This window comes from Suncus etruscus, chromosome 6 (genome assembly GCF_024139225.1).
Source record: "Suncus etruscus isolate mSunEtr1 chromosome 6, mSunEtr1.pri.cur, whole genome shotgun sequence".
NCBI lineage: Eukaryota > Metazoa > Chordata > Mammalia > Eulipotyphla > Soricidae > Suncus > Suncus etruscus.
In genome coordinates this window covers 65489657-65561745 of record NC_064853.1, presented here as the reverse complement: position 1 = coordinate 65561745, position 72089 = coordinate 65489657, and the positions used below count along the sequence as shown (strand labels likewise).

The window sequence follows — 72089 nt, the reverse complement described above, 5'->3', positions numbered from 1 at the left end:
GCTATCTCTCTGACCTTGTATGTTTCAAATGGGTGCAGAATTTTACACAAATCGCAACTTGGTCAAACCAAGTTTCAAAAGATTTTTGAAGTATTTTGTGTTTAATTGAAATTGGATATTTTATACTGCACTTATCAATGTGTTGTTAGAAAACTTTGCCTTTAATAAAAAGGAATCTGCACATTCTACAACTGCCCACCTCTTTCCTAAAAATATCATAATTTCATATACATAAGGGAGAGGGTTGAATGCACCTTAGCAATCACAAGGGCTCATCATGGGAGAGATCCATCGAGCCAGTATACATGGAAACCACAAAAACAGAGAAACAAAGACTTGAACCCATGATCACAGTGCCCCAGGGTTTCCCCCTTAAACTTGGTCAAACTGTCGAACTCCATTTGGTTTGAATCATAAAAGCCTACAGGCATATTCAAGGAGGAAACTGCACTCTCCAAGCAAGTGAAAGCAGAGATTAACAGATGGAAATATATAAAGCTGAGAATCTTCTGCACCTCAAAGGAAATAGTGCCCAGGATACAAGAGCCACCCACTGAGTGGGAGAAACTATTCACACAATACCCATCAGATAAGGGGCTAATCTCCAAAATATACAAGGCACTGACAGAAATTTACAAGAAAAAAACATCTAATCCTATCATGGGGAGAAGAAATGGACAGACACTTTGACAAAGAAGAAATATAAATGGCCAAAAAACACATGGAAAAATGCTCCACATCACTAATCATCAGGGAGATGCAAATCAAAACAACTATGAGGTACCACCTCACACCCCAGAGAATGGCACACATCACAAAGAATGAGAATAAACAGTGTTGACGGGGATGTGGAGAGAAAGGAACTCTTATCCACTGCTGGTGGGAATGCCGTCTAGTTCAACCTTTATGGAAAGCGATATGGAGATTCCTCCAAAAACTGGAAATCGAGCTCCCATAAGACCCAGCTATACCACTCCTAGGAATATACCCTAGGAGCACAAAAATACAATACAAAAACCCCTTCCTTACACCTATATTCATTGCAGCACTATTTACCATAGCAAGACTCTGGAAACAACTAAGATGCCCTTCAACAGATGAATGGCTAAAGAAACTATGGTATATATACACAATGGAATATTATGCAGCTGTCAGGAGAGATGAAGTCATGAAATTTTCCTATACATGGATGTACACGGAATCTATTATGCTGAGTGAAATAAGTCAGAGAGAGAGAGAGAGAGAGAGAGAGAGAGAGAGAGAGAGAGAGAGAGAGAGAGAAACGCAGAATGGTCTCACTCATCTATGGGTTTTAAGAAAAATGAAAGACATTCTTGCAATAATAATTTTCAGACACAAAAGAGAAAAGAGCTGGAAGTTACAGCTCACCTCAGGAAGCTCACCACAAAGAGTGATGAGTTTAGTTAGAGAAATAACTACATTTTGAACTGTCCTAATATAGAGAATGTATGAGGGAAATGGAAAGCTTGTCTAGAGTACAGGCGGGGGTCGGGTGAGAAGGAGGGAGATTTGGGACATTAGTGATGGGAACGTTGAACTGGTGATGGATGGTGTTCTTCACATGACTGAAACCCAAACACAATCATGTATGTAATCAAGATGTTTAAATAAAATTTTTAAAAAGTACAAAAAGAATTAAAAAAAAAGAAACATAAAAGCATTATAGATTATCAAAAAAAAAATGGTGTCTGGGGCTGGAGAGATAGCATGGAGGTAAGGCATTTGCCTTGTGTCCAGAAGGACCATGGTTCAAATCCTGGCATTCTATATGGTCCCCCGTGCCTGCCGGGGCAATTTCTGAGTGTAGAGCCAGGAGTGAACCCTGAGGGCTGCTGAGTGTGACCCAAAAAAAAAAAAAAAAAAAAAGAAATGGTGTCTGGGGATTAAGTGAAGTACTCAGTACAAGGGTATTGCTAGGTTATCAACCTAGCAAACTTCTGGTAGTAACCTTGTAGAGTCAGCTCAGAGCCTCTGCAAATGAAAATTCTAAAGAGCAAGTTTGTTTTGCTCAAGGGTCTAAAAAGGAAAAGGATGCCATATTCAGCTAGAAATTTTTGGTACTTTAACTAGCACCTGATACTCACAAACACAACCTTTCAAATGAATCAGTTCAAACTCCTATTTTTGGACCCCTTGCATTTTTTTTTTTTTATCATTGTGTTCAGGTAAACTAAGGCATATGATACTACAGACTATTTTTTTTTTTTTGGTTTTGTTTTTTTTGGGCCACACGCGGCGGTGCTCAGGGGTTACTCCTGGCTGTCTGCTCAGAAATAGCTCCTGGCAGGCACGGGGGACCATATGGGACACTGGGATTTGAACCAACCACCTTTGGTCCTGGATCGGCTGCTTGCAAGGCAAACGCCGCTGTGCTATCTCTCCGGCCCCACTACAGACTATTTTTAATAAGCTCCTGAGCCCAGATGTAAAATCCTTTTAAGAAGAGGTGATGATTCCTAATAATACACCCTAAAAGCCCAAAAACACCATACAGAAAAGCCCTTTCTGCACCTCTATGTTCATCACAGCACCATTCACAATAGCCAGAATCTGGAAACAACCCAAGTGCCTGAGAACAGACGAGTGGATTAAAAAAAAATGTGGTACATCTATCTATCAATGGAATACTATGCAGCTCTTAGTAAAAATGAAGTCATGAAATTTGCCTAGACGTGGATGGATATAGAGAGTAGTATGCTAAGTGAAATAAATCAGAGGGAGAAGAATTGACATAGAATGATCATACTCATTTGTGGGATTATTTTTTAAATAAATATATATGATAATGATATCCAGAAACCATAGAGATGAGGACCAGGAGGACCAGCCTATGATAAGAAGCTTACACAAATATTGGGGGTGGTGCTGTTAGGACAAAGAGAAGACAATGATAGTTGGAAAGAATCACTCTGAACAAAAACTGGGTGCTGAAAGGAGATAAAGTGATATGTATGACCTTATTGCAAATCACAGCTGTTGCCCCACCTGTGGGGTCCCATTTACTCCTTTGTTGGTTATTTGTGTATCCTCAAAGAGCTCCCAGAATGAGAAATTGATTCCCATCCCCTTGTCCCCTTTTGGGGGGAAAATCTTGGTAATATTTATCCACAGCGAATAATCCACACAGACAGGAGGGCTAAGGGGTAAAAGGTTGGGCGAAGAGAGTCCTTTGTCAGCCTGCTGCAAGCTCCAAAGAACACCTGGAGCCCACCAGCAAGCTCTCCAAAAGACCCTTAACACCTCACTCCCCAGCTATTTATTCAGCTCTCAACCGCACCCCCACCTGGAAGGTCAAGGTGGGACAACAGGCAAAGAGTAATCTTATGGAAATGTTTTCATATACAACACACACAGCATTCAAAAGAGGGTGGGGAGAGGAAGAGAGAGAAAAAAATGTTTGCCATAAACACAGGCATGGGGTAGGGCAAGCAGAAAACTGGGGAACATTGGTGGAGGAAAATGGGCACTGGTGAAGAATGTTGTTCATACAACTTTGTCTCTGATTGTCACCTTTATACCTTAAGTCAGTGATCCAAGACTTAGTTTGCTCAAAACTCCCATGCTTTCTGCCCCCAACCTGACCACCCTCACCCCAGGCCCCTAAGTTTGGGCAGCTATGCACAGAGAGGGGACCACTACCATAAACCCCAGTGCCAGTGCTTTCTTCATTAGATGCCACACACATCCCATTCCATCCAGTGGACATGAGCGTGGTCACTCATGGACAGACCGAGGGCACTGCTGGGATGGTCCCAGAGACCATTTCAGTCCCCGCTGTACCAGGAATGAGTGAGCATCAGCAATGGTGGGGCACCATGAGGTCAGTAAGTGTTTTCTCCTCTGTGATCTCAGGCAGAGCATATGTGTTGCCTCTGGGCTCATTGGTTGCTTATGGGGAGAAAAAAGTATTCTTTGCATTTTACTGTCTTTCTCATTTGTCCGCTCCGCAATATATGAGTCTGAGAATTATCATATGCCTTCTAAACTCACTTTTGTCTCAGTATCTTCTGTAATCATTCATAAGTCTGCATTCCATTTCATCAACATTCAGATTCCAACCTATTTTTAAGTAGGAATTAGAACATAAAACAATAAGAACTAAGGGTTTTCATAGTTCATAATTATCCTTTCATTTTCAGTAGTTGTTTGAAACAGATGTTTGTGATAGATTATTAATGTACCAGTTTTCTTTCTCTAGTTTATTATAAAAGATTTAACTTTAACAGAATGATGTATTACATTTTTATCAGATCCTAATGATGCCTTTGTAACTGCACCTAAACTACAGTATGAATTTGTGGGACCTTATTTTTCTATTAACATCTGTGTTTTGTAATGCATGTGTTATGTGTATATAGATTTATACATATGTTGGTTGCAGATACATCTGACCACATTTAAGTGTTCACAGAGATTTATATAGGCGCATTAAAAAATGGGCATACTTAGTCATGGGTGTTCATTATATAAAGGTTATTGGCGATGCAAAGATACAAAAGATAGAAGAACCTAGTAATTGCCTTTAGGATCCAAGCACAAAGCATTAGTTTGGATTTTACAAGGCCAGCCAGCAACAAAAGAGCAGTAATTTATGAGCTCAGCGTAAAAGAATAGCATAATTGCATTAAAAATTAATGCTAATGAACACTAAAATGGGGAAGGCGGTTATGAGGAAAGTTTGTATTCATCTTCTCTGGTTTGAGCGATGGCTAGTGGCTTGATTAATGGCTTAATTTCTATCAATTAGCGGGGAAAAATCTCCTGCGAGACAAGGGTAAATTGAGCATTGAATTACATATCTTGCTTTTGTGTGCTAAGAAAAAAGCAGCGCGTCTCTGATATTAGCCACGGTGACAAATGCGTTGGGGCCGCGCGACGTCTGTGCGGGTGCTGCTGACAGCCGAGCCGGGCGGTTATGGGGTGTGCTGGGCTGGCTGGCAGGCAGCAGTCACCCATACTTACAAGCACACGGGCTTCCATGGACAGAATTTTAATTAGCGTCAAGGAGAGTTCTAGAATTAAAGCAGACAGCAGACAGCAGCTAGCCCGAGTAATCTGCAGTGCCTCAGATTCCGTCTCTCTCTCTCCTCCACCCTGGCAAAGTACGTCAAAGCCTCAGCACCCTCAGAATTGTTCTTCCTTCCCAGTCTGAGAGGGACTCAGGCTGCCCCCAAGTGTCACACTTGAAGTCAAGGCAAGATCATCTACATCATGGGACTCTGTGGTAGTTATTTGTTTCAGCCAAATTCTAAGAACAACCCAGTTTTTTCCTACCATCTTTTGCTGCACAAAAAATCAAAAATAGCCCAGAAGTGAACTCCTAGGACTAATACTGTTTTCTGATCCCCTTCAGGGGACACTCCTGGAAGTGCCCAAGGGACCATATGGGGTTCTGGGGATTGAACCAGGATCAGCTCTGTCAAGGAAATGCCTTCCCCCATGTTACTATGCCTCTGGCCCCTAGATGGTTATAGGAATCAAGAACCTTGTTTGTTGGTTTGTTATTTGAGAGGCACACCTGGAAATGCTCAGGGATTACTCCTGGTGGGGCTTAGAGGGATTAAACTGGGGTCCCTAACCTCTGTCCTTTCTCTCTGGCCCCTTTGAACCTTATTTTTAAATTCACTAATAGATCCCAGAGTGTGGATTTTCTTTCTTGGGATGTCTTTTGAAGTGTGGAAATCTCTGAAAGTATGTCCAGGGCCCTCTTTCAATTCTCTCTCTCTCTCTCTCTCTCTCTCTCTCTCTCTCTCTCTCTCTCTCTCTCTCTCTCTCTCTCTCTCTCTCTCTCTCTCTTCTCTCTCTTCTCTCACTCTCCTCTTTCTCTCTCTCTCTCCTCTCTCTCTTCTCTCACTCTCCTCTTTCTCTCTCTCGTTTCTCTCTCTCCTCTTTCTCTCTCTCTCTCTCTCTTTCTTTCTCTACACACACACACACACACACACACACACACACACACACATCAGGCTTGTATCTGCCCCATTCTGCCGTCTCCCAGCTCCCCAAGACTGTTTATACCCAGGAGATAGAAAAGAAGGAGAAAAAAAAAAACATTGAGGCTTGAGGGCCCCTGTGGGCTTCCTGCTGTGCCTGGGGGCCCCCATGCCTGACCAGGATAGAGAAAGCAGCCAGCCTTGCCCAGGCTCATGGGCCAGGAGCACCCTAAGACAGTGAGGTCCTGGGGTTTCAGTGCTCCCATTCAGCCTATCTGCCACATAGTATCCACCCCTGCACCCGGACTTGGTGTGTATTCAGGGCTTGGTCAGCATTCAGCTTTGCTCTCCAGCCACATAGCAGAATCAGGGCAGCCCAGGAGGCTGAGCCCTAGATCTGCCACTGACCAATTTCTTATCACATGACTTGCTCATGGTGTGCCACCCTCCCACAGGCCTGTCTAGTTAGTGGGTCCAGTTTGCCCCTCCACACCCTGGTTCAAAGATGTTTCTAGAAACCCCTGTTAATGAGCAGGTCACCAGTTCCAGAGTTCACCCATAAAAACTCCCCCATAGCCTCTGTACCAGTGCCAGGTAGTGGGAAATGGGGCCCTCTTATCTCTTGGGGAGTCTGGGTAGTGAGGCCTTGGAGGCAAGGGAGGTTCCAGAAAGCAAACACATGATTGTTGAGGGTCCCATGGACCCCTAGTGGCCCTTATACTTCTGGAGACAGACCAACCCTGCCACTGCACTCTCCAGGCCCTCTTAGGGACTCATAGAGCTTGGCAGGTCCCTGTCACTCTATAGAGATCAGTTGGATGTGCAGGGGAGCTCCTGCTGCTGCCCTGGCCACGTGGACACTCAGAGACACTGTGACAAATCACCTCACTGGAGTCTATGACCTAGTTTTATGCAGAAGTTGCACAGTAGGCCTAAGAAGTTTCTTCTTTTCCTCTTTCCTCTCGTGGGTGTCAATTGTGGGCCTGCGTGGCTGGGGCTCCAGGCTGATGTTAGGTTGCACTTTATTTTACCCCAAACAAAGATCATTCCTGGTTTCTTTGTATTTGTTTGTTTACAGTGGTTTTACCCAAACAAAGATTGTCTTATATGTAAACCTGGGTGGGACAGGCTCAGGATAGCCTGAGCTATCTGCCCTTACTGTGTCCTTACTGCCCCCAGCTGGGGGTGGTCTCTGTACTTAATAAAAATGGCAGTTCTGGCAGGCAGCTTGCTAGAGATATGAGGTAGAAGACTGCCAGACTATATGTGTTTCACCCTCAGCCTGGTTTGAATTATTTCATGTGTGGCCCTGATTGAGACTCATTCATCTGGGGAGCTAGATACGGCGCACGGGTTGGTTTTACAGGCTGATACATGCTATAAGGTTGAGTTGGGGCAGCTTTCCAGTGCCTGCTTCAGATGCACCTAGAGAGAAACATTTTGTGTCATTTGGAGGGTAAAGTAGGACTAGTTTTGTTAAAAAATTTATGTTCATGAAATACTGTTTTATAAACTTCTGATTTCCAAGCAAGATTTTTGGACTTCTGGGTTTGTTTTGTTTTTGCAGATTTGATTGACTTTTTGGTTTGTCTGCCTATGGAAATGCCATTTTTTGTTGTTCATTTTCTTTCACCTGATGAAGAGCTCAAAAAAGCTTTGCATTACAAAGGCTTTATTTTGTTTTCAGTATCTTTACTGCACCAAAACAGAAATTTTAAGAATAATTTTTATTGAAGCCTAAGTAAATTTGAATTAAAAATAATTCATGCTTTTTGCATTACGTATGTATGATCCATTTGTAGTAACAGTTTTTATTAGTAAATAACACCCCCCTCCCAATAAATAACCTAAGTAATGCAATAACTATGAGGCCAGCTCACTCAAATTAGGTGTGGCACAAAACTTTGGGTAGATTCATGAAATATTAAAACTCAGAAGGAATTCGTTGAGGGTGAAATGTCCATGTCTGTTTCCTTGGTGAAATGCTTCTTCCAGTGATCCACGATTACATCTTGGGTGGTAGTGCCACCTGCTGTTGGCAGCTTAGCATTGCTGCCAATGGAGAGGAAACTGGTTTGTTTATTCCATGAGTGGTGTACAAATTAGAATTTTGTCTTTTCAAATTATGAAGTCTGTCTTGGACCCTCCCATCTTTACTTACCATTTAAAATTGTGTGCCATTTTCTAATGTCTTAAAAGAAGGTTATATACATTTTGGTTATGGCTTTGCCATTGGAGCCACAGCTGGTGATCAGGACTGTCTAACTCAGGGGTCTTTCCCAGTGGTACTGGGGTATCATACAGTTCAAGCAATCAAGTCTGGGGCTCCCACCCATTGACTGTTTTTCAGGCTCATAAACAATAACATTTTGGGGGTGAATAAATAGTACAGCAGGGATAGTATTTGCCTTACATTCTGCCAACCCACCTTCGATCCCCACCATCCCATCTGGTCCCCTGAGTACTACCAAGACTGATTCCTGAGTGCAGAGCCATGCTTAAGCCCAGAACACTGCTGGGTATGGCCCAAAAAGACAAGAAAAACACAGTAATATTTATTCACATTATCCTCAGTCTTTTTTCTTTTTTTTTGTTTTGTTTTGTTTCGTTTTGTTTGTGGGCTACACTGGTAATGCTTCGGGGTTACTTCTGGCTGTGTGCTCAGATCGCTCCTGGCTTGGGGGACTATATGGGATGCTGGGGGATTGAACTGCAATCTGTCAGAGCTAGCCCTGGCAAGGCAGACACCTTACCACTTGCACCACCGCTCTGACCCCTATTCTCAGTCTTAAGACTGGAATTAAATTTGAATAGATTTAAATAATGTATAGCAAAAAAATGAATTTATAGCCATTAATTTATACTAGTGCACCTCAGATCTATACAACAAATGGGTTTTCTAAAGAAATACCTTTCGACTCTAAGAAGTAATGAAATCAGGCTATTCGCCACACGGTGGACAGATCTGGAGAGATCTTGTTGGAGTCATACATGTATATAAGAAAAATTCCATATAACATAGGAATGACAACTGCTCACAGACAGGAGAGCTTAAGAGCTGGTGTATGGGATGGAATTTGCCAAGTGAAGAGTGAGGGAGAGGATGGTACCCTGGGACAATGGGGCAGAAGGGATTGGGGGAGCAGTGGTATGTTGGGCCACATGGATCCCACCATAACAGCATTCTACATCACAGGGCTCAAAATTTAAAAGATGAAATGTTTTAACATTCTGTTGACTTTTTTAATGTCTCTATGTGAAGAAATTTAAGTTGGATCCTGAAAAATATTCTGTTATACTTTTTCCTCCACTATATTATAAGCACTGCCATATTTGTACTAATAGAGATCTTAGCCACTGGTATGGAATGTTACTGTAATAAATCAGCAAGAAATTTGCTATTGCTGTATGTTCAATTAATGTGTTGTATGACAATGACCCAGAAGAAAGTTTATTTGAAGGCAAGTATGATGGTTTCTCTTCCATGCCATGCAGAGAGCTCCTTGAATGTAGAAATTCTCTTCTTCTAAAGAGCAGTTGTTGGCCCTAGAAGCTATTTGTTCCAGACATAAGACATTTCTCACAAGAGCAGACTGGTCAGAGCTGTCAGGAAATCATCCACAATTACACCATGTCTCCCTGACATAAACTTGCAGAAAATTTACTCATAATAATTCATTATTGGCCTATGGTTGAGACTTTTTTAATAAAATTGTTGTTGTTGTTTTGGTTTGGTTTGGTTTGGTTTTTGGGCCACACCCACAGTGCTCAGAGGTTATTCCTGGCTCTGCACTCAGAAATCGCTCCTGTCAGGCTCAAGGAACCATATAGGATGCCGGGAATCAAATCCAGACCTGTCCTGGGTTGGCCACTTGCAAAGCAAATGTCCTACCCACTATGCTATCTCTCGGCCCCTTGTTGTTTTAATTTAGCTTGTGAATCAAATTTTTCCATACTTTCTGTAGCATTTAACCATTTCAGCTTAAGACTGGGATGTTGGCATAATCTTTATGCAATTTATTCTATCTTCTTATTAAGCCAGTTTTTTCCTGAAAAGTAAACCCAGCTCTATCGCCCTTAAGTCTGAATTCATAGCATTCTCAGATATATAGCTGAACATACATTCATCTCATGCTCTCAACAGCAGCTCATGGTAAGAGTTTTCTCTAAATGGATCTAAACCATACTACTACATTTTCCAGCCAAATTAGCTTGTGGAGGAGAACCCAGAAATATGAAATGACATATTTACTACAGCTTTTTATTAATGCACTAATTGTAGATACAGAGGGTCACTCAAATGACTGACAGGAGGGCCAGGCAGGGAAAATGGCATAAAACCACAGTCTGACTTGCAGCTATAAACCAGAATGAAATAGAGTGTGAGGGAGCTGAACAGAGATCTGATGACTGTGGAGTGATAAGTCATTGATAAGGAAAAAGAAGAATAGGTATAAAATGTGTCCTATGCTGATTTGGCATAAAAAGTTGCATACACACCACCACCACCACCACCATTTAATGAAAGAAATAAAGTTGTTTTTTTCTTAAAAGTTGCATACAGGGGAGGGGGAAAATAAAAAAAGAAGTTGCATACATATATTTTTAGAAATGAATAAAAATGAAAACAAAGCCTAACTTCAAGAAAGATTCCCAGGAGCTAAGAAATAGTAAAGTGAGTAGAGCCTTGCATGTTGCCAACTCAGGTTCATTTCCTTTCATCTTATATGATCCAGGACCCTGCTAGCACTAATTTCTAAATTCAGAGCCAGGAGAATCCCTGGGGACTGCCAGGTATGGCCAAAAAATAAAAAATTAGAATTAAGGAAAAAAACCTTTGTGGATAGGGAAAAGTGCATGGAGAATGAGAGGAGCAGAAACACGGTCTTGGAATGGTATTCATTGGAAGTTTTGACTACAAAACCATGTGTTTTGGGCAATTAAAAAACAAATGTGAACCAGAAAGACAACAAAACAAAGTAAGTGCTAAAAGTCAAAAATGAGTTGAAGTAAATGAGCCCAAGTTCCATCTGGAAGCATAATCACATGCAGAGTGATTCCTGTGACTTCAGGGCGAACTCTCCACATTCATCAGTGAAACAAATCCTAAGATCAAAAAGAACTAGAAAGAATTTTCAGACTGTATTAATTCATCTTGTTGCTAATATAAATGCTTGTCTTATTTTTTTTAAACTAATACATACTCAACTCACAAGTTAGGAAACACAAATAAGTACTTTTGATCATGTTGTTAAGATTTTTATAGGAAGAGAAAAGCTATACCAATACGAAACCAATGACTGAAGGAGAAATCCTACCATCTTTAGATTTGCTAGCAATAGTGTTAAATCATTGATTTTCCTCTTCTAAGAAAATACGTATTTTCTGTTCCATCCACTATAAGGACTGAGAAACTACTACAAGCCAAAAGTAACATGACCCCCAGGCCCAAGTTATTGTCTCTAAATATCATTCACGGCTAAGTAAGACCAGAATCACTGGTCTGTGACAGAAGCTTAGAATGGCTTGCAACATCTTGCCACACTGTAGTTAGTGGGGTTCTCTTTAGAGAATGCAGGTACCAATCTGAAGAACCTCTCTTCACCCATGAGCAAGAGGAGAGTTTTTATTTAGCAACAAGTCATAAAATGCCAATTCTGAAATAGAGTACATTAACTGCAGGGAGAATTATGATAGCAAGTGGTCAACTTCAGTCTTAGCATGATGAAAAAGGTGTTGATCTAAGCAGCCTGCTTCCATACAGACTGTATCTAGTAGTTGAAAAGGGAAGGTCTTTGAGAACTAGAGAGAACCAAAGCTCATAAATGTAAGCCAGCTCGCTAAATTAGAAAATGTGTGGTCTCTGGTGAAATAATGAGCTGAAGCAAGAAACATGAATGTCTGTTGACCTGTTCCATGAAAGGCTGGCAGAGAACTTCCTCCTATCTGATCAAACTGGCACACTCTTGCCCATATATTGACTATACATCTCTGTGTGTGGACATTGTATTCCAGTGTGTCCTGGACCCTTGAAAAGCTGAAAAGGAGTCACACCATGTCTCCAGACTAACCACTGGTTTGCACAAGGAACATAATGACTTATGAGAATAAAGTCAGCCAAATATGGGCCAAATTTGAGATGGATGAATAATCCATTTTCTTCAGTGTAGTTGGATTAAAAAGTAATGGACAGGGCCCGGAGAGATAGCACAGCGGTGTTTGCCTTGCAAGCAGCCGATCCAGGACCAAAGGTGGTTGGTTCGAATCCCGGTGTCCCATATGGTCCCCCGTGCCTGCCAGGAACTATTTCTGAGCAGACAGCCAGGAGTAACCCCTGAGCACCACCGGGTGTGACCCAAAAAACAAACAAACAAAAAAAAGTAATGGACAAGGCATCTGTACCCCTATGTTCATCACAGTACTGTTCACAACTACCAGAATCTGGAATCAACCCAAGTGCCCAAGAACAGTTAAGTAAATACAAAAACTGTGGTACATCTACACAGTAGAATACTATGCAGCTGTGAGAGAAGATGAAATAATGGTGTCTGCCATTCTCTGCATGGAGCTAGAGGGGATTGTGATTCATGGAGGCAGCCAGAAAGAGGGGAGGATACAAAACCATCTATTGTGCAATGCATGAAGTACATTAAGAGACAACATAGAATCCAAGGCAGCACATCTGGGGAGTTGGCATACAGAACTGAGCCAATTCTTGGGAAGTAGAGATAGGAGGTCCTTAAGGAGCCTTCTGAAAGGGAGGGAATCTGACCGTGGCAGTGAATTTGCAGTTGAATAGTGTAGCAAGAAACTGTGGTCACCAGTATTGCCAGCCAAGAGCCTCAGTAATAGCTGCATTGACAGAGGTGTAGGATGGTGGCGTCACGTGGTTGAATATAGGAGACACACCAACCAAATTTCCTCGTGAGCACAAGGGTTAATAACCAAACAGGCAGAGCGATTTTGGGGTAGCCACAGATAGAGTGGCAGAGCACCTGGTTGCCACACTGGCAATCTGGTGACCCAACACAGCACCAAAAGCCACGGACCTACACAGCCTCCCCCCCTTCAAGCAGTCACAAGTAGTCACCAGGCACGTGTGGTTCTGCCTAACCCCCCATACACACATACCTGTGGGGGACCCTCTATAAAAAAAATGAACAAAATGTACAAATTTGAGGATAATGGGGACAGTAGCAGATGGTCATTAAGGATCTGGTGGCTGGGGACAAGGAGACAGAACAGGAGCTATGGCTCACGCTCTGCTCACAGCTGCACTTGTTGCTGGCCCTGCTGTCACACATGCCCTCAAAACTGCCAGATATAATCCCTGGAACCCTCAAACTAGCAATGGGCAGGTCCTCAGGGACTGAGCAGCTTAGAGTCCACTGCCCCTTTAAGTACTGGCTGATTTGCCAAGAATCAGCAGGAGGAGGCCGGAGCAGTGGCTCAAGTGTTAGGGCATTTGCCTTGCACGTGCTAATCTAGGATGGACCTTGGTTCAATCCCCCAGCATCCCATATGGTCCTCTAAGCCAGGAGCAGTTTCTGAGCACATTGCCAGGAGTAACACCTGAGTGTCACCGGGTGTGGGCCAAAAGAACAAAACAACAACAAAAAGAATCAGCAGGAAGAGATCCATGAGAGAAGCTGGTGTTGGGGTGTGACTAATCTCCTGGTTTTTATTTTAGCCACTTTCTGTTGCTGCTGAAGTAGTTGGGGTGGCCTGGTGTCCTACAGGGGCTTCCCTGTGAACCCTAGAGGCTCACCCTGGAAAGGGGCTCCTGCTGCCAATTCAGGAAGAACGGCCAAAGGCTGGTTGCAGACACTAGTGGTGGAAGGGCCTGCAGACTGGTCAGACAGATTCTCCTTCCACAAGTGTTTTTTTCCAAAATACTGTCTATGCATTTCCCAGGATGCACACCAGATCAGGCCGGATTACCCTAACTTCTCAGGCCATGATTTCTTGGCAATGTTGGAGGTTCACAAGAAGAGTCTTAATGTACCAGAATGTTGTATTTTGTCAACTTGGAGGAAGAAAAAGAAAATTCACACTTCTGTGTAAAACCAAAATTAAAAAGTTTTTTCATCCAGTTCAGTTCCTTAAGTGCTAAAATTGCTTCTGATGAAGAAAATTGCCCAGAGCGAGTATTGTTGGCATGCTATCACTGTCCCCTCTCACACCATCCCCTCTAACATCATCCCCTCTGACATTGCCCCCTTCTTCAGACTCAGGCACCCTCGTGGCACAAGTGAAACGCGTGAAAGAGATTGAAGCCATTGAAAGTGACTCCTTTGTGCAGCAAACATTTAGATCAAGTAAGGAAGTCAAAAAGGTAAGGCTGGCTTTCCAAGTTGCTTCTATATAATTGGGTTTTCCAGAAATATAAGGACAGTTCCTATCCTCGGAAGAAAGGTGAACTCACACAGAATGTAACATCCAAGTCTCTGGTGGCATTTCTAAACAGTGAGAAACCTGGGTCAATATAACAGTTTGATGGCAATGACATACATTTTATGGACAGTTTTCTGTTTCAATGCATGTTTATCAATACCATTGGAATTGTAGAGAAAACTTTGGACAAGGTTTTAAAAATAAATGACTATTAAAATAGGAACAAACATCTGCATGCTGCCCACAGGGTTAGTATTTACTCATCTTGAATATTTTGTTCTTTTTGTCACTATCAGAGGAGCTTTTAGGAACTATGATCCTCAGTAGGAAAAGACATTCTGCCATGAAATACATGTTGGGACTGAGAGATGGCACAGCAGGCCAGTTACTGGCATTACACATGGCTGACTTAGGTTCAGGCCCTGCCAAGATTTATTTCTGAGCAAAGTACAAGGGTGTGCCCCCTAAAAAAATTAATTATATGCATTCTTTGAAAAGGCACATAGAATAAAAAATAATCATCACCACCCACTCAAAAATAGTCTACATCACAAACAAACATTCTACATATCCTGGGGCTGGGGAGATAGCATGAAGGTAAGGCATTTGCCTTGCATGCAGAGGTCAGTGGTTCGAATCCCGGCATCCCATATGGTCTCCCAAGCCTGCCAGGAGTGATTTCTGAGTGTAGAGCCAGGAATAATCCCTAAGCGCTGCCAGGTATAACCCAAAAACCAAAAAAAAAAAAAATTCTACGTATCCTTTGGTAAAACATAGAATAAGGAATCATAATCACCAGTAGGGACACTGAAACATAATTCAGGTTTCACATTTATGTTTCATGTTACTTAGCAAAGGCAGGTGGGGTATTGAGAAGATCATCGGAGGACCGCTTCATCCATGTCTCTATGTGGAGACCAGAGTGGGCCAGCCCAAAGGCAGAGCAAAGGCTCCATCCCAGATTCTCCCCGCTGCATCTCCACAGCTTTCTGTCCCGGACATTTCCATGCGCACTAGTAGGAAGTAGGTCTCGGAAATAGGCCTTTCTGGGCCAGCCACTCCTGGCGTTGATTCATTCTTCTTCAGCTGGATTCATGCCTCAGTCCAAAAAGTGGCTCTTGCCCTGACACACTAGACACTGCATCCAGCAGCACAGGGTGCAGGGCCTCTCTCTGAGTGCATTTCTCCTGCCTGAGTGGAGAGAATCTCTGAGCTAATGCATAGCCCCAGAGGAGGCTCATGCTCTGCTGCTGCCCCCTACTAAGCTGACTCCTCGTTAGTCAACGCCAAGATCCAAGATCCCTTGGGGTCCAGGAAGGGGATCCTTGCCTATGCTGGACAATTTGTTCTCAGAGAACAAGCACTTCCAATCGGAGCCGGCAGGTGGCAGCATGTCACAGAGCCCGATGTTTCCAAGAATCCTAACAGCAGCATTTACCTCTTTGGAGGAGGCAAGGATTTGCTCTCACCTGATTCCACCGCTTTCCCCCTTTCTACACCCTGAAAGTGAAACACCTGCACAGTGACTGAGCAATGCAAGCCCAGAGTCTGGGGGACCCCAGTAGCAACAGTCACTGTCCAGGATCCCAGGCAGCCTTGTACAGGCTGACTGCCTCAGAGCAAACCCTACCACATGTGACCAGGGTACACATAGACAAACATCACTGCAGAGATGTGCACAGATGTGTCCCGTCTGCACAGCCCTTCCTGTTCCTCCCACTTGGATTTTACTGTTCCGTGTGTTACTTCAAGAAAGAGCCAGGGGCATCCCACAGAATTAGGCGCCTTCTGCTGCCGTGCTGGAGCCCATGAGAGCAGTGGCAGCTCAGCTTTTCTTTTTTTTTTTTTTTTTTTTTTTTTTATTTGGTTTTTGGGTCACACCTGGCAGTGCTCAGGGGTTATTCCTGGCTCCAGGCTCAGAAATTGCTCCTGGCAGGCACAGGGGACCATATGGGGCGCCGGGATTCGAACCGATGACCTCCTGCATGAAAGGCAAACGCCTTACCTCCATGCTATCTCTCCGGCCCCTCAGCTTTTCTTTAACCATCTCTAAATCATACGTGATAACTCATGAACAGGACCTATTGTCCTGGTTTGCTTTGAGCCGTCCCATGCTCTAACCCATCCATCTCCCTCAGATCTGATCCATCGTCTCCTGCTGCTGAGGACTCTTTAGGAGCATCTACAGACTTAAAACTCTGCTTCTGGGGCTGGAGAGATAGCACAGTGGTAGGACATTTTCCTTACACACAGCCAATCCAGGATGGACCTGGATTCAATCCCCAGCATCCCATATGGTCCCCTGAGCCTGCCAGGAGCAATTTCAGAGCCAGGAGTAACTCCTGAGTGCCTCTGGATGTGACCCAAAAAAAATGCTTTTGAGCAAGAACCGACAGACTCATCTGTGCTGTAACTTTGTGCCCTCAATGTTCTTCCTAGTGGCTGCTGTCTTGTACTTTTCTCAGAGATGTACTTAGCTGGAAGTAAAAGAGAAGATAAGAAAATGTGGTCACTGTCAGGGTATAGACAATGGGGGAAATGGTGTTTTATTTTATTTTAACTTTCCGTTTTAACTTCTCACCTAAGTCACCTTGTAACCTTATAAGTCCACATGGATCCAGGTCTTCCTTCCTCTTTCTTGGGGATAAGGAGGAGGAAGCAGCATGTTAGTGCCTGTCCCAGCCTGCAACCCAGCACCCCATACCTGATGTCCATTTAGTGGGTCACTGGAGACATTTGGATGGAGCAATAGCACCATAGAGGCCAGTACATGCTAGCATAGGTACTGCTTTTCATGTAAAGCCATATCAAATTATGAGCCACCACTGGTACACACCAGCATCCACACCAGCATCCACATTTCTGAGGCACTTGCCTTGCATGCAACCAGTCTCAGTTTGCTCCCCAGTATCCTACTGCTGGGGTGGCCCCAGGAGTGCTGCTCCTTCTGGCCCATGCATTGAGCTACCCACCAAGCTGAGCATTGCAAGGAAGAAGGGTAGGAAGGGGGAAGCCTTCTGATCAACAATTGGGAACCCCACCCCATCCAGAAGAAGGAGCAGATTACTGAGCCACCCTATGACCTGAAGGAGCTGTGCAAATGATCTGAGTGGAAGAGGCCATGTCATATCAGATTCCCACAAAGTTGGAATAGCAACCAGAAACAAGCTAGCAGTGACAGCCTAAGAGGGGGACAGTCCTAGAAGGCCACCTGGGGAACAGTGATGCCAAACTGTGCAGTGGGAGGGGGGAATATTCTAGAGCTGCTGGGGGAGGTGGTCACCCAGTTGTGGAGAGGCTGAAAACTGTCCTCATGTGCAGGTTTTAGTTCAAAAACAAAAACTAACCTTTGCATTGATTTTTCTACCTAATGAGTCCAGACTCAGTGCAGAAGAGTGTTGTATGCTTGTTGTGATGGATAATATTGAAATTCCTTCCATGGGCTGAAAGTGAAATGTCCCTATTTCGGATGATACAGTGCACTGTGATTTGGGTCTGGAAACACCATCACCATGAATTTATATGGAAAAACTTTATTTTTCTGTAAACCTGTCCATGAATTGTTTCCCCACTAGTACAATCTTAGCACCTGTTTCCTGAGACACGCATACTGGTCATAAGGCATATTTATCAGTATTTCTGTTTACCCTGATCACTTTCAGAATGGCTATTTCTTTCTAAGTAAACTAGGGCTGCCTGGGGAATAGTGACCTCTGCAGGGTGGCCCAATGAGTGAAACCCCATAGAATTCTAGTTGTAAGTCATACAATCTAGTCATTAACCTGTGTTGTATGGTTCAGTGGGCAGAAGCTGGCGAGGTGAGACCCGCAGTGGCTGCAGCACCGGGACCTGCACCTACAGCCACAGATGCACCCAGTGAAAAGGAAATCGATTCCAGCAGCATCCCGACCTCTATCAAGTACCAGGATGACAACTCACTGGCACATCCCAACGTGAGTCCCATCAGCCCACAGGCACTGACACTGCATCCACCCATGTCCTCTGCTGCTGTGCTAGGTCCTGCAGCTAGGATTGCAGGCTCTTGTCTGACCATCCCACCCAGTGTCTGAACATCAGCTCACTGTCTTCAGTGAAGTGGCCACATTCGGGGCCACTGGCTGTTGTTGTTCTGAGTGTCATAATGACAGGGTGGAATCATCCGCTAATGCTCACGAGATGACTCCTTCACTCCCATAACTTGAGCATTGTGACCTCCAAACTGACAGTCTTCCATTAATCAGCCTGTTTGACTACCCAGTCTGTGCTAAAAATTGTGTTGTATAAAAGCAATCTGTGAGGCCAAAAGAGCATATGTTTTGCGTGTGGCTGACCTAGGTTCAGTCCCCAACATCCCATTTGGTCCTCTGAGTCTCACCCAGAGCGGTGCGTGAGCATCGAGCCAAAAGTAGGCCTGAGCAATTGCCAGGTGTGGCTCCATAACCAGAAATAAGTAAAATCAACTTGCATCTTGTGACGTCTGATCAAATGTTGACGATAACATTTTTCTTCTTTTCCTTTTCTTTTTCAGCTATTTGTTGATAAAGCTGATGCTGAAGAGAAGTGGTTCAAGAGATTGATTGCCCTCCGACAGGAAAGGCTTATGGGTAGCCCTGTGGCCTGAGTCATGCAAGTGTGTCTGGATTAGCAGTGACAATGAAATTTATCATATGACCCCAGTGTTAACTTTTTACTCAAAGAATTCAACTGATTATCTGAGACGATAGTCTCATTGTTTTCTCATGTAGCTTGAAATATTGTTGATATTAAACATTGTGGATAAAAAAAGTGTGGACACATTAAGAAAGCACAAAATGTCATACTCATTAATAGAGCTTGTCTGAAAATGTCATTCTTATGTTTCTGAGGATAATTTGAAAAACTCTCAAAAATACAATAAAGACACAAATCTGACTAATCTTACATTTGCTTATAAGAATCAGATTATATGTTAGACATATATGAGATTTCGTTTTCTATATATCGCAATTCCTTATTTTTTTACCTTTCATTCCTTACAATTCCATTTTTTATTTTATCATATCTCAAACTTCAGGCACAGTGAAAAACACACTTATCCATCTAAGCCAAACAAGCATGATGGCTTTTTTTGACACAGTGATTTATGGGATTGTTTATGGTAGAGTTTCAGGCATACAGTTCCATCATGACTAGTGTGCAAATGTGGGTGTTTATCCACCAGTCTCCAAGTTCTTCCATCCTACCGGCCCCCTACTCTAGGTGAGCTCAGTTTATAGACCAACCCTCAGGTTCTGTGGCTTTGGGCTATTTGCTGTTCCTTGATTATGTATCTTTCTACCCCACATTGGACAGATTATTCTGTCTGTCCCTCTCTGCTGTCATCCACATAGCAGTGTGTTTGCAGGCTTTTATCTCTCCTGAGTGGTATTTTGTTGTGTATTAATACCATAATTTTTTTTATCCTGTCATTTCCAGAGCTTGGCTATTGTGAATAGCACTGCAGTGAACATGAGGTTGCAAATATATTTCAGAATTAACACTTTCTGCTCTTGGGGTAGATACAAAAGAGTGAAATGATGGAGTCACAGAGAAGTTCAGTTGTTCGTTTCCTGCAAAGCTTCCAGTCTTGTTTTTCCACAGAAATGGGCTAGCCCGATGCCCTCAGCAGCAGCCAGGGCTCCTTTTCCCCATATCTGCACCAGCACTTTGTGTTTTTACTCTTTTGATGGGTTCCAGGCTCACTAGTGTGAGGGGATCTCTCATTGAGTTGGCTTGCTTTTCCCTAGTGATAAGTGACACCAAGTATTTTTCATGGGCCAGTCAACCATCTGTCTTCACTGAAGAAGTGTCTCTTCCTTCCCCTCTCCATTTTTCGGTGGCTTCCTTGTTTTCACGCTGTTAAATTCTGCAAGTGTTTTTTGTTTTTTTTGTTTGTTTGTTTTTTTGTTTTTTTGTGTTTTTTTTTTTGGTTTTTGGGCCACACCCGGTGACGCTCAGGGGTTACTGCTGGCTATGCGCTCAGAAGTCGCTCCTGGCTTGGGGGACCATATGGGACTCCGGGGGATCGAACCGCGGTCCGTCTCCTAGGCTAGCGCAGGTAAGGCAGGCACCTTACCTCCAGCGCCACCGCCCGGCCCCTAATTCTGCAAGTGTTTTATATGTCTTGGATACTAGCTCTTTGCCAGGTGTATGATAACAGCTATTTTCTCTCAGTCTATCAGGTTTCTGTTTATTCTAGCCATTTCTTTTGTGGTCTTAATTCAATGCAGCCCCATGGGTTTGTTTTTGCTTCTATTTGCTTGGCCAATGGCATTGAGTACTGATGATGCTTTGAGTGAATATCATGAAGAATTCAGGCATGATCCTCTCAAAAGAAGAATACATTTGGGGGGCAAACCTGATGGCACTCAGGAGTTACTCCTGGCTCTGCGCTCAGAAATCACTCCTGGCAGTCTGTGTCAGGGATTGAACCTGAGTTTATCCCAGGTCGTCTATGTGCAATTCAAACACCCAACCATTGTGCAATCACTCTGGCCCCAAGAATGCATTTTTGAGACAAATTCTTGAGTGTTTGATAAAGTAACAATCTATTACGTAGTGATCACCTGTCAAAACTGTCCATCAAAACTGGGGCCAAAGTGATAGTATAGCTGTTAGGGCATTTGCCTTGCATGTGGCTGACTTGGGTTCAATCTGGGCACTGCATATGGTCCCTCAAGCCCCTCCAGGACTGATTCCTGAACATCAAGCCAGGCCCTGAGCACTACTGGGTAATACCAAAAAACAAAAACAAAAACAAACATTAGCACATCCCCCGGCCCAAACCTATAGAAATCATGTTTTCTTACAAGATATGGCCAGTTGGCCCTTTGCCCTGATGGGGAAATCAATTCAGAGGAAGCTGGTAAACACTGCCCTCAGTCCCAGCTCTCCCTGTCCCCTGGGTAAGACTGTCTGCCCTTGTGGAATCCTTTCTCTGGTAGCTTACTGGGGCTCACCTACTGTAGCTCAGACACTATAAACATTCTTGGAGTGGAACTAGCAACATATATGACATTTTCAGCCATCATTTGTTTCTGAAAGAGCTAATAATTCTTGTTAAAAATGAAACCAAAAGACCTTGGCTCACTTGTCAAAGGCACACAGATGATGGGTTGGCAGGAGTGGTCCCTGTGGCAGAAGCTAAACTCCATAGGAAACTTGAACTGTAGTGAATTCGGATCATAAAGCTGTATTGGGCCAACAGGGAGGCTGTGTCTCTGTGTTGGGGCCATAACAGCAGTGATTAAGGGTCATTCCTGGTCAGCCTCTGGGATGCTGGGGATCCAACCTGGGTCAGCCACATGCAGGGCAAGAGCCCTTTGCACTATCACTTAGATCCCACTTAATTTATTTATTATAGAATCGCTTTACTTTTGGGAGCAGGAGGAGTCCACACACAGTTGCTGGGGTGCAGACCTGTGATCTCTTCATGCAGAACACATGAATGTCTCACATGTGTGCATCATTTCTGTGAGCTCTCCATCTGCCTTAGGTCCTTGTTGTTTCTGTTTTGGTTTTTGTTTGTTTTTTTGATTGGTTGGTTGACTGAGTGGGGGTGGGGGGGCATACCCAGAAGGGCACAGAGCTTACTCCCGGCTCTGTGTTCAGGGATCACACCTGATGTGTGATCACATCAGGATCACAGGATCCTGTGATTACAGGATCACACCTAGTGAGTGGAGGGAATCCACCCTATTTGGTGACAGGGATCGAGTCTGGCTCTAAATGCAAGCAAGCTCCCTACCTGCTGTGCTAGTTATTCGCTGTGGCTCCAGGTTATTTTTTTCAACAAATTAAACTGGTTCCTTCAGGACCCCAAAACCACTTCCCTCTTCCCCAATTTCCAATATGATTTATGCCAAGGTCCCATTTATGCACTAGCCTGGACCCTGCAGGAATCTGGGCCCCGCCACAGAAGCCAGGCCCTTTGATGAATGCAGCTGCACAGCCCTGATTGAACGCATCCAGCTTCCTCAACAGCCCCTGGTGTGACATCTATAAAACAGGACCCCGTCCATGTAATTACCCACTTGGAACGCAGACCTCAGGCTCTTTTGATTTCTCTTATTCATGGCTTGATGCCTCTGGTTAGGCAGAATGTTTGCTGAGCGCTCAGCATTTGTAGGTGGTTGGTTTACTGTTGTTTTTTTGTTTTTGATTTTGGGCTGCACCCAGTGATGCTCAGATGTGACTCCTGGCTCTGCACTCAAGAATCACTCCTGGTAAGGCTCAAGGGACCTTATGGGATATCGGGGATCAAACCCAAGTCAGTCATGTGCAAGGCAAGCGCTCTCCTTGCTGTGCTATCACTCCCACCATCATTTGTGTTTTGGATGCAGTTTCTGCACCTCACCAACACCAAATGCCCTAGACCTTCTGCCACACACACCCCCAGTCATGACCAGTCCCCTTTGTCTCACTGTCACCCCTGGTCACAGCCATCCCCCTCATCTCCTTGTTCATCTCCTGGCATCACAAGGAGGGAGTGCCTCCTTGGTGATCTTAATGTTGTCACCACAGGCCACAGGCTGTTAAACATGGTCTTGCCCTCCCATCCTCAGCTTAATCTTGCAGGTTAGTCTCATTTCCAAACTGAGTGCTGAACCAGGAGACAACTAAGATGACTGTCTCAGATGGCAGAGCACACTGACTTTCCTGAAGGAGCCATGAGGTCTTACCCCATCCACACTTCCACAAGAGCCAGGGGATGTCCTGGGGGTAGATGTAGCCCAGCTATGAGTAGACCAGGAGGCAGGAGCCCGAGCATAAAGCCCTAAGACATGGTGTTGAGGTGAGACCTCCCCACCTTCCCAGGGCAGTTTTCTGGGCATGAGACACCCTAGAAAGGTCCATGCCTGGCCCAGCTGGTCTCACTACTCACAACCCTGCCCTAAAATGAATACAAGCAATGGTTCGGGCAGTGATATGAGGCCCCCCTAACCCCATGGGTCCCCCCCAGACATGTGCTGAATCAGGGGCCCTCCCTGGTTCTTTGCTGCAGCCATGAGGAACCAGCACATGGTGAGCAGTGTGAGGCTTGCTGGACATGGGCTAGACATTCTCATGTCCTTGGCTTCATCCATGACCAGTGACACACACACCAGAACCCTCACTTTCCACTGGCTATGCCAAGATCCTGCCTGGGGAACTATCATCCTGGAACACTAGTTAAGGACAAAATTTCATCAGAGCTTCATGGAGGAAATTATGTCCTCCCAGGGCCAGAGAATTGGTGCCCATACAGCTCAGGCCCATGCAGATGTCCACTCTCACCCTGGTTGTCTTAGCACGCTGAAGACCCCCCTACTCTGGCCCCACCCAGATGGTAATTCCCCTCTGCTTTCTCCAGCTGCTCCTCATGCCAGTGGACACCTGGCTGCATCATCCCAACCTCTGTCTGGCTTCTATCACAGCTGAGCTCTCCAGAAGTTACTATGTTACTATACCCATAGCTGGTATATGTTCAGCAGAGGGTAGATAGGTGACATGCAGCCCACATGCAAGGGGGTGTCATCCTCCCTGAGTAAGTAAACCCATAGGAAGTGACACCATGATAATCCAATCACAGAAAATGACCTGATAGTACTTACCAGAGATCTTGGTCAGAACCCTGCAGCCGTCTGAGGGGACCAGGATACGAGTGGGCTATGCATCCAGGCACGCAGAATCAGAGGACTTGGGAGGGGTAATTCTGAGGCTGCAGATAGAACACACATGTCTCAAGCCCAGAGACTGGACACTCAAAAGTGACCAAGTGAGGATTATTGGGTGCCTTTCAGCATCATGTATTTGAACCTGACATAGGGCTAGACACAGGACAGCAGTGAAGGTGCCTGCCTGACATGCAGCCAACCCTGATTTGATCCCTGGCACTATATGAACACTGTCAAGGGAGGACCCTGAGCACAAAGTCAGGAGGAGTAAGCTCTGAGTACTGCAGGTATGGCTCACATGCACACAAACACAACTCGAGGAAGTAAAGGGCCGTAGAAGTGAGTTAGCATGGCATTTCTAGCTTGCTCTCTGACTCCTGTGAGCTGGCCTTGACGGGCGAGCAAGCAAGAGTCTCACTCATTCCTGACTGGCTCCAACAGTCCCTCTGATCTCCTAGGATCCACCAGGTATTTCAGACACTGTGTCTATGCCACTCAGGGCCCAGCTCTAATTGCTCCCCTTGCAAACACAGAGCTCAGTTTTCAGAAACAAAGCCTGCCAGAGTAAGGTGATTCTTTCACTCAGCATGCCTGGGCTTATTTTTAGCCTTCCAGAAGGAACAGCAAACTGATCCACTCCCTCTTGCAGCGTGTGGACCCAGCTGACCCTCTAGGTAACGTAGAAACTGGTTCTCGGCCACCCTCCAACCTGTACTGTAGCCCCCTAAGAGGGCCCCCAGGAAAGCAAACTGCTGAATGCAGGATCCTAAGTCCATCTACGCTTGTACCCCATTTGCCTGTATGTGCCCCACAAAAATCATGTCAAAGCAATAAAGTGGCATCAGAAATCATACCCAGTGGTGAGGAATTTTCCAGACTCAGGTGAACTCAGAAGAATGTGTGTATGCACAGACCGGTCACTGGGTGATCCATCACATGTAGCTATTCACTTTCCTCTTCCTGCTGTGTTAAGTCATTTTAACTGGCCTGGAGAAGAGAATGTGCACATCTGGGTCAGAAGATGAAACCAGTCCCCCACACCACCCCCGACATGAGCCTCCTTCCCTGCCCTGACTCATTTATAAATCGTCTGAGGAAAAGTCATTGTTTTCCCAAAATGCTGTGTCTGTTGGAATCAGATGTTGTCTTCTCACATGAGATCAAAGATAGAAAAGCTTCTAAAAATAGTGTCAATAAACACAGACACAACACAGATACGAAACACAGATACGAAAAGGACAGAGACACAGACATAGGAACGAACATGGAAACATACGGACACACACAGAAACAGACATTTTTTTTGGGGGGGCACACCCGGCGGTGCTTAGGGTTACTCCTAACTGTCTGCTCAGAAATAGCTCCTGGCAGGCACGGGGGTCCATATGGGACACCGGGATTCGAACCAACCACCTTAGGTCCTGGATTGGCTGCTTGCAAGGCAAACACCTCTGTGCTATCTCTCCGGGCCCAGAAACAGACATTTAGTGAGTGCAGCACAGGCCTTTGCTGGTGAACAAATCACCAACTTTCTTTTTTTTCTTTTTTGGGTTTTGGGTTACACCTGGCAGCACTCAGGTTACTCCTGGCTCTTCGCTCAGAAGTCGCTCCTGGCAGGCCTGGGGACCATATGAGATGCCTGGAATCAAACCAGAGTCCGTACGTGGTTGGCTGCATACAAGGCAAACACCCTACCGCTATGCTATCGCTCCGACCCCCAAATCACCAACTTTTGGTGGGTTGTTTGTTTTTTGGGCCACACCCGCTGATGCTCTGAGGTTATTCCTGGATATGCACTCAGTAATCGCTCCTGGCTTGGAGGACTATATGGGATGCCAGGGATCGAACTGAGGTCTATCCTAGGTCAGCCATGTGCAAGGCAAATGCCCTACTGCTGTGCTATCGCTCCGGCCCCAAATCATCTTTTTTTTTATTAAATAATTTATTTAAACACCATGATTACATACATAATTGTAGTTGGGTTTCAGTCAAAACAAGAACACCCCCTTCACCGTTCAACCTTCTCACCACAAATGCCCCTGTCTCTTCCCTCCCCCACCCCCCTATATTTGAGACAGGCTTTCTATATCCCTCACTCACTGATATTATACAATTTGATTACAAACATGATTGTAGTTGGGTTTCAGTTAAATAAAGAACATCCCCCTTCACCAGTGCAACATTCCAATCACCAATGCCCCGAATCTCCACCTCCCTACCTACCCCACCTCCCGCCTGTATTTGAGACAGGCTTTCTACTTCCCTCATTCATTCACATTCTTATGTTAGTTGTCAGTGTAGTTATTTCTCTAACTTCACTCACCACTCTGTGGTGAGCTTTATATCCGTGAGCTGGACCTTCCAGCCTTCATCTCTATTGTCTCTGAGTATTGCAAAAATGTCTTTTTAAAAAAAAAAAACCATAGATGAGTGATATACTATTCTGTGTCTCTCTCCCTCCCTCTAACTTATTTCACTCAACATAATAGATTTCATGTACATTCATTTATAGGAAAATTTTATGACTTCATCTCTACTGATGGCTGCATAATATTCCATTGTGTGTGTATATGTACCACAGTTTCTTTAGCCATTCATCTGTTGAAGGGCATCTTGGTTGTTTCCAGAGTCTGATTATTGTAAATAGCGCTGCAATGAATATAGGTATGAGGAATGGATTTTTTAATTGAATTTTTGTGTTCCTAGAGTAGATCCCTAGGAGCTAAATCACCAACTTTTAAAAGGAAGGAGATCTCAGGGCCAGAAAGATATTACAGTGAGTAAGACACCAGCCTTGCATGCACCCCACTCGGGTTCCATCCCTAGCACCACATATGGTCCCCCAATCCTGCCAGGGGTGAGGCTTGAATACAATGTCAGGCCTGGGCCCTGAGCACAGCTGGGCATAGCCCTAAAGATAATGAGAAAGTGGGGGCTCTTTTGTAAAAATCCACATTATGGGTGGGTGTGTCTGTAAGACACTCTCCCATCCTAGAGCCTTGGTCATACTTAGGGGTCCTCTCCTGACATGGGTCCTGGGCTCTGACCTCACCCTCCTGTAGGGGGCCACATGCATGCACACCCCAGTGCAATGTTTGTGGCCCCAGAGGAAGCCCTGGGCCCCTCAGAATAGGACAGGTAGATGAAGCTCTTATCTACCTATCCTATCCTGAGCCATTGGGCAACCCTTACCCCTGTACCCATTAGCAGCTAAAGACTAGATGCATGCAGGACTGGGGTACATGTTCACCCCTGTGGGCCTAAAGTTCCCATTTACTTTCCCCCAGGTCTGTCCCTATACCCTGCAATCTGTCACAAACCCCCCAGTGTCGATGGCATCCCACACAGCAGTTCCTACTGCTGTCAGCCCTGACATTCCCACATTCCTGTCACAAACACCCCCTCCCCTGACCTTAAAGGCTCTTTGTGGTGAATGATCTGAGCTGGAGACTGTGCCTGGGAGTTCCAGGGCAGAGGGGACAGTTCAGAGACCCTCACGATCAATTCCATTGCCCCTGTATGTGGTTGCTCTAGATTAGAATATGAGAATTTGCCAGACCTGGGATTAAAATGGTGGAAGCTGGTGTTTCTTCCTATTTCTACCAATGAAGTCACCTAAGCATGTGGGAAAATGGATGCAGGCACTGTGAGTTCTTATCATTTCCAGGAGATTCTCTCAACCCTTAGAACATGCTAGTCAGCTGACTGCTTGCAATGGGACTGCTGCCCGCATGGTGAATTCTTGCCAGGCTTATCAAAGACTTTTTAAAATAACTTCTTGGACTAACACTCTAAACACTCACATTGAACATTCCCTGACTACAGATGACCCAGAAGTTTCTCAAAGAACACTTCCCACTTTTCAGTGCAGGAATGGGCTTCTCTTGCATGCAAAGGAAGCAAAGACCAACCTCAGAGACATCTGAGCGTTAGCTGAAGAGGGAAATTATCCCAATGGAATTACTGTCTATAGGAAAAAAGCTTGTTACCATTGACCCAAAAAAGACTTAAAGAATCTGAATGCTAAGTTAATTTCAAAACCAAATCTGCTGCTTTCTTCCTTCCCTTTCTTTCTCCATACCTTCCTTCCTCCCACCCTCCCTTCTTTCCTCCTTCCTTATTTCCTTCCATCTTTCCTTCCTCCCTCTCACCTTTCTTCCATACTTTCTTTCTTTCCTCTCTAACTCCTTTTTTCCTCTCTTTCCTACCATGCTTCCTTCCTTCCTTTCATTCTTCTTTCAATCATCCTCCCTTCCCTCCTTCTCTCCTTTCTTTTATCCCTCTTTTATATCCTCCTCTCTCTTTCCTTCCTCCCTCTTCCTTTCCCTTTCTTCCTTTCTATACTGTGCCTATACTGTTCCTATACTTCCTATATTGTATACTTCCTATATACAGTTTACTTCCTATACTGTTTCTATACTCCTTCCTTCTTTCCATCCTTTTTTCTTTCCTTCCCTTCCTCCCTCTTTCCTTCCTTCCTTCTTTCTTTCCTTCCTTTCTTCACTATGCTCAAACACCATAGTCATACAGTGACTTAGGCCTCTGTACTACCTCTCAGGCCCCAAAGTTGGGCTTCTTGCCCACACTTTTGGGGCTCTCTCTTCTCTCAGGAAAGAAGTCAGGCTGGGAATGTTGCCACCATGGATCATGATCACCCGGGCTCTGGGGAAGGTTTAGGAGTCATTAGCCTACTTTTTATCTTGGAGAAAGTGCACAGCAGTGCAGGTCAGGGGAACAGAGCCCTGGTCCCCCTCATGAGCAGGCATAAGGCATCTCCCCACTTTTAGCAGAGTCCCCACAAGCATGGGAGGGGCCTTGCATGCACTATAGCAGTGGAGAGGGACACACGCTCTTTAACTCAGGGGCGGTGGGGGGGGGGGGCTTTGAGGGAAAATGTGCTCGGGAACTACTTGAAATTTTAAAACAAGAAATGTACAGTGGAAAGACACCTGCCTTAAATGGGTCCCTGCCTCCACATAGAGTGAGCCTTGATTTCTGTCAGATTTGACCCAATGTTCCTAGCCAAGATGAAAAGCATAAACATAAACAAAAAGTGGGATTAGGCCCAGAGCCCCCAATCTCAAACCTCATAGTCTTGAGTCACTCCACAGGGCTAAAGAAAGATGAAAGAGCTGGAAGTAGTAGGAAGCAAGGTCCTAGTGTCTACATTTTCGGAATAGAATCTCAATTCAGTGGTGAGAGCAATAGCACAGCGGTAGGGCATTTGTCTTAAATGCAACCAATCCAGGAAGAACCCCGGTTTGATTCCTGGCGTCCCTGAGCCTGCCAGGAGCAATTTCTGAGTGAAGAACCACAAGTAATCCCTGAGCACCTCTGAGTGCAACTAAAAAAAATTATCTCCATTCAAATAATCACACACTTATATTTAAAGAAGAATTTATAAACCCTTCACAGGGTTTGATAGTACAGCAAGTAGTGCATTTGCCTTGCATAGCAGCTGACCCAGATTCATTCACCAGTATCCCAGAGTCTGCCAGAAGTAAATCCTGAGAACCTCCAGGTGTGGCCCAAAAAGAACAAAACAAAACAAAAAAACTCTTTTCAGATTTTAAATGTCACTTCCTACACAAGTGCTAGCCTGCCTGGCACTGCAGAACACACTTTGGCAGGAGTTTTAAGTCAGCCTGCTCAAGTGTTACCTATTGCTGTGATTATATTTATGAATTTTTTTTTTTTTTTTTTGGTTTTTGGGCCACACCCGGTAACGCTCAGGGGTTACTCCTGGCTATGCGCTCAGAAGTCGCTCCTGGCTTGGGGGACCATATGGGACGCCGGGGGATCGAACCGCGGTCCGTCTCCTAGGCTAGCGCAGGTAAGGCAGGCACCTTACCTCCAGCGCCACCGCCCGGCCCCTATGAATTTTTCTTATCGAAGCACTTTAAGCCCAGTCCACTTTGCAAACCTACTTCTCCAGGGAGTGGAATGGAGCCAGGATCCATCCAAAATCATGAACTCACTCATGCACAACACCCACACATGCCTGTTCTCTCACATGGCCTCAGTGTCCCCCAAAATTCCCTGAGGGTTTCAGTGTCTCAATGGACATCTTATAAGGCAGGGATTATGATGATGAAACTCAGGGTTCATTGAAACCAACCGACACAACAATGTTTGTAGACCCAGCATCCCTGGCAACAGAGAGCCATGGCTACTGGCACGTCTGGCTTCCAGGAGCCTGTCCAGTCCCTCGCAGGCATGGGGAGAACCTGGACAGATTTATTCAGGGGTTCTGAAACAATGAGCCATGGAGGACTAGGTGGCCCAGCTGCTGAGAAGGGCTTATGGAAGAACTGATCTATAACCAATGTCCAATGAGTTAGGAGATGAAAGAAAAGAACATTTTGGACATTTGTTGTTTCATTTTGTTTTCTAGAATTGTAGAACTTGCATGGGTTTCACACTTTGCACTTCTCTCCTTTTCTCAGTTCCAAAAAAAACAGAAATTGGAGCAAGTTAGAATTACATGCATTCAAGTACCTGATGCATAGTGGTGCTCAGAAGAGTAAAATTGATTTTCCCCCACTGTAGGGAGAAAGTGAGAGATGGAAGGAAGTGAGCTTTGAGGTTTGAATTTGATTTCACTGGACTGGCTTCTCTAAATCTTTTTTCCTTTTTACTTCTCTTTGAAAAATGGAGCAAGCATTCTGGCGGAGTAAGCATGTGTGGAACACAGGCAGTGGAGGGCAGCTCCTGTTCTAACCAATCTCCACTTGGTTCTTAAGTGTCAGGACCTGGCCTTCTCCTATTTCTTCACCTAGATCTGGGCACTACTACCTCCCTCCTCCTTCCAGTGATGCCCAAAGAAGCCTCTAGAGCTACTTATAAATGCCTCCTTCCCCTTTCCCACATCTACAGTGACCTCCTTTCTGCACCCTTATGTGTATTCTTTAGGTCATTTATTTTCAATCTTCACTCACAGAAATACTAAGTCCATCTGTCTTCACTGCCTGTGCCCAGCACAATCACACTTAGAAATCCAGGTTCCCAGGGCTGGAGAGAGAGCATGGAGGTAAGGCGTTTACCTTTCATGCAGAAGGTCATCGGTTCGAATCCCGGTGTCCCATTTGGTCCCCCGTGCTTGCCAGGAGCAATTTCTGAGCATGGAGCCAGAAATAACCCCTGAGCACTGCAGATTGTGACCCAAAAACCAGGAAGGAAGGAAGGAAGGAAGGAAGGAAGGAAGGAAGGAAGGAAGGGAGGGAGGGAGGGAGGGAGGGAGGGAGGGAGGGAGGGAGGGAGAGGAGGGGAGGGAGGAAGGAAGGAGGAAGGAAGGAAGGAAGGAAGGAAGGAAGGAAGGAAGGAAGGAAGGAAGGAAGAAGGAAGAAGGAAGGAAGGAAGGAAGGAAGGAAGGAAGGAAGGAAGGAAGGAAGGAAGGAAGGAAGGAAGGAAGGAAGGAAGGAAGGAAGAAAGGAAGGAAGGAAGAAAGGAAGAAAGGAAGAAAGAAAGAAAGAAAGAAAGAAAGAAAGAAAGAAAGAAAGAAAGAAAGAAAGAAAGAAAGAAAGAAAGAAAAAGAAAGAAAGAAAGAAAGAAAGAAAGAAAGAAAGAAAGAAAGAAAAAGAAAGAAAAGAAAGAAAAAGAAAGAGAAAGAAAGAAAGAAAGAAAGAAAGAAAGAAAAGAAAGAAAGAAAAAGAAAGAAAGAAAAGAGAAAAGAAAGAAAGAAAGAAGAAAGAAAAGAGAAAGAAAAAGAGAAAGAAAAAGAAAGAAAGAAAGAAAGAAAAGAAAAAGAAAGAAAAAAAGAAGAGAAAGAAAGAAAGAAAGAAAGAAAGAAAGAAAGGAAGGAAGGAAGGAAGGAAGGAAGGAAGGAAGGAAGGAAGGAAGGAAGGAAGGAAGGAAGGAAGGAAGGAAGAAAGGAAGAAAGAGAAAGAAAGAAATCCAGGATTCTTCCACTCTTTCCTCATGAAACTCGAAACGAGCTTTGGGCTCAGGGTTCATGCTGTGGGCAGGGAGCCAACCAGCTAGATGCTGCTATCCAGCTATAGCCCATTGCCCTAGTCTACACAGCCTCTGAAAATCTGAAAACCTCTGAAAATCTGAGGACCCTGCAATAATAAATAAAATAAATAAAAGCTGCTGAGGACCCTGCAATACAGAGGGCTGACTCCTGGCTCTGTACTCAGGATAACTCCTGGCAGTGCTCGGGGGACCATATGGGATGCTGGAGATTGAACCTGGGTCAGCCTTGTGCCAAGCAATTGCTCTCCCCATTGAGCTATCTCTCCGGTCCCTCAGTTTGTTGAGCTTTGGCATTTGCCGTATGCTCTGTGCCAACTGCTTCTAGAGCTCCCTACCCAAAGCCTAGACTGAAGCTCTCAAGTTTAGCAATGTGATTCTAGGAAAACAGCCACTGAAACAAGGGAAGTTTTTTCACAAGTTGCTTTATTTGACTTTATTGGGGCCAGGGGAGGTTATTGAGCTACTGAGTTGAAACTACTACTTTAATACTGTCGATTCACCAACTAAGACTTATGGGGGGGCTTACTTCACAGCTCATAGTTTTGCTATTTTTATTTGGGGGCCCATCCAACTGTGTACTTCTGGCTTTGTGCTCAGGAATCACTCCTAGTGGTGCTCTGGGGACTTTGTAGGGTACCAGGAATTGAACCAGGATTAGTTGATTGCAAGGCAAACTAATACCCTCTGCTATTTAACTATTGTGACGATGATTGTCTTTTGATCATACCCGGTGATGCTCAAGGATTATTCCTGATGTTGCTCTGGGGACAGAATGTGGTACTGGAATGGAACAAGGGTCTTATGTGTGCAAGACAAGCACCTTAATCCTTCTATTTTTTCTTTGTCTCTGTTATTTTTCTTTTGTCTTCCTTTTTTTCTTTTCATTTTCTTTTTCTTTTTGCGTATGCTATTTTAAAAAGATTATTATTTCTAATCTCAATTTAGAAATACACTAATCTATATTCTCTGAGCACCATCTGAGAAGGTCTAACCTGCCCCTCACCCACAGCCTTCAAGAACTTGGCTGAAAATGGGGAGGTAAAAAGGTCCAGAAGATAAAATTTCTGACTCCCAAAATAGTCCCCAAGTACTCCTGTCACTCCAACTCAGGCCCTGCAAGCTACTTACTTTGGCAGAATGCCATGGTTCTGTCCCTGCACCAGCAGGCCCGTGGGGCCCAGATGGCTTGGTGGACAGGCGCTGGCTGATACCCTCTACCCTCCCTCACTTGCAGCCGTGTTCTGACTATCCTCTCTGCTTTCATCTCAGCCACCTGTCTCAGAGTGACCTCTTCCAGAATTCGGTATCACCAGTTCAGGCCCATTTCCAAATCCCACCCCCTGCTCTTCTCCAAATCAGCTCACTTTTGACCTCAAATGTTAAGAAACTAGCTACTAAGAATAGCAAGACCTCATATTTAAAGTCTCATATTTAAGATCATTTCAAGAGAGTTTAAACCTGATTCAGAGGGCCAGAGAGATAGCACAGCAGTAGGGCGTTTGCCTTGCATGATGCCGAACCAGGATGGACAGTGGTTCGAATCCTGACATCCCATAAGATCCCCAAGAGCTGCCAGGAGCGATTTCTGAGCACAGAGCCAGGAGTAACCTCTGCGCACCACCGGGTGTGACCCAAAAACCAAAAAGTATATAAACCTGATTCAAGGGGACTTGTAACTCAACCGTAGAGCTCTTGTAGTGAGGGAGGGCCTGGGGCCAACTCCCCCAGCACCAGAAAAATATAAAAAAAAAAAGGCATAAAACAGCAGATTACATAGAAACAGAATGACACCAAAAGAATCGCAGAATGGAGTGAGTGGCCTGGCTGCAGGCTGAGCTGAGTCCGCTGGACACTCCTTTTCCCTCAATCTGGGGAGCACTAAGCTGAGAGGAGAGAAACTCACAGCTTTGGTTAGAAAGATAAGATGCCTCACCGGGGCCCCTCCACCGGAAAACAATGCTGAGGTCTAGACTCAAAGCCAAGTGATTGTTTCTGTGCAAGTGTTATGGGGCCTCCTCCCCCTCTGTGCTGACCCAGAATTTTCAACTCTCTCCAGTTGTTTCCAGCGCGACTGCACCCCAGGGTGCCAGATACAGGGACTGCTGAGTGAGCCTTTGGGTCCTGTGCGGGTCCCACCCAGCCTTGTCCTGGCGGGAATCCTGGGCACTGTCGACCTTCGCGTCTAGTCCCACGCAGACTGTATGGGCACTAGGATGGGGGTCCTCGAGCACTCTGGTACCACTGGGGTGCAGGACGACCCTCATACTGACTCTGGGTGTCAGTGGGGTGCAGACCGACACCCCCCCCCCCCCACACACACACACATACGGCCTCTTGGTGTCTCTAGGATCCAACCTAGCCCTGCAGGATCCGTCGTGTTGTGGAGGCGTCGCCGTGGCAACGCCGCGTGGACACGCCCCCTCAGTGCCGTCGACCGCGCCGGCCAATAGGAACGCGGGATTCGGGTGCGCCCCGCCCCCGTGGGCACGCGCCTCCGCCCCTTCACAACGCCGGGCGCGCGCGGGCGGCGGGTTCCAGCGCGCAGTCTGTCGTCCGTCCGTCCGCAGCCCCGAGCCCCGCCGCCACCATGTTCCGCACGCTGGGCAGCAGCTTCGAGGACGACCCGTTTTTCTCGTGAGTGGCCGGGCGGGGAGGGCGGCGGAGACGGTGGGGGGACACGGGATGAGGGGACACGGGGATGGGGGGACACGGAGCCGGGGGCACACGGGGCTGAGGGTGCTGATGAGGCTGGAGCCGCGGGGCAAGTTGGGGCGCTCGGGACCCCGACTGGATGCTGACTCCCGGCGCTGGTCCCAAGCGTCACGACTGCGCGTTGGGGCTTATCCTCTTTGGAGTTGATCGTGTGGCTGCCCCCTACTCCAATAAATACCAAAATGCACAGCAAACAGCCCCAGGGCAAAGGGGAGGTCGCGATCCGGGCTGCCCCGCATTCCGCCACCACTTCGGGTGCAGGAGCCGCAGCACCAGGTCCTCCTGGAACTGGGTTTCCCGGGCTTCCCGGGGTGTCCCGCAGCGACCACCTGTAGGCAGGGTCCTAGCAGATCCATTTGGCCTTTTTCCTCCCCAATGATTTTTTTTTATTTTTTTTTATTTTCATTTTGGATTTTGGGTCACACCTGGCAGCGCTCAGGGGTTACTCCTGGCTCTACGCTCAGAAATCGCCCCTGGCAGGCTGGGGAGACCATTTGGGATGCCTTCTGCATGCAAGGCAAGAACTTCTTGCATGGTCCTTGCATGCAAGGCAAACGCCTTACCTCCGTGCTATCTCTCCGGCCCCAGTGATTTTGTTTTTATGCGTGTTGACCTAGTTAGTAGCTGATTTGATTAGGCTGCTTTTTTGCTGTGCAACTTCGGGGTCCCAGGTATTTCTGGATGAAATGTCAGTAGTTTTCTGTGCATTTTGGTATTTATTGGAGTAGGGGGCAGCAAAACCTGTGGAAGTACCTCCCAATACTCCTGGCTTTGGGCGCAGGAATTTCTCCTGACCATTCAGACCATCATATTTGGTGTTGCGCAGACAAACTGTGTACAGAACAAACTCGCTACCTGCTGTCCTATTTATTACTCCAGCCCCAGATTATTTTATTATTTTTAAAGAATTTGAATTGATTTTAAAGGATATGATTGATAGGAATGACTTAGTACTTTAAAAAAAAACAAATAGTGGGGGGCCGGAGAGATAGCATGGAGGTAAGGCGTTTGCCTTTCATGCAGGAGGTCATCGGTTCGAATCCCGGCGCCCCATATGGTCCCCTGTGCCTGCCAGGAGCAATTTCTGAGCCTGGAGCCAGGAATAACCCCTGAGCACTGCCAGGTGTGACCCAAAAACCAAAAAAAAAAAAAAAAAAAAAAAATAGTGGTGGATACAAATGTCATTAGCAGAAGAGATAAAACGGCTGATATAGAAAAATAAAGGACAGGCTATTGAATGATTATTTGTTAGAATCCAAGCAGTGCATGAACTTGAGCAAATGTGGGGCTCATTGTTTAGGAGGCATTGGAACCTTTACCATTGGTGTCACATTAACAAATGTTAAAAGTTTATGTGATCTGCCTCTGAATCTAGGACTAATTATACTCAGATATGAGCTGGTAATCCAACTCTTATGTAACTGTGATAACTCTGTGTGTCTGTATGTGTGTGTGGTGAGGTAACAATTAAGATTATGAGGTACAATTTTTGAATTGTGTTGTTCCAAGAAGAGCACAGTAACCAGGGCCAATGCCATGATGCAAGTGGTAAGGCGTCTGCGCGGTATTGCGCGGGCTAGCCTAGGACGGACCACAGCGTCCCATTTGGTCCCCAAGCTAGGCGCGATTTCTGAGCGCATAGCCAGGAGTAAACCATGAGCGTCACCAGGTGTGGCCTAACTCCCCCCATCCAAAAAAAAAAAAAAGAGCACAGTAACCATGACTAAACCATCTCATTACTACCTGCTTTAAGATGTCCAGCAAAGCTAAGTTAAACTCAGTGGTGACTTTCTGAGTAAAAGAAATGAACCTAATAACAGACCACAAATAGTAGACATATATATCAGAACTCAGCAGCTGGATAGAAAAGGACCATTAGTTACAGGCTACTCAGTTTCAAGAAACTATGTAACCTGCACAGAGCGGACTAACCACCAAAACTTACTATGCAATAGTTATATACAATTTATTCACTTTACACAACTTATTCATGCTTATAATCTCTTTGTCTTACAATAAACTACCTGAAAAGTAGAGTTTGGAGGAGATAAGAGAAGAAAGTAAAATGCATTTATGTTTACTTAAAATTGTTAATTTTATTTGTTTATTTATTTTGGTTTTGGGGCCACACCCAGTGATGCTCAGGGGTTTGTTATTCCTGGCTTTGTGCTCAGAAATCTTGTTCCTGGCTCAGGGGACCATATGGAACACCAGGGATTGAACCAGGTCGACCCTGGGTCAACTGTGTGAGGCAAATACCCTGCTGCTGTGCTATCACTCTGGCCCCTGAAATTTTTAATTTTAAATAATTACTTTTATGTAAAAAAATTAATTGTTTATTTCAAATTGTCATTTGGGGCCAGGGATGTGACTCAGTGGTAGAGCACTTACATTGTGTGTGAGAGATCCTGGGTTCAATTTTCAGCACTGCACTGTCCCCCTACATAGCCCAGTGTGACCCCCAAACTAAAAAAATTATTATTTTATTTAGCCCACCACTAATGCAAAAACAAAATGAATATGTATGACTTCATACAGATCAAATATGAGGAATTTATTTACCATCCCTGAGAGTAAGGAGCATAAATGGATTCTGTTTTAAAGTAAATAGTAAATTTTTTTTACTATTGTTTCTGTTTTCTGTGTTTCTGGTTTCTGTGGTCCCTAATGGATAGTTTAATGTCTGACATTAAGAAAAATCCAGTAAATGTGTAATGATGATCTGAGATCCTCTACTTTGACATGTAGTTAATCACATATTAAGAGAATTGCTGAGAATAAGTTGTTTTCATTCAATAGATATTGTTGCTGTTCACCAAACAATTTCAGTGTGTGTGTGAAGGGAAGTGATTTGGGATACACTAATGTTGCTTGGAATTAGTCCAGTCTTTCTGCTTAGGGGCCACTCCTGACAGGGCTCAGACTTTTGAGGTGTCTGAGGTGGAGTGACACTTTTTAATTTGTACACTATTATTTTCTAATAATCCATTAATTGAAGCTAAAGGCTATAAATATTAACAAACTACTAATTATCTGCATTAAGGTTATGAAATATTTGCTAAAATTCCAGTTACTGGTTCATTCATGTTCAGGCTTTATTAAAATCCAAGTCCCTGGCTCCATCCCAGGAAAATACATTTTGTAAGTACTTCTAGTGGTTTTTAAGCATGTTCAAGTTTAAAGAAATAATTCACAGAGCAAGGAAAAAAGATCCAATAAAGGACAGAGCTCAGAGAAAGTATTCTTTAGGGGTGGCACTTTTCGACATTCCATGTCATTTACACTTAGGAAACATTTGCAAAGCACTTTAAGGTACAAAAGAGAAGAGCTTGGTAGAAGTCAGAAGTAACTGGAGCCCTGGGCTCATCTGATTGCCCCAGGCTGAGGATATCATCATTTTAGACATCAGTGATCTAGCCCTGACACTCAGTATTGTCAAGGGCACAAAAGAAAAGAATCTCTTAAAGAACTGTTTAAAGGAGGCTCAGTGGAGTGCATGGCCCACACGTTGAAAATGCTACCGACAATTCTAGGAATAAAAAAAGGACCTTTGGGCTTCAAGTATTCAGAGGTCAGGGAATCCATCGAATTTAGATGCTGGGTGGAAGTGGGAAAAGGGACATACTTTTTTACTTTTTTAAATAGTGAAGTACAGGGGCTGGCGAGATGGCGCTAGAGGTGAGGTGTCTGCCTTGCAAGCGCTAGCCAAGGAAGGACTGCGGTTCGATCCCCCGGCGTCTCATATGGTCTCCCCAAGCCAGGGGCAGCTTCTGGGCACTTAGCCAGGAGTAACCCCTGAGCATCAAATGGGTGTGGCCCGGAAAAAAAAAAGTGAAGTACAGGGGCCGGAGCAGTGGTGCAGCGGTAGGGCGTTTGCCTTGCACACGCTTAGGCCTGACCGTTGTTGTTCTATCTCCCCCCCCCACACCCCACATCCTATATGGTCCCCCAAGCCAGGTCTCCCAAGGCAGGAGGTATTTCTGAAAGCAAAGTCACCAGTAACCCCTGAGTGTGAGGGTGTGGCCAAACCAACAAAAAAAAGTAAAGTACAAGGAAGCAAAGGACACAATTTATCAACAAGTTGAAGGTTTTAAGTGCTAAAAGATGGGAAGACAGTGTTTACAAAGAAAACCAGAAAAGGATAGGGTGGGGGCTGGTGAATGGAAGCCATTCTTAGCTATATTAAGGACAAAGAGTAGTATTCATTGGCATGGACTTCATATATTCTTCTTTAATTTTTGTTAGTCATTTAGTAGTCTAAAAGGATCTCAGAGTCCTTTTCAATGATAACAGGTGGAAAGAAAATAGCTCTAGTGGTAAAGCACAAGCTTAGCATATGCATCCATGGCATTGCATGGCCTCTGAGGACTGCTAGGCATGGCCCTGCCGACCCCCAGCATTTCCTCACAGCCATGAGTAGCACTGTGTCTTAGCAGCAATGTGTCCCTGACCTACACTGCAGGGGCTGGCTCAGACACCCCTCCCACACTTTAGTTCCATGGTAAGTGGTTAACAAGAGCAGGAAATAGTTGTTACAAATCAGGTCTTCTGGGGCAGAGAGAGAGCACAGCCTCCAGTAACCCTGAGTGCAGCTGGGTGTGGTCCAAAACAAACAAACAAACAAACAAAAACAAATTGGATTTTTAGAGAAGAGGAAGTCACCATTGTAGAGGATCGGGTTTTGTTTGCTTGGGTTTTTTTTTTGTTTTTTTTTTTCCGTTTTGTTTCTTTGGGCCACACCAGGTGGTGCTCTGGGGTTACTCCTTTCTTAGTTTAGTAATATCAGAAGATTGTGTAAAATGCAACAAATAAACTTTCCGTATTATACAATATAAAATTAAAATGAAGGTACATCAGAATAGTCTGCACAATTTACTTTTTGTACTTTCCCTAGTGTGCCCACGTCTAACTTTCTGCTCCAGTTGTTTTTAAGTCCTACCTGTTCCTCATCTTCTAAGTGTAATCAAAAGAAAATTTTATAGAAACAAAATTCTTTATTTTTATTTTATTTTTGTTCATGAACCCAATTCACTAATTTTCTCACCAGTTATCTTTGTACTTTGACCTCCACATAATATATGAATAATTCTGAACTTCTTTAGAATAATATATATCCCAATATATAAATGTATATATATTAAATTTATATATTACATGTGTAATTTCAAGGAGAAATTCTGCCTCAGACTTTGGAAGACAGAATTGTTTGAATCAGAAGTCAGAATTTAGGGGAAGGGGCTGGAGAGATAGCATGTAGGTAAGGCATTTGCCTTGCATGCAGAAGGATGGTGATTGGAATCCTGGCATCCCATATGGTCCCCCGAGCCTGCCAGGAGCGATTTCTGAGTGTAGAACCAGGAGTAACCCCTGAGCTCTGGAAGGTGTGACCCAAAAAGCAAAAAAAAAAAAAAAAAAAAAAAATAGGGGAAAAGGTGATGCTGAGGTGAATGAGGTCTTGCAGGAGAGGTATGTGTTGAGGATTCAAACTGACAGCCATGAAGGGCTGGAGAATGCAGCAAATGGGCTTTGCACTATGAGTTCTGGAATAAGAAATTAACCAGTGCTTCTTATTTCAAAACCACTGCCATAGGCAGCAAAAAATGGTTAACTTCTTATGAAACTCTGGAGGAATGGGATAACACCAACACAAGGTGTTGATATTTAAGGACATGGTGTAACTCTATAGTTGAGACATCCTCACATGTGTAGCCCCTGGATTTAATCCCTGGCAGCAACAACAAACCAAACCACAGCAACAGCAACCGGAAACATATTCTGTTCTCCTCCCTGGACCTCTGTCAGGTAATAAAATCATGATATGTATTTTAATATTATGCTTTGAGCTTCTAAAACGTTTATACATCCTGTGGCCAGAGAGACAGCACAGTGTACTTGCTGATCTGGATTTGATCCCTTGAGCTCATTTCTAAGTGTAGAGCTAGACTGGACCCCTGGGTACTGCACTGTGGCCTTAAGTATACATATATGTATATATATATATATATACACACATACATATTTACACAGTTATATAATAAGGTAAGAAACAGGATTATTGCTTTATATTTTTTAGTTAAGGACATCTTATTACCATGAGAAGAATTTAATAATAAAATAATGGGGTATGGTATTCATGAATGAGTTATTAGGAGAAGACAATGACAGTTAACATTCACTGTATTCATAGCATCAGAGGCCAGATACTATGCTTTTAATTCATCTCAGCATGAGGGAAAAGACATTGGCTCACAGTACAACTGTGGATAAAAAAGGGAGATACTTGGATATTAATTCAGATATAACCTGCACAATAATATATAATAAGCACAAACACAGATGGGACAATATCTCAAAAGATTGGTAAAGGACTTCTCTGTTTGAATTTAGATCGCTAGGGTTATATGTCCACAAACCACACCCAGAGCTAGTAAACTTAGTGGGAAGAGTCAGCTGGACAGAAATCTGCATTTCTGATGTATTCCTTCATTGGTTGTTGGTAATCACACACAAAACACAAAAAACCAGGGGCCAGAGTGATATCACAGTGGGTAGGATGTTTGCCTTGCACGAGGCTGATCCAGGTTTGATCCCCAGAGCCTGCCAGGAGTGAACCTTGAGCACCACTGAATGTGGCACAAAAAAACAAAAACAAACTCTAAAATACATTTTAAAACTGCTATCTTAAGAATTTGAAACTTTTACTGTGGGTGGTTTCTAGCATTTAGAGTTCTTTAGAAACAGTGATTATCTTCTTGAGATGAATCTGTATGTAGCTTTGACTATATGTTGTCCTTCTGTGTTGATAGTACACCATAGTTACAACATCCCTATTTCCTAAATGAGAGTTGGAATAAGAAACAATGCAGTGTTCTTTCTCTTTCTCACTAGAATTTAAATTTTCTACCTGGCTACAATATTTCTCAGATATTTCTTTTTACATGTTTCCCTTAGTGCAGGTTAATACTTAAGCTGTCCTACTTTGTATTTATATGGGATAAAAGTATATTCTTATTATACATAAATGAATTATAGTGTATAACAATTAGGACAGTGTTTGTGTTCTTGAGTGTTGAGTCTTTGTAATTCTATTTATCTGTAAATTGAATTCATAAATAGTAGGTCCATAGTAGATAATTTTATTATCTCAACTCTTAGTTGAATTTTTTTTTTTTGGTTTTTGGGCCACACCCATTTGATGCTCAGGGGTTACTCCTGGCTAAGGCTCAGAAATTGCCCCTGGCTTGGGGGGGGGACCATATGGGACGCCGGGGATCCCACGGTCCTTCCTTGGCTAGCGCTTGCATGGCAGGCACCTTACCTCTAGCGCCACCTCACCGGCCCGTTAGTTGGATCTTTTACTCAGAGTAATTCTTTGTAGTATTTAGCTGCTTGCTTACTATTTATATTTAAATCCCAACATTTACTCTTTTTCCCAATTGAATGTTCTTTTCAACAGTGACTCTTTCATGGCACACCAAGGAAGTATGAGGCAAATGATGAGAAGTTTATCTGTACCTTTTGGAAGAGACTTTCACAGTGCCTTTGATGGTAGAAGAAGAGCTCAGAATCATATGGGACATGATGATGGAGAAAATTACTTTAATGTAAGTTCATTGTTTTAATAATGAAGGAATTTGAAAAGTGTAGGAATTTGAAAAAGTAACTACAGAAGAATCTATTGATGTTAATAACACAGGACTAATTCTTGACTTATGAACATAAGCATATATAAAAGGAGTTGTCCTTTGGGAAACAATGCTTTCCAACTAAATTGCGATTATGTATAATTCTGATGGGATACTAGAATGTTGCTTATTGTCATCTGATATTCAGATTGATGATTCAGAGTGCTTCTAAATTTGTCTTTCTCTAGAGCAAATAAATAACAAATAAGTAAATACATGGTTACATAAAACTAAAATAGAGGGTCAGAGTGATAGTACAGTGGGTAGGACATTTGCCTTGCATGCAGCTAACTCAAGTTCTATCTCCAGTATCCCATATGATCCCCCAAGCCTGCCAGGAGTGATTTCTGAGCACTGAGCCAGGAGTAACCTCTGAGCACTACTAGATGTGGCCCATAAACAAAAAGCAGCAACAAAAAAAACTTAAAAATCTTCACTGAAGGGGCCGGAGAGGGGGCGCTAGAGGTAAGTCGTCTGCCTTGCAAGTGCTAGCCTAGGACAGACCACAGTTCGATCCCCTGGCATCCCATATGGTTCCCCCCAAACCAGGGTCGATTTCTGAGCGCATAGCCAGGGGGTAACCCCTGAGAGTCAAAAGGGTGTGGCCCAAAAAAACCAAAAAATAAATTTTTTTTCACTGAAAAAACTATCATTTGGGTCGGAGAGATAGATAGCATGGAGGTAAGGCATTTGCCTTTTATGCAGAAGGTCATTGGCTCGAATCCCAGCATCCCATATGGTCCCCTGAGCCTGCCAGGAGCAATTTCTGAGCATGGAGCCAGGAGTAACCCCTGAGCGCTGCCAGGTGTGACCCAAAAACAAAACAAATAAACAAAAAAAAAAAAGCACAGAAAAAAACTATCATTAAACAAGACATTCTACTGAATGGAAGAAGAGATTTGATGAAGGCTAACATAAATCTAAATCTAGCCAGAATTTATATCGATAACTGCTCTGCATGGTATTAATATTTCTCAGATTTCCACCTTTTTTTTAAAGCAAGATTAAGGAAGCTACAAAACTCAACAAAAATATAATAAACGGGCCAGCATGGTGGCATTAGAGGTAAGGTGTCTGCCTTGCCAGCATTAGCCTAGGACGGACAGCGGTTTGATCCCCCAGCATCCCATATGGTCCCCCAAGCCAGGAGCAACTTCTGAGCACATAGCCAGGAGTAACCCCTGAGAGTCACCAAGTGTGGCCCAAAAACCAAAAAATATATATATAATAAACAATTCCATCAAAAATATTGGAGGGGTCAAAGTATAGTACAGTGTGTAGGACATTGGCCTTGCACACAACAGACCCAGGTTTAATTCCCAGCACCACATACTGATCCCTTGAGCCTGCCAGGAGTGATCCCTGGGCACAGAGCCAAGACTAAGCCCTGCTGGGTGTGGCCTTAAAAAAAAAAATTGGGGAAGAAAAACGGAACAGATACTCTGCCAAAGAAGACATACAAATTGCCAACAGGTACATGAAAAATGCTTATAAGCACATATTATCTATGAAAATACAAATTAAAATCATTTGAAAAGATGATTTTGGAGTAAGAGCAGGAAAAGAACAGAAAAAAATTTGTGAGAAAGATCAGAAAAAGGACTCCTCATTTGGGATTAAACCTGGATCAGCCACATGCAAGGCAAGTAATCTGCCCATTATACAATTACTCTGGCCCCTCTATTATTATTTTATTTTTTTGGCTTTTGGGTCACACCCAGCAGCGCTCAGGGGCTACTCTTGTCTCTACGCTCAGAAATCTCCCCTGGAAGGCATGGGGGAATCATATGGGATGCTGGGATTCAAACCGTCGTCCTTCTACATGCAAGTCAAATGCCTTACCTCCATGCTATCTCTCTGGCCCCATGGCCCCTCTATTATTTCTGAATAAGAAATACTTCTTTTTTGAGGTGTTCACTAAATATTTTGCACAATATCTTTACTATTAATTTAAAATATTATGTAGATGTTAACTTTTAAGGAATTACACGCAAGGCTAATGATATTTTTGAAATATGGAATAGTCAAGCAAAGGAAAGATGATTTAATCTAAATCTTAGTACCTTGTTTTAATTAATTTAAATGTAATTTGCATTTTCTTTGATAAATATTTATCTTAATGCATAGTACTTTTTTTCAACAGCCTTTAAAAAATACTAAAATTCTCATCTTTAAAAGTCTGTTTAGGGAGTGCAGAGAGAAAGCACGGAGGTAGGGAATTTGCCTTGCATGCAGAAAGTCAGTGGTTCGAATCCCGGTATCCCATTGGTCCCCCGAGCCTTCCAGGAGCGATTTCTTAGGGTAGTGCCAGGAGTAACCCGAGAGCTGCCGGGTGTGACCCAAAAAAAAACAAGAAAAAAAAGTCTGTTTAGGGCCCAAGCAGTGGCGCAGTGATGGGGTTTGTCTTGCACGCGTTGACCTAGGACTGATTCCCTGGCATCCCATATAGACCCCCAAGCCAGGAGCAATTTCTGAGTGCATAGCCAGGAGTAATCCCTGAATGTCACCGAGTGTGGCCCAAAAACCAAAAAAAAAAAAGTCTGTTTATCAACCAGACTTCTGTTAGGCTCTACAATGAATCCAAGCAGCTGAGCTTAAAGGGCAGAGAAACCCTGTATCTCTTAGGCCAAGGGAATTCCCTTTCAAATTTTCCCAATATTTACTGTGCCTATGCAAAAAAAAAAAAAAAAAAAGCACAAATTAATTTTTTGTTATTGTTGTTGTTGCTTGTTTTATTTTCTTTTTTGTGTGCTTTGTATTTTTATTTTGGGACCTTGGTTATTGTTTGGTTGTTGTCTTTATTGCTGTGATGATTTTTGGTTCTTTTGTTTGATTTTCTTTGTATTGTTTTTATGTTTTTCTTCTTTTTTCCCTTTCTTCTCTTAAATTGATATTTATAGCCTCTAGAAGGACTCCTCCTATTTTTTGCTTGTTTGATTTTTGCCCCCCACCTTTTTTTTCTTTTCTTTTTTTTTTAATTTTTTTCCACCTTTTTTTTTTCTTTCCTCCAAACAGAACCATATAACTTGAACCATCTTGTTCTGCCTCACAAATTGAGGGGGAAATAATGGAGGGTACCAAGACCAAACAGTTGTGTGAACATTGAGTAGAAATAAAAAAATGATCAGACTTAAACACCAAACCCAAAGCCAACAACAACAGAATCGATACCCAACAAGCTAGACACAGAGGGGACCACTTATACTAGCAGGCTGGGGGGCACAGAAGGGGGATATGTGATGCATGCTGGGAACAGGTAGAGGGAAAACAACTTTGGTGGTGGGAATGCCCCTGTTTCAATGTCACTATGTACCTAAAATATTACTGTGAAAGATTTGTAATTCACTTTGGTCAAAATAAAAATTATTTAAAAATAAACATACTCTAGGAAAAAATTTTTTTCAAAAGAAACATACTCTAGGGGCCGAAGAGGTGGTGCTAGAGGTAAGCTGTCTGCCTTGCAAGCGCTAGCCAAGGAAGGACTGTGGCTCGATCCCCCAGCGTCCCATATGGTCTCCCCAAGCCAGGTGCAATTTCTGAGCACTTAGCCAGGAGTAACCCCTGAGCATCAAATGGGTGTGGCCCAAAAAACAAACAAACAAACAAACAAAAACATACTCTAGGTTCTTTCTTTTTTTTTTTTTTTTGGTTTTTGGTTTTTGGTTTTTGGTTTTGGGGCCACGCCCAGTGACACTCGGGTTACTCCTGGCTATGCGCTCAGAAATCACTTCTGGCTTGGGGGACCATATGGGATGGTCTAGGCATCAAGGTCTATGTATGCAAGGCAAACACCCTACCACTTGCGCCACTGCTTCGGCCCCATAGGTTCTTTTTTATTACAAAGTTCTGTAATTGTATTAGCTCTCTATCATGTGGTTATGCAAGTCATTATTTTAGTGGTGGGTTATTGCATAATAAATATAACCAGAGTTATATGGATTTTTATTTCCTAGGCAATGAATTCTCTTGTGCCCCTTGGCACTTTGGGTGGTTTGTTTTGTATCATGAAACATAATCTTTTTTAGCAGTATATCATGACAAATATTTTACATTATCTCAAACCAAATTGGCATGCAATTTTATTTTCATTATTTCTTAATATTTGAACTGAAACCGATTTCACCTATTCAGTTCATCTTAACATGTTCAGGTGTGTGTTTACTGAAGTAACTTATTAAGATATGTAAAACCAGTATAGGGGAAGAAAATATTTTAATGGATGAATAATTACTTGATTTGCAGAAAAGGATAACCCATAATTGTGTTTGCAAGTTGGAGACTTCATCACCTGTGCTAAAGTTCCATGTTAAAAAGCCTTGGGCTGTAAAGACAGAATAGGGTAAAGACATTTGCCTTGATGCAGTGACTCTGGTTTGATCCCCAGCACTACATAAGTTCTCCAAACCCTGCCAAGAGTGATATCTGAGCACAGAGCCAGGAATAAGCCCAGAGTACTGCCAGTATGACCCCCCAAAATCAATACATATACAAATATATCAATAAATGATCCCAGATTGTGAACTGATAATGTCCTTCTGAAAAGTTCAGATCCATGCTTTCTCAGAGCCCTGTTTCCAGTTGGTAAATGCTGCCATCTGCTTCCACTTCCTCAGCATGCCACTCTGTCTCCAGCTTTCTCTTGTCCCAATTTATTTTTACTGGTCCTGTGCTGTGCATTCTACATTCACACATATTTCAATAACAGTCTGAGGACTTTTATAGAACAGAACAATTTTTGAAATATTTTCTATGTTGAAATTCTTCTGCAGATGCTTTTGTTCTTTTCTCTGATTCAACTATTTGTTTCCCTAAAGTTTGTGGGTAACATTTTTTGTTCATGACCAGAGATTTTAGTGGGAAGAAAAAAAAAACATAAGTGAAATGATCAGAAAGAACAGTGTCCTGTGAGAGAAAAGAAACTGAAGGTAGTGGGGTGGAATCGATTAGAGAAGGAAGGATTCCTCAATCTTACTAGCTAATCAGAGCAGCCAGGGAAAGCAGAGAGGAGAGAAAGAAGAATATTAAACACAGAAAAAGCAGCATTAGCAAAAATCTAGAGGCTTGAAGCCAAAAGATTAACTGGGAAGACAGCTTAATGGGCTGGAGTACAAGCGTTGTATGAAGGAGGCTGGGTTTAGTTCCCACCACCATCTACTCCCCAAGCACTTCCAAGAGTGACTCTCAAGCCCAGCTTTGTGTGACCCCTCAAAAGTAAATAAAAGATGGGATCATTTGACCATAGAGGCTGGGTGGTGTAGTTGAACTAAGGATGGAAAGGAAACCAGAGATATCTTTTGAATCACCACAAGGCCATTCATTATCTTAAGAGCAGGGAAAACCATTAATACATTTTTATCAAAGATGGGACTGGAGTACCAGCACAGTGAATAGGGCATTTGTCTTGCATGCAACCAATCTGGGTTCAATCCCTGGCATCCCACATGGTCCCCTATGCCTGCATAGAGTAATTTCTGAGAGAATAACAAGGAGTTTACCTTGAACACCACCAGATGTGGCCCCAAAACCAAAGGAAAATAAAAAGGTAATAGTTAAACTTAATTTCTCGAAGCTCATTTTTGCCTCAAGTGGAGAGATTACTAAGGGACTACAGTGGAGGCACAAAAGCCAGGAGGCCTATGTTTCTGTTTGGGTAATTGCCTTTGTGATTAAGAGAGAGAATTGTGCTTGAGGAGGCAGGAGAGATAACTAGACTTTAGGATTGTGTGGGCTGTGAGGACAGTAGAGAGGAAAAGTGATCCCTTATGTAGGTAGCTAAGGACATCCAAGCTCAGCATCTGAGCCTTTGAAAAATACAACTTTAAATGGAGCTGATCCTTGATGTGTGCAGGACAGCGGAAAGCACAGAGGATCATGGGACTTAGAGTGTTTGGCATCTGAGGTGTCTGGCGAATGTCTATGTGACTTTACCTAGTGTGCAGTTGAATGGAGGGCATGTACTAGCAAGAGACAGATGGGTCATTGAGCAATATTTTTGGGTTCTTTAGGTGCCAGTCATTAAGCGTTGGGTATAATGATGAATGAGACAGAGTTTCACCTTCTAGCAGATTATTCTTATAGTGGAGAACAAGAAACAATTAAATAATTCATCTAGTTTGGACAAAACTGGGCAGGAGAGAGGTGAGGCCTAAGAGCCAGTTCTAAGATAGGTGAGATCCCTGAATAACTAGGGAAACTTGTCCATGAGTGAGGAGAAAAGTACTCAAGTCAGAGCAGATCCTGTGTGAAGTCCAGAAGTCCTGGACTCCCCTGCTACCTCAGCTTGAATTTGTCCTCCCACTTCTGTCATTCCAGTGAGTTAGGTCATCTCAGAACATGTGCAAATATTTGGTTTCATTCTCTCTTTCCTTTTTTTTTAATAGGGATCATACCTATCCAACGGTGTCAAGGATTGAACTTGGATTGTCACACATGTAAGGCATGAGCAGACACTGTCACAGGAGCCCTATCTCTAGTCTCCAGATGCCCCTTTTAATAGCTTTTTGACAATGAGTTGATCAGAGCATAGACTATACCCAAAGATTTTTCTTTTTTCCTTTCTTTTTTCTCACCACCCCTTTCTTTCTTGGGTTTCCATCTCTCATAAAGTACATCCTGATTTTTCAATCTAGTGGTAAAATAAAAGCAAAATCAGAGTTACTCACGAATAGTATTGAATCTCTGATACAGATTCTGCTTCAGTTCTTATGTGCCCAGAGATGAGCCAATGTCTCCTAAATGTGCCTTTGCTGTCCCTTCCTATGTTATGTGCAGGTTTGTGTTTTGGTTTTGGGTGGAACACCTGGCAATGTTCAGAGGCCACACCTAGATCTTACCTGCTATTGGGACAATCTGAGTACCAAGATTCAAGCCATAAGCAATCATCTGAACCTTTGTACTATCTTTTTTGGCCCTTAAATGCAGGCTTTTGTTTTCTTTTTTGTTATTGGGCCACACCTGGTGGCACTCAGGGAAACTCCTGGCTCAGCACTCAGAAATCACTCCTGGCAAGTTCAGGGGACCATATGGGATGCCAAGAATCAAACCCAGGTCCACTACATGCAAGGCAAACAGCCTACCTGGTGTGTATTACTCCATTCTCTAAATGTAGGTTTTGGTTTTTTGGGTCACACCCGGCAGTGCTCAGGGGTTACTACTGGCTCCACGCTCAGAAATCGCTCCTGGAGGCTTGGCAGGCCCCCAGCCATCCCCCCTCTTTCTCCCCTGGACTCCAGGCCTTCCCTGGGTGCCAGCCCAGATGGCCAGAAGTGGGTTCAGGTGAACTCTTAGGGGTCCTCAGGCTTCCCTCCTACCTCCGTACTCCATGGGGAAGAGGACGGGCAGATATCTGGCTCCCTGTTTCCTCTTTGATTCTGGAGGCCAGCTCTTGCCAGGTATGGGGTTTGGGGAGGCCCCATGCCGGAGGCCTTCTCCCTAGCCTGGGGAGTGCTGGGAGGCTTGGCAGGCTCCCAGCCATGCCCCTCTTTCTCCCCTGGACTCCAGGCCTTCCCTGGGCACCGGTCCAGGTGGACTCTATAGGAGTCATCAGGCTTTCCCCCACCTCTCCCTACACTAATGGGAATGTGCTTTGGGAGGAGGGTGGGCCGTTGCAGCACTGGTTTATGTTGGAACAGTCACTGGAAATTTTTTCTCCTTGGTCTCTATTTCAAAAACCACATGGGGGCTAGTGCCCCACGTGTACAATATATATTGATAGTATTATATGCATATAGTTTATATATGCATAATATCCGTCTTGTATTGTGACCTTGATACTGCCCCACAAAGCTCATTTCTAATCTTTTACTTCCTCAGTCCCAACCATTATTTCCCCCCATTTACCCATGTAGGTGCAGCTCATGACATGAAGCTCACCACATAGAGTAATGAGTTCAGTTAGAGAAATAACTACACTGAAAACTATCATAACAATGTGAATGAACGAGTACAGGTGTGGGTGGGGTGTGGAGGAGGGAGATCTGGGAAATTGGTGGTGGGAATCTTGCACTGGTAAAGGGGGTGTTCTTTACATGACTGTAATCATACAACTACAATCATATTTGTAAACATGGTGTTTAAGTAAAGATAATTTAAAAAAGAGAGAGATGGAAAATAATATTAAAAACAAACAAACAGGGGCCCGGAGAGATAGCACAGTGGTGTTTGCCTTGCAAGCAGCCGATCCAGGACCAAAGGTGGTTGGTTCAAATCCCGGTGTCCCATATGGTTCCCCATGCCTGCCAAGAGCTATTTCTGAGCAGACAGCCAAGAGTAACCCCTGAGCACTGCAGGGTGTGGCCCAAAAACCAAAAAACAAACAAACAAACAAAAAGGAAATCACTCCTGGCAGGCTCAGGGGACCATATGGGATGCTGGGATTCGAACCAATGACCTTCTGCATGAAAGGCAAATACCTTACTTCCATGCTATCTCTCCGGCTCCCTAAATGTAGGTTTTAGCAAGAAATTTTGTCTTTCTATCCATTTCTCATTGATATTGGCAATGAAAACCCCTTATAAGGGAGAGACACAAACAGGGCTTTGAAAATTATTGAATTCCAGGTTGGCTGAACAAAAGATCCTCCAGAAAAGCTGAAATATCAACTTTGAACCATAATGCCTTAATTGTCTATTTTTGTATTATGGTCACTGGTAATCTTCAGTGGCACTATTGTTATTGATCTAGATTGTCATAAGTCTTTATATGCTCAATAAGATGATGTAGTTCAGGGGCCAGCACGGTGGTGCTAGAGGTAAGGTAGCTAGCTTAGGAAATACCACGATTCAATCCCCCAGTGTCCCATATGGTCCCCCAAGCCAGGAGCAACTTCTGAGCGCATAGCCAGGAGTAACCCCTGAGCGTCACCGGGTGACCCCCCAAAAAAAAGATGATGTAGTTCATAAATGTTCTGTGGGTTTGTTCATTTCTCTTCCTCTTAACTCCTTAAACTTCCTTATTCTCTGAGGAACAGATTTTAAAATGAAATCAGTGAATAACCAATAATACCTTCTGATTTTTTTGAGTGAAATGAGAGTTGTACATCCTAACTTTCTATCAAAAGCTAGAAATGATTAAGCTTAGTGAGAAAGAAACTGGACTAACATACTATAGCCTTAAACTGAAAGCTAAGGTAGTGAGTGACCCCAGTTCCATCCTGACATTACACATGGTTCCCTGCATCGCCATGAGTGACCCACGGTCACAGCCAGGAATAGAGAGGTTCCTGAGCACCACCAGGTATGGACCCAAAAGTACAAAGACAAAAGAAAAGGCTTGAGTTATTTAGGTAGATGATCAAATCATCTATGAAAACTGTAGGCCAAAACCTCCTTCAGCATAAAGCCTTATTTGATTCTGTGATGGCTGAGAGAAATAGGAAACTAGAGAAAAAATTTGAAGCACAAGAGGGTGGTTCATGAATTGGAAGATACTTTCTCCATTGTATGAAAGAGCAAAGTGAAGCAGCAGGTGTTGCTAGGGATTTACAGCTGGTTACCTAGCTCATTGGTGAAGGTTAGGGTTAGGGTTACGATGCAGGGGTCTTCAAACTACGGCCCACGGGACACATATTGTATTTATTCCCATTTTTTTCTTCACTTCTAAATAAGATATATGCAATGTGCATAGAAATTTGTTTATAATTTTTGTTTTTACTATAATCTGGCCCTCCAACAGTCTGATGGACAGTGAACTGGCCCCCTGTTTAAAAAGTTTGAGGACCTCTGGTAGATGAACTGTTAAGTGGGAAGGTGGTGCCATCTAGGACTAACATTCCCAGAAAGAAATCTGTACCTGGGACTTTTAAGTGAATGTCAATATTAATTCACCATTCCCCCAAATACAATGGCCCTTCAGAATTGTCTTATATGTACCCTGCCTGTGCTCTACCATTGGAACAGAAAGTCCTGTTAATAGCACATCTGTTTGCAACATTATTTACTGAATACTGCTCAAAATTTTGTTTTGTTTTGATTTTGGTTTTGGGCCACACCCAGCGGCGCTCAGGGGTTACTCCTGACTGTCTGCTCAGAAATAGCTCCTGGCAGACATGGGGGAACTTATGGGATGCCGGGATTTGAACCAACCATCTTAGGTCCTGGGTTAGCTGCTTGCAAGGCAAACATTGCTGTGCTATCTCTCTGGCCCCGCTCAAAAATTTTTTTGCAATGCTGTTACTCATGGATAATGTACTAGGTTATCCCACAGTTCTAATGGAGATGTTTTGGGAAAGATAATCACTTCTTTAATGTTGCAGTAAGTTTAATAACACACTTCCTGATGATTTGTAGCGTGCAGATGCCAACCCTTTCCAGGCCATGGACCGAATGATGGCAGATGTGGGAAGGAGTATACAAGATCTGCATAGAAACTTTGTAAGTACTAAAATAATGATGAAAGCATTGTTCTTAAGTAATAATGCTTTATAAGATTGTTTTTGAACTTTTTAAACCCTGGTTCATAGTAATTGAAAGAATCTGTTAACATCATGACTAGAAAAACAAAATACTGTGTTCTTTATGGATATAATTGAGACTGAAGTTTCATGAAACAATGATTATGCTATTTATCGTATACTGATATTTTCTACTTATTTCACATTTTAAAAATTCTATTCACGGGGCTGGAGAGAGAGCATGGAGATAAGGCATTTGCCTTGCATGCAAAAGGTCGGTGGTTCAAATCCCAGCATCTCATATGGTCCCCCGAGCCTGCCAGGAGCGATTTCTGAGCGTAGAGCCAGGAAATCCCTGAACGCTGCCGGTGTGACCCAAAAAATAAAGAAATTCTGTTCACAACCCACCAAAATGACTTCACAATATTCAAGTTGGGAAAGTAATACTTTCAAAATTAAAAAAAAATTAACATTTTCATTCAGCTGGAGGTCACCATTACAAATAAGCATTTTATATATATGTATATATATTGAGGTGTGTTTATTATTTATAACCTTCTTAATAGAATTTATAAATTTATAGGCTGCAATATTACCACTGCACAAAACTGATGATCAATAAGCATACAAGAAAGAGTTTATTGTCACTTATCAGGGAAACACAATCAAAACATCTTACTATGAGAATGGTACATATCAAAAGACTGGATGCAGTCAGTGTTGGTATGGATGTGGCAAAACAGAAACTATCATTCGCTGCTAGAAGGAATATTGTGTGGTTCAGCCTCTATGGAAAACAATATGGAAGTTTCTCAAAAAAGCTAATAAAGCTCCAATATGATCCAGTGATTCCACTTTCTGGCATTGATCCGAAATACAAAATCACTAATCTGAAAAGATCGTTGCAGTGCTAAGTACAATATCCAGGATATGGAAACAAATACCAAACAACAAAGGGATGGATAAAGAAATTGGGTCTGAGGCTGGAGCTATAGCACATTGGGTAGAGCGCTTGCCTTGCACGTGGCCAACCCAGATTCAATCCCTGGCATCCCATATGGTCCCCAAACCTGCCAGGCATGATATCTGAGCGCAAAACTAAGAGTAACAGCTATGAGCTGTTGGATATGGCCCTAAAATTTGTGCATTTATATACAATGGAATATTGTACAGTCAACAAGAAAAGCAGAAAATCATGCAGTTAAGTATAGCATCTAAGAAACTGTTTTAGTGTTTAAGAAAGAATAGAAATTTCGGGGCCCGGAGAGATAGCACAGTGGCGTTTGCCTTGCAAGCAGCCGATCCAGGACCAAAGGTGGTTGGTTCGAATCCCGGTGTCCCATGTGGTCCCCTGTGCCTGCCAGGAGTTATTTCTGAGCAGACAGCCAGGAGTAACCCCTGAGCATGGCTGGGTGTGGCCCAAAAACCAAAAAAAAAAAAAAAAAAAGAGAGAGAGAGAGAAATTTCAAGATGTTTAGTTTAGATGAGATCAGATTAGGGTAGATTCATATACATTCTAGCTACTTGTTAATTAGTGATAATACTTTCACTCTTCTACACTCATATTAACAGTATATTAACAGTATGACAATAACTCAATTCTTCAAGATGGTCCACATCTTGTTTATTGTCATCTAGTTTGGAATCTAAGGATCATTCAGCATGTCCGAAGCCAGGCCTTTCTGTCCAAGGCAATCATAGCAGTCTGAAACGTGCAGGCTGCATAAAGCTGCTTGTTGGACATACAGTAACATTGCACACTGGGGCACATTGACTAACAGTAGCAGAGACTCCTGGGCAGAATATCTTTATTATAGTATAAGGCATGTGTGCTTGAAATCAATGACTTAAAGATATCTAAGTCTGTCTCTTATTGGAAGAGTGGGAATTGACACAAAAATGAGAGTAGGTGAAGAGCCCTCTGGGGTACCACTTGAATAAGCTACACTGATAGATTAGTGCCCTTACTGCGACTTCTGCTAACAATCCTTCATTCTTTCCTGCATTCTCTGGATTTACAGTTTACATTTACTTCCAGGGCAAGCTCTCAATGGACCCAGATGGACATTCTTTTAGCTCTTCCTCTGTTATGACTTATTCCAAAGTCGGAAATGAACCACCAAAGGTCTTTCAGGCCTCGACTCAAACCCGAAGGGCTCCAGGAGGAGTAAGTGTTTTCTAAGCACCTGTGGGACTTTAGGAAATCATAGAATGATAAATCACCTATATCAAATTTAATTATATTTGCATTAAAGTCTGATTTGGTCCTGGGGGTGACATGGAAGACATCTATCCCTGTGAAAACATCGAGCTGACCATGTACTTAGTTATCTGTTGATATCTGCTACCGTCACTATGTTGACAGTATGGAAACTTTTTCTGTGAAAATGAGCCTGCTTTTGTTTGTTCCCAGAACTCTTTTTTATTTCTCCTCACTTGTTCTTAAATAATGTGTCAGATGTCTTTTTGTTTTGCTTTGTTTCTCCATCAGTTTCAGCTCAATATAATTGTACACACAAGTGAAGTCTTCCCTTTCCTTCTGACTGATTTTCACTTCAAGATGTACTGTACTCTTGAGATTCCTTGAGTCCATGTGTGCAGTTCTGGTTTCTTTACCCTCCTTAAGCTACTGCCTAGAGTAAGAATAGGGTACTGTTTTTCCACCTGGTTTTTACTGGCAGCTATTTTACTTGTCTCTCATTTTCCACTTACCTTTGCAAAGACCCAAGAAAGGGCTCTTTTGGTTTTACCTAAACATTACAGTCCCGCAGTGAGAACAATGGTTGGCTCAACTATGATATATCCCATTTCTTTGCTTCCTTATTGCTACTCATACTTAAAATAATTCATAATGATGATGATGCTTAGGAGTTCCCAAGTGGGGCATAAGGTCCCAGAGCCCTACTGACTAATCTCAGCCAATGGTGGTGGTTCTATGTCAGAGACTGAGGATGCAGAGATGTTCTGACCCTGTGTGCCAGCCCTTCGGTGCAAGGGGGCTCTAGGCCTGCACCCAGAGATGCTCAAGTATGTGCTAGGCATATGCTCTAACTACTGTTCTGTCTCCTGGCCCCAGAAGTGGCATTTTAAGGGGATCAGGATATGGCTCAGCAGAAGAGTTCATTTCACCTGTCTGAGATTCTGGATTAATTCCTGGCAATCCTTCACTCTACTCCATCCACCCAAATGTAAACAGTATAATTATAGTTATCCACAGAAAAGCTTGCTAATAGCCTTGGGATGTCATAAATATTCAAATAAGCCTTAGAATAGTTAAGGAACTACTATGAGATCCAATCCCATCAACATGACTGATCCTTATATATAGAAGTGGACCAAGGAATTCCTGTTTATTCCATGGTGGTATCCAGCGCCACACCCAGAGGTGCTGAAGATTGAATACTGCACTTTAACCTGCGGGGTGTGCTCTGTGCTTGAGCCACTTTCCCAGCACCTGTACATAGTTAAGGACAGGATGAAAGGCACTGGTCTTTGAAATTGTTATCTTTTTTTGGGAAAAAGATAAATTTTTCTTTTTTTTTTTTCAAGCAATGCTCAGACAGGCGTAGCCCTGGGAGGAACCCGGGGCCGCAAAGAGAAAAAGATAAATTTTATTGGTTTTATTTGTCCTATATATTTTAACTTTTAAGCAGAAAACTCAGAACTTTTCTGTGCTGCTTTACTGCAGTTTGGTGATGGCTGAATTACGTTGAGATCTAGAGATGTATGGTCTTACTTATAAAGGTAAATAGGCCTGGAGACTAATAGAATTGTATTTATTCTATGTCTTTGCATATATGCCTAAATAAAAATTAAGTGGTATAAACATTTTTTATAGATCAAGGAAACTCGGAAAGCATTAAGAGATTCTGACAGTGGATTGGAGAAGATGTCTGTTGGTCATCATCTCCGTGACCGTGCTCATGTTATTAAGAAATCAAAGAACAGCAAGACTGGAGATGAAGAGGTCAACCAAGAGTTCATCAATATGAATGAGAGTGAGTCACCCCAGGAAATGGCATCCAAACTTGGAAAACATGATGTATAGTTTCTCACTAAAAGTTTTGATTTTGGCTCAAGAGATAGTATAGCCAGTAATTCACTTGCTTTGCACACAGTTGAACTGGGGTTCAATCCCCCAATTCCTCTTGTGGTACTCCGAGCCCTGCTAAGAGAGATGTCCAAGTATAGAATTAGGAGAGAGTCCTGAGTCCCACCAGGTGTGGTCCAAATTATTAATAAATTTAAGTTTTGGGCCGGGCGGTGGCGCTAAAGGTAAGGTGCCTGCCTTGCCTGCGCTAGCCTTGGACGGACCGCGGTTCGATCCCCCGGTGTCCCATATGGTCCCCCAAGCCAGGAGCAACTTCTGAGCACATAGCCAGGAGTAACCCCTGAGCATTACAGGGTGTGGCCCAAAAACCAAAATAAATAAATAAATAAATAAATAAATTTAAGTTTTAAAGTTTATGAATGTAAAGAATAGGTTACTTTATCAAATAGATGAAATTATGTTTTCATCATTTCATAATCAAGCTTTATAGTGATATTTTATAATTATGGCCATCATTTAATTTTTGTAGTTGGAGAATAGAATATTTCTTTTTTGGGGGGAACCATACCTGGCGGTGCTCAGGAGTTACTCCTGGCTCTGTGCTCAGAAATCGCTACTGCAGGCATGGGGGACCATATGGGATGCCGGGATTCGAATCACCTTTGGTCCTGGGTTGGCTACTTACAAGGCAAATGTCCTACCACTGTGCTATCTCTCTGGCCCTGAAAACAGAATATCTCTAATTGGGTTTTATTAAGATGGTTAGTAAGCAAAGTGAATTTTTAAATATTTTCCAGATTTTCAAAGAAGTTCATTTGAAAAGATGGAAAAAATGGAGAGTGTCTTCCAAGTAGGAATCAGGCAGACTCACCAAGGCCACAGTGGATAGCCCTGAGCAGGGGGAGGGTACCCACGGCTGGGGAGCAAACATGATCTCAAGCTCCCTTTATCTTCCTAGCCCTAAAGCAGCAAATTTCAGTTAATTATGTCCTAACTCAGAATAACTATTCATGGTTTATTGTATTTAGTTTTGTGTATTCATCACCAAATACTTTTTCAAAGTGAATATTTGACTGTCACTACAGTTCATTAGTTCATATTATATTCATGTCAATTTACCATTATAGCTGAAAACAGCCCCTTATGATTATCTATATTTAACAATACTTTATATTCAGTAATATTTTAGCTGAATTACATTGAAGTTAAGTCTGTTTTCTAGGTTTCTTGTCCATCTTCAGTTAATTTCAGTCTTCCAGTATCCTGAATTGTCTTGTCATAGTTTTACAATTATATTTATTTTCTATTTTCAGGTGTTTTTGTTTTTTTTTTTTTGGATTGGAGGCTATACCTGCTGGTATTAGGGGTTACTCCTAGATTTGTGCTTATAGGCCACTCCTGGTGGCTCTAGGAGGATCATGCAGTGCCAAGGACTAAATCTGGGCCTCCTCCATGCAGAATGTGCTCTCTATATATTGGGCTACCTCTAGCAAAAAGTATATTGACTAATACTGTTTTATATCATAGTCAAGCTTTAAATGATTGTATCATCTTAAGTTTGGAATTTGATCAAAATAATTTTTTTAATTTTATTTAAGCACCATGGTTTACAAAGTTGTTCATACTACAATTGTTTCAGGCATTTAATATTCAACACCAATCCCACTACCACTGTGACCTTCCCTTCACCATCCTCAGTTTCCCATCCACTCTCCCAGCCTGCCCACATAGCAGGCACAAAATAGTTTATTTTATATTGCTTGTTAAAACAAAATAATTAGTGAAATTATAAAAAAAAAATGGTTCAGCAAAAGAAAGTGTGAGAATTGTTATATCTCACAATGGGGTCATTAAAGTCATTGTCTAAGGGTTTATTAAGCTGTTTGTTGCTAGTTAAGCCCTCTGTATTATTGTTTTTGCTTTTTTGTTTTGTTTTTGTTTTTTTGGTCATACCCAGTGACGCTTAAGGGTTACTCCTGGCTGTGCACTCAGAAATTGCTCCTGGCAGGCTCAGGGGACCATATGGGATGCGGGGGATAGAAATCAGGTCCGTCCTGGGTCAGCCTAATGCAAGGCTATTGCTCCAGCCCGTGTTTTGCTTTTTTGAGCTTAGTTGGCTTCTATCTACATTCCCATCTCATTTGCTGTGCTCCTACAGGACTTTTATTTTGTGGAATTTGGACGTGTTATGCAGCTCTGTATGTGGCCACAACACACTCCAGGAGTACCAGAATCTGCAGAACTGGGACAATTCTTGGCCCACGTCCCTCTTGAGGGGGCCTCAGAGTTTTCAACCTGGATAACACTGTACCTGTGACTTTCACTGACTTGACATCTCTTCTGAGATTAGTGGTGAAACTGTAAAACTAAGCCATTTACATGGCAACTGTAGGCTCTGAGCTGTGATTGTGGTTGCTCGAACATCTGGCAGTATAGGGGTGAGAGGCTTCTAACACTAGGCTGCCTGCCTGTCCCCATTCTGAGAAGACCCCTTAAAACCAGTCTACTTGGAGTTTTTATTGGTTTGGTCTCTCTGCAGTATTGAAATGGTGAAGGTGAACCATTTGTATGGTGGCAGCTGAAGAGTATGAGTCCAGCTGCTGGGCCCATCCCCTTCCTCCCAAAGACATCCCAGAGTTTTCAGCCTGAAGACCTGTGTCCTCATGAGTTTCATCAGCCAAGTCCAGTAGGAAAATGTTGAGAACAGCAAGTGTCCAGTTTAGAGAAATGGCATGGTTATGATGTGATGTGTTACCCCTCACCCAACTTCCTGCTTTTCTCATCTGGAAAGGGAGACCCAGTCTGTGGTTGATAATTAAGAGTAGCCTAAGGGGGCCGGGCGGTGGCGCAAGAGGTAAGGTGCCTGCCTTGCCAGCACTAGCCTAGGACGGACCGAGGTTCGATCCCCCGGTGTCCCATATGGTCCCCAAGCCAGGAGCGACTTCTGAGCGCATAGCCAGGAGTAATCCCTGAGCATCACCGGCTGTGGCCCAAAAACCAAAAAAAAAAAAAAAAAAAGAGTAGCCTAAGGGGAGGGGTGAGGGACAGACTCAGCAAGGAAGACGCAGCAGGTAGAGAGGAGACACAAGATGGAGGCAGAGGGTGCAGAGAGGCTACTTATTTTAAAGGCCCTGTGAGGAATATGCACATGGCGGTTAGGGCCTTGTAATAAAGCTGATGTCTCCTGAAGCTTCATCTGACTGCCTGTGGATCATTTTCTCACTGTTATCCTGAACCCACAGACCTGCGGGACTGAAAGGACTGCAGGCACTGGGCTGGGCCAAGAAAGGCCTCACCATCCATCCACTCCACACCATTAACACCTTATTAATATCTAATGCAACAGTGATGATACAGCTTAAAACAACCAATCAGTGTAACTGGATCAAAGGATTCACTGAATAGACTGATCAGACTAAAGGCAGGTGCCCAAAACATCAGAGCATCAATAATGGAATAATTATCAATAGAAATAGGACAGAAACAAAAACACAAGGAAATATCACAAGTCAAAGATTTGTGATATTTTAGGGAACAATAGGACAGCAGGTAGAGCACTTGCCTTGCATGGATTTTCGATCCCTGGCAACACATATGGCGCCTCCAGCACTGCCCAAGTAATTCCTGAGTGAAATACTAGGAGTAATACCTGAGTTTCACAGGTTGTGGCCCAAAACCCCTTACAACAACAAAAAGATCTTTTATATTTAAACTTTTCTGCCTACACCCTGAGTTTAGGCTAATGGAAACATCAAGTAAAATGACTTGTGTGAGCAGCAAGACAGTTACTGATTGGTTGGAGCCTTGATCCCTGTCCTCTATGCTACTTAATCTAGGTGATGCTCTTGCATTTGACAATGAGTGGCAGAGTGAAGTGTTAAAGTACAGACCAGTGGGACAGTGCCGCAATGTTGAAAATGGCCGGGTGCGAAGTGTTTGTCATGATAACTCAGGATCCCGAGAACTCAAAAGACGGTAATCATTATTTCTACAAGTTTGTAAAAGAAGTAAAGCTATTTTACCTAGCTGGAAATTTGGGTTAACATCCAACTTGTTTAAATCAACATCTTTTGAGAAGGGTATTATAATTTTATGTAAGACTACACAATTCTACACAAATCTACACAAATGTAGATTTGTATGTAAAAACCAGTAACTCTGGGCCCGGAGAGATAGCACAGCGGCGTTTGCCTTGCAAGCAGCCGATCCAGGACCAAAGGTGGTTGGTTCGAATCCCGGTGTCCCATATGGTCCTCCGTGCCTGCCAGGAGCTATTTCTGAGCAGACAGCCAGGAGTAACCCCTGAGCACCGCCGGGTGTGGCCCAAAAATAAAAAACAAAGAAACAAAAAAAACCAGTAACTCTTTAAATTGCATGATTATTGACTTGCAAATTTCAGATGCATAAGGTTCAGTATTTTCCTTGGGAAAAGTGATACACTAAAATGTAGGAAGGCTTGTGAGACCGATTTTAGTCTGGATTATAATTTAATATCGATATGTTTAATATTAATTATTATTTAATTTGGTAGGATCACACATTTCATACCAGGTAAAGATGCTGGTACCTGTAGACTCGATAGGAGAGAGGGAATGGTAGTATTTAAAAGATTTTGTTAAACTTCCTAAAGCAGTAAAAATTTAACATTGTATAATATTTAGTCAGATTTGGAAAAAATTTTGCAAAAATACTAGCCCATTTTAGAATGAACTTCTGAAATATCTGAAAAATGAGTGCTAAAACTAAGTTTAGTTTCTAAATATAGACAATTTTTACAAATATTCATATTCTAGAACTGTAATTTTTTTTCTCTGGATGAAAACAGTTTCTAATCAATCATACCAGAGAACAGCAGAAGTCTGTTCAAGGCTAAGAGTAATTGAACTGGAATCTGTTCTCAGATGTTGGAGAGATAGAGCAGGAATCTGTTCTCAGCCATAGATTAATAGAATTGGAATCTGTTCTTGGATGTAGAGTAATAGAACAGGAATTATCCTAGGCTATAAAAATTATAATAGAGTAGATCATAGACTTCCGGCTATTGTTGGCAGAAGGAACTTTCAAAACTAGCCACTGCTCAGTATTTAGCAAGAAAACCAGAAGCCTTGTGCAGAATATCATGTGTGAGTGCCTTTTCTTTAAGTGTCACTTAGAAATTCACTACTCTACATTTTCTATAGAGGAAATGCTTGAAAACACAAATTTCTTTCCAATAAAGTTACACTTAGAAAAGTTTATTGATTTAGAGCTTAACAGTGCTCAGATTGACTTGAAGCTGGACCCATTTAGAGAAAGCAACTAATTCGTTATATGACTTTCAGAGACTCTGCCTTCATCTACCTGGCACCAACAGAACTTTAGGGGATGAATTTCTCTAATAAACGGAACATTGGTGCTATCCAAGAGCTCAGCCATTAATTCCTGCTTCTGTTGATTGGCTTTTAGAATGTGGCAGGCTCAACAAACTAAAAGTTGTGAATTTTCTATTTAATCTCTATAACATTGTGACTAGCACTAAGTAGTTTCTTGAGAAAGACAGGTGACACTTTTCAGGGTTAAGTAATATCATCTGTCTGATGTTTTTCAAGGTTATTTAGAAATTTCTCATATTAGACTTTATAAACTGCTGAGGTTTAACCACATTTATTATACTGAATTGTAAATCACTGATATTTTGAAAAAATGAAATTAATGTTCATGTGTACATTTCCCAGGGAGAAGCTTCATCCAAATCTCAACAGTGAAAGGGGAAGAATAGCGGGTATTGCTGCTGACAGACTCAATGTCCAAGGGTCAACTGTGAAGATCAACAAGAAATAAGTAACCTCGCCTTAGTTTGGGTTGATTTAACAGAGAGTAATGGTGCTGGAAAATCCTAAGACCAAGTTTTAGTTGATAAATCAGTTATCTGTGCTTAACAACTTTGTTCTGTTCCTAAATGTTTTTGAAAGTGCTAGTTTAGATTACCCTTACTTCAGAAATAAACTTTGGTTTTCAACTATGGAAGTAAATTGTTAAGCATTCTATAAAACTCATCTTTAAATATACTAATTTTTAAAGCTGAAGTGCTGGTTTTGCTTTCCCAATTACTTCTCTGTTGATTCTGTAGTCATTCATTCATATGTTTAGATTAAACTTTGAACTGATTCTGTGTTTTTTATTAGCTGTACAAATGTAAACTGTTAAAAAAATAGTTCACTTTTTGCTAATACAGAGTGATATTAATAAAAGGTCAACAATAATTTACCTCAGACTTTCTACCATGTCATATGTATGGCCAGCTGAATGCTTTATGTTAAAATATAAGGCGGGGGGGGGGTAGAAAAATAGTACAGCATGCAGTGTGCTTGCCTTGCTTGCATGCAATCTGGGCTTGATCCCTGACACCACATGTAATACCCCAAAAACTGGCCAAGAGTGATCCCTGAGCAGAAAGTCAGGTGTAAGTCCTGAGTACTGCCAGTTGTGCCCCTTCAAAAAAATCATCATTTGCTAATTTATACTAAGGGTTTTTTATGTATGTTTAAACTTTATTTAAACACTATGGTTATTACCAGGTTGTTCATTATACATCTGGGTTTTTTCCCACAAATACAAAGTTGTTCATGATTGAGTTTCAATCATACAATATACAACACCCTTCCCAGTGCACATTTCCCACCACAAATGTCCCCCGTGTCCCTCCCAACCTACCCCCTGCCTTCCTTTGGGGCACACATTTTCTCTCTGTCTCTGTCTCTTGTTTTCCCTCTTAAACACAGTTGTTTACACTGTTTATGAAGGGGTACCATACATATCACTTTATCTCTTTTCAGCATCATTTCTTTTCCAAAATGATCATTTCCAACTGACATTGTTTTAGTGGTCCCTTCTCTGCCCTATCTGCACTCCTCCATTATTTGTGACAAGCCTCCTACCATGAACTGGTCCTCCTATCCCTTGTCTCTGTTGTCTCTGGATCATACTATCTTTCTTATTTTAATACCCCACAAATTAAATGAACTTAATAACCCACAAACAACTATGTATTATTCCAGGACATATGTAGATTTACCACAGTTTCTTTATCCACTCATCTGTTCTCAGACACTTGGGTTGTTTTTCAGATACTGCTACTGTGAACAGTGCTGCAATGAACATAGGATATATTCCTAGGAATTCATCCTAGAAATCTAAGGAGATTTAATTTGTTGTTATCCTTGTACAATGTGTTGCTTTTGGTTTTCTAATACATTTTCCACATCTGACACTTGCCAGAGAGACCACTTGTGGGCACATTTCCACATTTCCCAAAGATGTCTGCAAGTAAGTTCTCTAAGGTGGTAGAGTCCACACAGAAACTCTACTCAGCCTTTTATGACATTCAGAAAAATGTATTTCATATTCTTTTTTTTTTCTGGCGGTGCTCTGGAGTTACTCCTGGCTGTCTGCTCAGAAATAGCTCCTGGCAGGCACGGAGGACCATATGGGACACCGGGATTCGAACCAACCACCTTAGGTCCTGAATCGGCTGCTTGCAAGGCAAACGCCGCTGTGCTATCTCTCCGGGCCCTGCATTTCATATTCAATGAACCTGAATGATAGATCTCAAGATTTCTTAAACAAGTGATGTGTGTGTGTCTGTGCAGGGTGCTTAATTCAGTTCCTTTTTTAATCAAACCACTTATAAATTCAGCTCTAGCATTGTTCTACCGTGCATTATTATTCTCATAGAAGAGAAATTTGAGTTTTTTTGTTTTTTTTTTTTTTGGTTTTTGGGCCACACCCGGCAGTGCTCAGGGGTTACTCCTGGCTGTCTGCTCAGAAATAGCTCCTGGCAGGCATGGGGGACCATATGGGACACCGGGATTCGAACCAACCACCTTTGGTCCTGGATCGGCTGCTTGCAAGGCAAACGCCGCTGTGCTATCTCTCTGGGCCCAAATTTGAGGTTTTTAAAAATTGTAAAATGTTATGTCTTCAATGTTTACTATGTATTGAGGAGTGAAAGAATAGGAAATCCACTATCTTTTATTTTTCTACGTAGATCCAATGCTTTACATTGGAAGTAGAATTTTATATTTATGATCTCAATTTCTTACATCATGACATTCATTTTATTAGTCATATTTTGTGACTTTAGTCATGTGTGTATTTTATTATGTTTATGTGCGCATGCATGTGTGTGTTCATGCATGTATATGTGTGTGTGTTGCCAGGGTTTTCACCTCCACTGCTGAGCTCCTTCCCAGCCCTCACTATAAATTTATAAATTTTCAGTTTGTAATTGAAAGTAGTAGAGCATGTGTGAAAGATGCCAGCACTTTACTCTTATGCAACCTTTAGCATACTCATAACAGATTGTAACTTACTGGCAAATTGCCATATAAGTCATGAATTTTAAATAATACTTTTATATAAATTTATTTGAATAGAGCAAAAGCTCTAGATATTGTAATTATCCTTTGGCCTAATATTTAAAATGATGGTAACTTTAATCATTATATTAATATGAGAACACTTTAACAAGTAATATACCTAAACAGTTTAACTTCTATATAGTATGGCAAATAGAAAATTTATAGATTCCCCATATTTTAACCATGAAAATCCATTACTAAGTGACTTTTATATATATATATATGTATGTATGTATTTCTTCTATGCCACAATTATTTCTTAGTGACACTAACTGAAAAATGTGATAAAGAAATTAAATGCAGTGGCATTTGCTCATGTGATACCTTTTTTTTTTATCTTTATCAGAGTTGATGCTTAAGACAATTTTGACCAATCTAACAGTTAGGGCGAGTTGTGAGTTCAAGCTGCTCTGCTGCTCAGGAGTTTTCTTGACTCCAGCAAGCCACTGTGATGGTGGTGGTGTCTGATCTTCACTGTCAGGGGCGCCTGAGCATGTCCAAGTGATGGCATCAGGGTAGGCCTGTGGAGGTGATTCATGCTTTCATGGAAGGGGGTCTGGGAATGCCAGGAGAAATAGTGACAGCTAGGCAGCTGCAAGCCTGGAAGGTGGGATCTTTCTAGAAGCAGATCTTGTAACCAGACCTCCCCAGTGAAAAATTGTCACTGTATCTGACTCTGGTGTTTTGCTTTCAGGGCTGATGGCATCTTGCCTGATTGGGCTCTGACCAAGAGGGCCCTGGGTCTGGTAATGACCATGACCAACTGCCAACCCCTCTGTTGCATGATTTTGCTTGCAGATCTGGATTCCAGTGATCCAGTTGGGTCTAGTTGACCCCAGTATGGTGCTTGTTATCTTATTATCTCCTGGGCTTGAAAGGGTTCTGGCTTGACTATTAACTGGAACTTAGCCATGGGGAAGGTGTGCCCACTCACATCTTGTCCCACATTTCCCATGCCTGTGGCCAGTCAAAAGCATGATGGCTCTAACCTGAGAGAGAAATGCTGAGGTTTTTATATCAGAGGGGACATTGTGCAGATTGTCACATAATCTATTTATACAGCCTCCACTTTCTTTTTTTTTTTTTTTTGATTTTTTGGGCCACACCCGGCGGTGCTCAGGGGTTACTCCTGGCTGTCTGCTCAGAAATTGCTCCTGGCAGGCACGGGGGGGGGGGGGGGGACCATATGGGACACCGGGATTCGAACCAACCACCTTTGGTCCTGGATCGGCTGCTTGCAAGGCAAACGCCGCTGTGCTATCTCTCTGGGCCCACAGCCTCCACTTTTGAAAGAACTCATAGTGATCCCTTGGAGGACTCTGGCACAAACAAGACCTGAGACCCATTAGAAGAATAGCCCATGGGGCTGGTGAGGTGGCGCTAGAGGTAAGGTGTTTGCCTTGCAAACGCTAGCCAAGGAAGGACCGTGATTTGATCCCCCAGCGTCCCTTATGGTCCCCCCCAAGCCAGGGGCAATTTCTGAGCGCTTAGCCAGGAGTAACCCCTGAGCATCAAATGGGTGTGTCCTCAAAAACAAAACAAAAAAAGAATAGCCCAGTGTACACCACTTCCAGAGGTGCCACATTTTCTACTGTCAAAACTTATCTTTTAGTCCAGACTTTCTAACTCCATGACTTGGATTTACTTTTTCTTCTCTCGATTCAGAGGGAAGGCAGTCAGCTTTTACATACACCATGTCCTGTGTAGATCAAGTAAGGCCTGAGTTACTAAACTAGTGCAGCACATCAAAACCTTGGGTTTGGAGCATATAGTACAGCAGGTACAATTGCCTTGCACATGGCCAACTGACATTCAAGCCCCAGTATCCTACATGGTTCCCAGAGCTCAATTAGGCAGCATCCCTGAGCACAGAGCCAGGTGTAACCCCTGAGCAATGCTGCATATACCATCCCACCAAAAAAAAGACAGTGTCAAGTTACTTGGACAGGTTTTTTTGTTTTTTTGTTTGTTTGTTTTTTGGGGTTTTGGGGCCACACCTGATGATGCTCAGGGGTTACTTCTGGCTATGTGCTCAGAAATCACTCCTGGCTTGGGGGACACTGGGGGATTGAAACACGGTCTGTCCTAGGTTATCGTGTGTAAGGCAAGCACCCTACCACTTGCACCACCACTCTAGCCCCACTTGGATAGTTTTTAAAAATAAGATCCAACTAGCAACAAGAGCTTCTGACAATGACTTAATGACCTCATTGTGAGGTACAATAATTTTCACAAATTTTCTTCTTATTCTCCTCTTTTTCTTTTCTAAAAATAATTTTGCTTCCATTTACCTAGAAACAAATATAATAACATATAATCAACATACAATATGTGGTATATAAAGTAATTTATGTATACAATTTCATTTAAAGGACTGTGATTTACAAAGTTATGAGTAGTTGGGTTTAGACATATACTTTTTTTAAATAGCTGACCTTTCAGTAATTTTTATTTATTTATTTATTTATTTTTGGTTTTTGTTTTGTTTTTGTTTTTTTGTTTTTGGGCCACACCCGGTAACGCTCAGGGGTTACTCCTGGCTATGCGCTCAGAAGTCGCTCCTGGCTTGGGGGACCATATGGGACACCAGGGGATCGAACCACGGTCCGTCCAAGGCTAGCGCAGGCAAGGCAGGCACCTTACCTTTAGCGCCACCACCCGGCCCCTATTTTTGGTTTTTGGGTCACACCTAACAGCATTCAGAGGTTACTCCTGGCTCTACGCTCAGAAACCACTCCTGGCAGGCTCGGAGGACCATATGGGATGCCGGGATTCGAACCATCGACCTTCTGCATGCAAGGCAAACACCTTACCTCCATGCTATCTTTCTGGCCGCCTTTCAGTAATTCTTGTAGAATTGATTAACTGTTGCAAATGCTACCATTTCTTGTTTATCTAAAGTTTATCCCTCTCCCTAATCTAAATGACAGCCTGAAGGATAATGAACTATAGACTAGAATTTTGGTTTTGGTTTTAGTTTTTGGTTTTTGGGTCACACCTGGCAGCGCTCAGGGTTTACTCCTGGCTCTACACTCAGAAATCACTCCTGGCAGGCTTGGGGGACTATATGGAATGCCAGGATTCGAACCACCGTTGTTCTGCATGCAAGGCAAATGCCCCACCTATCTCTCTGGCCATTGTTTTTGTTTTTGAGCCACACCTGACAGTGCTCAGGAGTTACTCCTGGCTCTACATTCAGAAAATACTCCTGGCAGGCTTGGAGGACCATATGGGATGCCGGGGATTGAACTCAGGTCAGCCTTTGCAAGGCAAACACCTTCCCCAAAATGCTATTACTCCAGCCCTGGAAATATTTTTCATTCAATATTTAGAATATGTCATTCCACTCCTTTTATTTTGGGTGATATAATTCCATTGGCAAAGGCAACAAAATAAAAAATGGGACTACATCAAATAAAAAGTTTCTTCTACTTCACAAAAGGAACATGGGCTAAAACTAAAGACAGATAATGAAATGGGGACACCTACTTGTATTCAATGCTTCAGATAAAGGGCTGATGATATCCAGGCTGTATAAAGCACTCAGAAAAATCAACAACAATAGAAGTTCAAAAACTATCAAATATTGGAGAGGAGCTGAACAGACACAGAGCAAGACAAGTGACTGCCGAAAGCACATGAAAAAATGCTCAGCATCATTTACAAGGGAAATCTAAATCAAGATAATAATGAGATCTCACACCAGTCAGAATTATGCATCAAAAATAGTAGAAACAATTTGTGGAGATGTGGTAGAAAAGGAACTTTCATCAACTGCTCATGAAAACTTGTCTCATTCAATCCATGTGGAAAAAATGTATAAAGAGTTCTCAGCAACTTTACTTTTATTTATTTATTTATTTTTTGTTTTTGAGCCACACCCAGTGATGCTCAGGGGTTACTCCTGGCTATGCACACAGAAACCACTCCTGGCTTGGGGGACCATATGGGACGCCAGGGGATCAAACTGCAGTCATTCTAGGCTAGTGCGCACAAGGCAGACGCCTTACCATTTGCACCACCACTCTGGCCCCTCTCAGTAACTTTAGAACTGAGCTCCCATATGACCCAGCAGTTCCACTTTTAGGTAACTACCCCCATACATTAAAATATTCACTCATATGCACACTATTATTCTTTGCTGCACTTAACACAATAGATAAGATATGGAACCGACCTAGGTGTCCAACAATAAATGAATGGATTCTGAAAAAGTGGTACATATACACAATAGAATACTATGCAGCTGTAAGAAACTATGAAATCATGCCGTTTGCTGCAACCTGTTTGAAAATAGAAGATATCTTGAGGGAAGTAAGCCAGAAGAAACACAGGATGATTTCACTTACTGTGGTGTATAGAATAACTAGTTGAGGAACTGTAAAGGTGTTGCCTAAATCATTTTTGGGGCTACCCTGGCGATATTCATGGAGTTATTTCTGGCTTTACACTCAGGAATGAGTTGGTGGTACTCGGGAAACTATTTGGGATGCCAGGGATTGAGTCACGGTGAGCTTCGTGGAAGACAGGCGCCTTACTTCTCAGACTGTCACTCCGACTCTACTTTGACCCCAGAATTTAGGAAGGACAGAGAAGGGAAGACATCAAGGGCAGAAAGAAGATGAGAAAGGGAAGTAATGAGGTGGGGACTTAGGCTCTACTGTTGATGCGGGATGGTAATGTAGCTATAAATCCGAAGCACAGAGTCAACAACACTAAGATTTGCGCTGCGATCACCAAACTTGGTGCAGCGCCTGCCGAAGTGGCAGGTCGGGGGTAGATCCTTGCGGTGATCTGCACAGCAGCGGAGTAGGAACGGAGGATCTTCTAGAGTCTATACGGTAATCCGCGTAGAAGTCGGGTACAAAACTTCCGTCCGTAGGCCGTTTGCCTTGCGTACACAAGGACGGTGGTTCGAATCCCAGCATCCCATATGGACTCTTGAGCCTACCAGGAGTGATTTCTGAGCTTAAAGTCAGGAGGAAGCCCTGAGCGCTGCCGGGTGTGACCTAAAAACCAAAACAAAACTTCCATCCAGGTTACTTGACCTGGAGTTTCCATTCAGTTATGGCAGAAGTCTGAGCCCTAACTCGGGCTGCAAATCCGCTGGGAGAAAGTGGCCGCAGGGAGTTTCGCAAGGCAAAACCAGACACGCCGAGTCTGTTCTTGGCGGCGCTGCGCGGGTTGCATTTCCCGGAGCACACTCGCGGGGAAAGCATCCAGAGGCGATCCAAAGGAAACGGGCATTCGCGGGGTCAGAGCTATGTGTTTAGCTCCTAGACGCTTGGGAGTGAAGAAAGCTCCCCGTCATTGGCAGGTCGCTAGTTTTTCCACGTTCGTTTCCGTCTAAGGCCATTAAAGCTCAATTTTATTTATGGAGATAGCTTTTGGGGCCACACCAGGTGACGCTCAGAGTTTACTCCAGACTATGCATGCGCTCAGAAATCGCTCCTGGCTTGGGGGACCATGTGGGACGCCGGGGATCGAACCAGGTCCGTCCTAGGTCAGCGCGTGCAAGGCAAACGCTCTACCACACCCGGCGGCACTCAGGGGTTCCTCCTGGCTCTATGCTCAGAAATCGCTCCTGGCAGGCTCGGGGGACCATATGGGACACCGGGATTCGAACCAACCACCTTTGGTCCTGGATCGGCTGCTTGCAAGGCAAACGCCGTTGTGCTGCTATCTCTCCGGGCCCCTAACGTTCAATTTTTAAGAGCAGAGAGCGACGTCTGCTTTCTTCCCACTTACATTCGGAGCACCACCGCGCCTGGCGGGCCCAGTGACAGGCCGAGTGACTTCCCCAAGCGCCTGCACTTCCTCCTCCGCAGCGGCAGGGGGCGCCGACAGCCGGGCCCCGACTCTACTCGTTTCCGGCGCGCCTCCACCTCCTCCTCCTGACTCCCCCCACCCGGCGACCTTCGCCCCGGAAGTGCTCTCCGGCACGGATAGCGGCGTGACTTTGGGTGCTTTTACCGAGGAGCCGGTGTCCGGGTCCGAACTCCTAGTGTCGCGCGCCCTCCGGGCCGGTGTGGCACCGCCATGAAGCTGCTGACGGCTGCTGCCGCTCGCGCGGCTCGGAGCTGGCCGGGAAGGCTGGTGTGTGCGGGACTTACCCGGGATTCTGACCGCTGTCCCCTTCCTCGGCCCCGAAGCGCCGCTCCGTTGCTTGCTTGTCGCTGATACTCCAGCAACCTCGCTGCTGCCCTCATTGACTCGCGCTGCCGCAGGCCGCACTGGCCGGGCAGTGTCCGAGGCTCTTGCACGGCCCTTGCACGGGGCGCTTCGGCATTCGGAACATTTCCCGCCTCGCGGGGAGCCTCTGAGCTTCTCTGCCCTAATACCGACTGCCCCGCAGCCAGGTCTCCTTCCTGCGGCGTCCTCTGGTGTGGCTGGGCTGCCTGTGGCCATGCCAGCAGGAGACGCGGGGCGAGGGTTCCAGGGTCGCTAGGTCGCCTCTAGGAGCAAATAGACACATAGACACCACCATCCCCTTCACCCTTCTTTGTTTCATCACAACTTCTTGAACCCCGGTTCTTCGAGATGGAAGAACAGCTAGCCCGAAGCTGGGCCCAATAAAGGGGTCACGCCTGAAAGTGGTTTAATATGTTTGATTAACACCGGCGCAGATTGCAGCACCCTGGACTGTTCAGACCCAGGGTGTCTTATCTTCAGATTTAACATTTAGTGAAGAGTAAGAAGGAAAAAGATGGTCCTCATTTATCCCATTTTTCTGATCATTTCTCTATATCTATCTATATTTGGGGTGGGGGGTTGCTGGTTTTAGACCATACCCAGCGGTGCTCAGGGCTTAACTCCTGACTCTATGCTCAGGAATCACTCCTGCTGTGCTCGGTACTAT

The 72089-nt window shown here is 43.4% G+C and overlaps 3 protein-coding genes across 5 annotated transcripts in view; all 3 read left to right on the top strand.

Annotated features, from left to right (window-relative positions):
• Window positions 1-19172, top strand: part of RSRC1 (arginine and serine rich coiled-coil 1) — a 292940-nt gene extending 273768 nt beyond the window's left edge. For 2 of the 3 annotated variants that reach the window (XM_049774477.1, XM_049774478.1), the window contains exons 9-11: window positions 14180-14286; window positions 18146-18298; window positions 18874-19172. In XM_049774477.1, the coding sequence (XP_049630434.1) occupies window positions 14180-14286; window positions 18146-18298; window positions 18874-18966 (353 nt within the window). In that variant the 3' untranslated portion in view covers window positions 18967-19172. The remainder of the gene's footprint in view (window positions 1-14179; window positions 14287-18145; window positions 18299-18873) is intronic. The other variant, XM_049774476.1, reaches the window with a different exon arrangement.
• A 15386-nt stretch (window positions 19173-34558) lies between these two features.
• Window positions 34559-62845, top strand: MLF1 (myeloid leukemia factor 1). The gene is made up of 7 exons (XM_049774480.1): window positions 34559-34627; window positions 42162-42309; window positions 52677-52760; window positions 54819-54947; window positions 56619-56778; window positions 60668-60806; window positions 62546-62845. The coding sequence occupies exons 1-7, from the start codon at window positions 34581-34583 to the stop codon at window positions 62649-62651; spliced, it is 813 nt and encodes a 270-aa protein (XP_049630437.1). The 5' UTR covers window positions 34559-34580; the 3' UTR covers window positions 62652-62845.
• An 8353-nt stretch (window positions 62846-71198) lies between these two features.
• Window positions 71199-72089, top strand: part of GFM1 (G elongation factor mitochondrial 1) — a 27200-nt gene continuing 26309 nt past the window's right edge. Inside the window, exon 1 of the mRNA XM_049774489.1 lies at window positions 71199-71326. Coding sequence (XP_049630446.1) covers window positions 71270-71326 — 57 coding nt within the window. The 5' untranslated portion in view covers window positions 71199-71269. The remainder of the gene's footprint in view (window positions 71327-72089) is intronic.

Bases quoted from the DNA above. Each gene is read 5' to 3' on its own strand.
- MLF1 (XM_049774480.1), top strand. From the start codon at position 34,581: ATGTTCCGCACGCTGGGCAGCAGCTTCGAGGACGACCCGTTTTTCTC. The intron at 54,948-56,618 runs GTAAGTGTTTTC...CATTTTTTATAG, and splicing joins CCCGAAGGGCTCCAGGAGGA to ATCAAGGAAACTCGGAAAGC. The intron at 56,779-60,667 runs GTGAGTCACCCC...TACTTAATCTAG, and splicing joins GTTCATCAATATGAATGAGA to GTGATGCTCTTGCATTTGAC.